This window comes from Mustela putorius, unplaced genomic scaffold, assembly GCF_011764305.1.
Source record: "Mustela putorius furo isolate JIRA1106 unplaced genomic scaffold, ASM1176430v1.1 tig00003869_pilon_pilon_pilon, whole genome shotgun sequence".
Classification (NCBI taxonomy): domain Eukaryota; kingdom Metazoa; phylum Chordata; class Mammalia; order Carnivora; family Mustelidae; genus Mustela; species Mustela putorius.
In genome coordinates this window covers 24962561-25034649 of record NW_025422021.1, presented here as the reverse complement: position 1 = coordinate 25034649, position 72089 = coordinate 24962561, and positions in this window count along the sequence as shown.

The following is a 72089-nucleotide window of genomic DNA, read 5'->3' as shown; positions in this document are numbered from 1 at the left end:
TAACATGAAATATTATGTTAGTTTCACATGCAAGATTCCTGTTTAAGAAAAAGTATGTATTAGCAAAGAATAAAAGGAGAAGACACATAACAAATAAGTAATCAAGAAAATAAGATCATTTCTGATAAAAGCAAGAGTTGTGAAGAAAGTGTGTTTCTATAAGAAATTGTAGGTTTTATGAGAAGGTGCTTTTTGAGTGTGACTTCAAAGTTTTCAGTCAGTGAATATGTGAGGATAACTATTTAGGCAGAGGGAACAACAAGCACCGATTTCTCGAGGTCTAGAAGAATGTGGCAAGCATACTAGTGAGGATCCTGGAAATATTATTCAATATTTTGCAGGTTATCTTACGTAAAGCATCTTTTGTAGGACAGTAAAAATAACATAGGCCATCATACCTTTCGTAGTACTTAGGTAACTATGCCACGATACAGGCAAACTTTTCCTTCTCCTGGGCTTTTGGCATTGACTCAGTCTAGTTGAGGATTAGCTACGGTTAGGGTTTGCTATTGGACTGCTTTCCCACACAGCAGTTCAAGTTTCCAATTCCTTTTGCATTACCTTGTGTTTGTGGTTGGTGCTTGTTTGGCAGAGGATTTTTCTCACTGTCTGCTTCACACTAAGCTTTACATTCTCCCCTTGTGGTGCACTACAAGCTCTCTCATCTTCTCAGTATTTCACTGTTCCTTGTTGATGGGTTTACTCTAGTGGTGAGGATGGGGAGTACTCACTATCGTGGCGAAGTTTCAGTCTGAGGCAAGCCCGTGTTTCCAGACCTCCTAAATGTGCTCATGGCAGTGGTTTTGCCAACTGCCCAGCTGTAGTTGTGTGCTCAGTGACCATTTCTTTACTTCTTCTCAGATACGGAGAGTGTTACTCTGTTGTTCCTTTTCTAGGTGTGAAGGATTTTGCTAGTGCCATGACAGAAACAAGTGTTTCCCTCCCGCTTAGCCTCAGTTTAGATATTGGTCTCTAGGGGAGAAAAGGGAAGAAAAGCATAAGGGGAGAGGTAGTGCTTTTGTTTTGTTTTCCCATAGCAGCAGCTGTTCCTCTCTGAAGGCATACACCACACGAGACTCTGAAGGACTACAGTTACCAGTATCCTTTTTGTGTGAGCCCCTGTGAGGTTTGTGGAGTGGAACCTTTCAACAGATGTGTATTCTCCTTGTATCTGTGGCCTCTACGGTTTCTATACCCTCTCACTGGCCGACACACTACATTTACTAACTCATGGCCTTTTTGGCCTAAATTTTTACTTCTGTCAAGCTGCATCTGCCTGAAGTACATAAATGCTCATGTTTTGTCTTTCATTTCTGCAGGCCGTTGCCTTTCCTTAGATTTCAGGTTGGTTATTTTGCCTGTGACCTTCCATCTATGATCAGTTTTAGAAAATTTGTGACAATGCAGCTTGTTTCAATTTATTGGATAGTTGGCTTAAGAATGAAAGTGATGTTTCTACCAGCTTCCTGTATTCTAGGAAGGAATCAGAAATAATAGTACTCTTTAAATGAAGGGAATAAATATTAATTAACAATATAATATCCACAACATCTTATGAATATTTCAAGAAACATAATGATATAACCCATAAGTAGGTGTATTAGGAATCAATAAAAATATATTCAGAAGTGACACGATGTGGAAATTAGCATAAAACATTAAAACAGTTATTACTAACATTATTGAAAGGAAAATATATACATAATGAATGAGTACATTTACGATATAAGCCCCAAAACATAAAAAAATGGAATTCTTAAATTCAAAATACAGTTTTTGGAACAGAAGTTTCCTTGAATGGGCTTAACTGCATACTGGGGCTTCAAAAAAAAAAGTAATCTATGAAACTGACATTTTCTAGTCAATTGCAATGGAATACATTCTTCAATTTTATAAATTGGGTTTTATAAGTCATTCATTTAAAAATAATTTGGGTCCATTTTTCCTGGCACCGAGCTAAATTTAGAATGCATAGAAATAAAGGAAAATTTACCTACTTAAAATATTAGCAGTTTCTTTGTATAGTGATGAAATGTATGAAACAATTAGCAAATCACTAAGTACATGAAAGTGATATTATCAAAATGCTTTAGAAATTCAAAAATCAAAGTCTGAATAAACTATGATAGTTAGATAACATTGTTGCTCAAGTTGGCAATTGAAAAGCATAAAACTGACACTTGAAAGATGGAAAAGAATTTGAACAAAGAGTTGAATAAATACTGATAGAGTACTTACTGTGTGTCAGATCTCATTTTTATAATTTTACCTGTATTATATATTAATTTCCACACTTACTTTGTGAGAAGGTAACATTATTATTTCACTTGAGGATGTGGAAACAGGTTCAAAATAGGGGACTGCCAAAGTATACTAAGAGGCAGCCTTAGGACTCAAATTCAGGCTGTCTGGTTTTGGGATGAAGGCTCTAAAATACAGAGCTGGCATTGCCCTGCCACATTTGGAGGGCAGCAAAGAGATCACTCTGACTGTAATAAATGATTGCAGGTTGGACTTGTTGGGAAATATTGGCTGCGTAGGATAAGATCAGACTATTGTAGACTATATTGTTTGTCAAAACCGCTGAGAGTCTTATAGGCGCAAATAGAATTCCCTGTTCTTTCAATCACTTTCAATTGATTCCTAGGCTAAGATAGGACATGGAAACTGCATTAGTTAAGAGATGGATGATCCCCATTAAGTGATGGATTCAGAGCTAAAAATACCAGCAAAGAAATTCAATTCACAAAGCACTACTTTACATGACACAGAGCAAGCTATTAGCCCAACTGGTATTTTTAACAGAGTTACCTTCTGTGACTCCATTATTGCTACTCAGAGGTCATCTAAATTATTTGTTTCAAAGCAAGACCAAAAATAATCTGTGTTTGAGAAACAAAGCTTTTCATAGGGAAGATATATCTATATCTATATCATCTATATCTATCTATCTATCTATCTATATATTAATGGTTGTTGCTTTCCAGTTGCAATAATGTAAGAGCTTTACCTGTCCTTCAGAGCTCTGAAAATGGCTCAGGGAAGGGACTGCTAGTACATATTGACATTGGTTTATTTCTGATGGGCATATATCCTCATTCAGCCTAGCCTTGTTGTGTCTGTTATCAGTTCCTTTTGACACACAGAAAACTTCAACTTCTATACAAGTATTATGCATTTTACATATACGTGTATAGCTCTTAGAGTACATTTACATGGCATTATTGCTAAAAATAAGTGTAATCATCATAAACATTATTGATTTCTCAAGAAAATGACTGTATGATTTCTTTTTGAGAAGTTATAATATGTAGTAAGGGCCCACTAATTTGCCCAGCAACACACCATACCCAGCAGTAAACATTTGTATTAATGCCAATTATTTGAAATGGTGTGAGGAAAAATGAAAAACCGTCCAAGATTCTGGGGTTTTCCAACTGTTTCTGAATGCTATTTTGGATAAATTAGAAGGTACATGTTATTTCAATAGATTGAGCTTAAAAACTGCTAAAATAGTTCAAACCAGCATCATATAAAAATCTTAGGTGAGAATTCATCTCCCTTTGCCAAAATCAAGAAGGCTTTTACTTTATTCTATAAAACTAAAGTAATTTTAGGTATTTAGCGTGTGTAAGTCTTAGAACAAGAATAGAACAAATAACTATTAAACAAATATACTGCTGGAAAAAGAACATGTGAAAAAATTGATGGGTCTTCAGTTATAAAAGCTCATGATACTAATATGCAGTTCTTATTAGGCCTCAGGGTCAGTAAAACTGCTTGAGCTACAATAGTGAGGGACATAATGTGTTAGCAGCTCAAATTATTGCTCAAGCAATATTCACAATTTTGCTCAAGGCAAGACAAATACATATTTTAATTTATCATTTATTTATTATATTTTATTGTATATTTATTTTATACATATTTGGTTTATGTTTATATATATTTATATTTATAACTATTAATATAGATATAGATTATAGTTCTATTATATTAATAATATATTTATATATATATATAACCAAAACTGAGGTACTTCTTTTTCCTATAGAATGTAAGTTGTTAAAGCTGTTTTTTTTCTTTTGGCTTTGACTCATAACAATCATATTAACCTAAATAGTTGATATGTTTGTTTCCTCTGTCTGTATTTATTTGTATGTTTGTCTTTTAATTTAACAATTACTTACACATACTTCTTTTATTATAAGCTAATTTAGCTAGTGCTTACTGTGTTACATTATGTTATATTATCTTGGATCTAAGTTATTCAGTGTTTTAATCAAGTGCTCCTTAGGGCCAGGAATGTAAAATTGATTTACAAGAGATTCTGTATTATGTAAGCAATTAATTTCAGTCACTTTATGATTAATTTTTCTACCTTATTCTAATCATATGTAAAATCTGGAGAAAAAGCAAGTCCAGAATTTTACTATTTTCAGGGAATATTATATTTGTAAGTCAGATTTTTTTTTTAAGATTTTATTTGTTTATTTGACAGACAGAGATCACAAGTAGGCAGAGAGAGAGGAAGGGAAGCAGGATCCTGGCTGAGCAGAGAGCCCCATGCAGGACTTGATCCCAGGACCCTGGGATGTTGACCTGAGCCCAAGGCAGAGGCTTTAACTCATTGAACCACTCAGGCGCTCCCAGATTTTTTTTTTTTTTTAATTAAGTAAACTCTATGCCCAAAGTGGGGCTTGACATCATGACCCAAGATCAAGAGTTGCATGCTCTACTACTGACTGAGCCAGCCAGGCAGCCCTCATATTTATAAGTCAGACTTGATTTTAGTCATAAAAAGTGTGTATGCTGACTGGGTTAAATTTAGTAGTTAGCAGTAGTTAGTTCTCTCTCAAGAACCTGTGGTAAGTACTATGAGTTAGCTCTTCTGATCCAAAGATGAATATGATATGATTCCTTCAAGAGTAAGTAAACAAAAGAACACAAACCCAGTCCTGTGGAGGTAGACATGTTGATTTTTTCTTTTTGGGTTATTTTGCAAGCACTCTATAGGTACACTTCAGTGTGCCTGTGGGGGACACTCCCCAGTCTGATAATACATATCTTTGCTTACTTTTCTCAGTCTTTCCAAACTCCATATGAAAGTCTCTGTGTCTTTGCCTTCAAATCCTTAGGAATATCCTTTATATGAATGCAATGAATGCAAGTTTCTATGGCTCAAGAATTTTTCTTTATATTTAAGTGAAGTTTTTGAAAGTCCTAAAAATTGACAATTCATAATAAATGGTTGAATAGTCGAAAGACCCTTTTGACAGATTTGCGTTACATGTTCCTTCACTTCACCACATTTGTTCTGCATTTAGTGAAAAGGAAGAACACCACACAAGTGATTGGACTAGATAACTTCTAGTTTTCCTAATACAATAATGCTGCTATATATGACAATAACTTAAATAGAATTTGAAATGAATAATGAAAAGAGAACCAGAAATGCTAAGAGTATTGTCTGACCTATACCCATGTGGGTAGATTAATAATGAATCTAATCAATAATTTTATTTATACCATTTTTATAAGGGAACGATTACCAGAAATTCAAGAGTTCCTTTCACAAATGACATTTCCTTTGTGTACTTATTCTATCAATAATAATAAATAATAATAATAAAGAAATTAGCTCTTTCCAGTATGCTGCTTCAATTCTCATACAAGTATTTAATAGTCTTATTAAGTTTTTTGCAAGAATGCTTTTTTAATTAAATTAAATATTTTAGTGACTATATGCAGTTGAACTCAGATTTGTTTCTTAAACAAGCAAGCTGTGTGGGTATTGATAATACAGCAAATATTATCATAATAAGGCAAATGTTGGAAAAACTTTCTTTTATCCCACTATCAAAAACAAAATTCTCCTACATACCAATTCATGTTTTTTTTAATTGTGATGTAATTATACACCAAAATCCACACATCCTGCTATATAGTCCTGAGTTTTGATAAATAATTACAGCCATACAATTACTGCCCTAATCAAGATTAAGAGTTACCTCAACACAGACTATCTCCTTGTGTGTAGAAATGCCTCTCCAGAATCAGAGCACCATCTGAGTTGACCTTCTGTCAGTTATCATAGTTCATTTATATGTTCTTCCATGAATCAAAAGTTCATTGCTTCTTATTGCTGTGTAATATTCCATTGCAAAGATGTATCTAGTATATTATCAATTCACATGTTGGAGGACTTCTAGATTATTTCTAGGTTTTAGCAATTATGAATAAACTCTCTATGAACATGTACATTTGTTTTTTATATGAAAATGAGTTCTCATTAGTTTTGATAAATCATACCTAGGAATAGGATTGCTGAGTCTTATGGTAAGTGTATGATTTACTTTATAAGAAATTGCCATTTTTTTCAGAAATGGCCACAGCATTTTCTATTACCAACATCAGCATATGAGAGGTCTAGTTGTTGGGTCCTTATACCTGCCAGGAATAGGCATTGTCATTTTGTTTATATATTAGCTCTGGTAATACATATATAGTGGAATCTCATTGCACTTTTAGTTTTCATTTTCCTAAAAGAAAAAAAGAACAGATACCTTCACAATGTTGATTCTTGCAGGAAGAAAACTATTATATGGAAATTTGGATCTACACAAAGAATAAAGAGCATCAATTATAGGAAATGCATGATGGGATAGTTAATCTTATGGTGATCGAGCTGGTTGCAAGACATAGACATTCTTTTCTCTGACTCTTGGAGCAAGGCCACATCTTGAAAGCCATACCCCCAGCCAGTATTACTTAGGGTTGAGTGGGTGAATAAATTTGTCTCCAAAATAATTAATCTGTAATATTGAGTCTTTAGTGGTAACGAGGATGATCTTTGACCTCTATTTTTCATACTCCTTTGTCTTAGTCAGTGGGTACACAATTCAGATTGGTAAATGTGATGCTATTTTTGGTACCTTCATAAAACCTAAAGCCCCTGGACGCCTGGGTGGTTCAGTGGATTAAGCCACTGCCTTCAGCTCAGGTCATGATCTCAGGGTCCTGGGATCGAGTCCTGCATTGGGCTCTCTGCTCAGCGGGGAGCCTGCTTCCCTCTCTCTCTCTCTGCCTCCTGCCTCTCTGCCTACTTGTGATCTCTGTCTGTCAAATAAGTAAATAAAATCTTAAAAAAAAAAAAAAAAAAAAAACCCCATCCTCTAGTCCAAGAGCTAAAAATAATATATAATTCATCTTTTACATTTTTTTTTAGTCAGTCACTATGTCAACAGACATATATTTTCAGATTCTAAAGTGGGTAAATTTTCCACCTGCTAATATATATTGCATATTATAGAATTCAAAATGAGCAGAACACATGAACAGACAATTCTCCAAAGAAGACACACAGATAGCCAACAGACACATGAAAAGATGCTCATCATCACTTAGCATCAGGGAACTGCAAATCAAAATGATGAGGTATCACCTGACACCTGTCAGAATGGTTAAAATAAAAAACACAAGAAACAACAAGTGTGGATGTGTATGTGGAGAAAATGGAATGTTCATGAACTGTTGGTGGGAATGCAAACTAGTACCAACACTGTGGAAAACAGTATGGAGTTTCCTCGGAAATTTAAAAATTGAACTATCCAGTAGTCACACTACTGTATATTTACCCAAAGAATACAAAAACACTAATTTAAAAGTATACATGCACCTCTATGTTTATTGCTGTATTATTTACAGTAGACAAAATATTACATATTGTACATAACATGTTACTACATATACATATATGTTCTATTCCATTGGTTGCTTTTGTTTTTCCAATCTTGTTCTCCATAAATGTTCATAGTGGCAGCTTTGGTGGCATAAATTCCTGAGGTAGAGGCCCAAACAGTTATATCATTAGCAGGTATTTTTTAAGAACTACAGATGATGCTAGATTGGTTCAGAATTCTCAAAGGCTTAGGTCAACAGATAAAATAATGTTATTAGTTCAAGGGAAGCGCACCATTTGATATTTCTCTGTTATGTTCCTATTGGATCTTCCAGCATCAGCTACAACAGGGCTCAAAGAATTTACCTATTTCAGGAAAGACTCAAGTTTGTGTGAACCATACAGTGGCACCTTTCTTCCTCCTGCCCTGACCATGCTTCTTAAATTCCAAGAGGAGATTTTACCACCGTGGTTAGAAAGTAAAAACCCCACGTGTTTGTAGTTTCAGAATTTCTGGGAAGCTTGTCAAAAATCTTAAATTCTTTTTCAGGACACATCTGCTCACAACAGGGCATCTAATCACATATATTTCCAGTAAACTGTCTAGATACTGCAAAATTCCTCAAGCTAGAGAGTAATGCTAGGGAAGAATTAAGATTATACTAAATTTACATTTACCTCAATAATAGCAGAACATTTCCCACAGAACCTGCTGTGACTCACAGGTATTTAATACCTTTGTTTCAACTTTAACATTATTGGGAACAGATGAGCAGAACAAAAGATGTTGAATAGGCTTGAAATGAAGGTCAAAAGAAACCCAGCACTCAAGAATTAAAAAATTAACTTCAAATTTGGACTAGGTACATGAATGTTTAGTATTGTGTATTTTGCATGTGCATAATCGTAGGTTTTTAACAGTTGTCATGGCAGAACATAAAATTACCTCATGTTAATAAAGGAAATATGCATATATCCTTCTACATAGAAGAGAGGAGAAAGAAAAACTCTAATAAGATACAACTAAGAAAACAGCTCAGAAGTGAACTCAGGAGTGTATTGACATAAATACATATGCGCCCGCGCGCACACACACACACACACACACACACACACACACACACACACTAAAATATAAACCAGGGAGTGGCATCAATTTGGTCTTCATTTATAGAGTACATACTTGGAATACTATTACTTTGTTGATACTTTCCATGACACTCGATAGCCTTCTATTTCTTTTAACCTGGCAAAATTGAAATTCATTTATAACTGTCAGTCTGAACTATTTTCCCCATTATTTTCTAACACTCTTGAGTTTCCTTTTTACTGCCAAGTTTTCCACAGAGAAAGTGGAATTCCATAATATCCATTGATTTTTCTTTTTTTGGTGTGAACACAACAATCACAAGCTTCTTAAGTTAAAAAGGGGGTCTCTGCTTTACCGCGGGGTCTGCACGCAGGACTATCTTAGACTTACTTCTCTTTAGAATTGTCCTACTTGAAATGACAGAGGTTAATCATCTAGGAGACTCTTTCTTGGGGATCTTATTTATTATTTAAAGGTTAAACTAGTCCAGAAATTGGCCTCCTGAAAATTGAATTTATTTTGTGAAAGTTTCATTCCAGTTAACAGTATAGAAAATGTTTTAAGTGTCTTTGTTTCTTATACACATCTATGTCAGATCAGAACTACAACAAAATCCTCTGTTAATCTAGAAATGACTTCTACACCCTTGGACAGGGATTTAAGTAATACAGAAAGACAAAACTAAAACCCTCTTCCTTAAAGCATTAAATCTGTGTATTTATATATATTGATCACAAAATGCAAGGCACTGCTTAACATTATTTACTTATTTATTTTTGCCATTTTACTATTTTTTTCTATCATATCTTTTCGTGTATTTTTGATGTGTAACTGACATAAAATATTATATTAGTTTTAGGTGTACAACGTATTGATTTGACAATCTATTACTCTGTGCTCAACATGGTAAATGTAGTCACCATCTGTCACCAAACAATGGTTTTACAATATTGTTGATTATATTCTCTGTCCTGTATTTTTCATCTCCGTGACTTATTTACTTTATAACTGGAAGTTTGCTCCTCTTAATCCCCATTATCTATTTTGGTCATACCCCCACCCACTTCCCCTCTGGCAACCACAGTTTACTTCTCTGTGTTTAACAGTCAAGGTTGACATAATTTGTTCACAGTTTCTTTATAAACAAATTCGCTAAAGGACCAATTCTCCCTTATATTTCATTCACTCCCCACAACTGACTCCACTCCCAGCAGCATCAAGAACACCTGGAAAACAAGGTGATCACATTTAGATTATTGACAACCCTTAAAACATTTTACCATCACATTTATATTCTTCAACACACAGGAATAACACCCCGAAGGTTTTCATGGCTACTTGAGCGTGATTAGGAGAGCACAAAGGTAAAGCGAGTAGGGGAAGGAGGTTAGGGGACATATCTTTTGTAAGAATTTCCAGGATCTTAAGCCAAATAAAGGCAGCCAAGACCTCACTGTGTTTACTAGTTTTCAATAATCTTCTATTTTTGTTAGATGTATTGCTCTATAAATAGATAGTAACAAAAAAAAAAAAAAAGAGAGAGAGAGAGAGAGAGTAAATCCCCTAAATACCTTGGGAAAACATCCTTAGATAAGCATCTCCCTTAAATACTTCACCTAAATTAAAATTTTTGTTCGCCGGTTTCATTATGCAAAGTTCTTAAACAGGCTCACACAAAAATATTCAGCTCCCATAAAATTATCTTATGTCCCAATATGGAACACGCACATGCGTGCACACACATCCGCATACGCACACACACGTGGGTGCAGTTGTTGGTATTTGGGAGAAAATGGAGGCATAAGAACCTGGAAAGCCTGTTGTTGCTATTCCGGATGTTTCCTTCTGTCCCCCTGTGAGTGCCAGCACGAATCCACTAGCAAATAATGAAGAAGCCCTATTTTTGTTTTGATTTTCCTCAGAATACTTTTCAGTAATAATTGTGAAATATTTCTAGCAGTGTTTTGATTCAAGTAAGCTGAGGGGGAAACATTTCTGCTAGGGACATCTCTGTAGAGTCCACATCACTTCTCAGTAAAACACCTACCTGGAAACTAGGTCATTTTGGGAATTGCCATGAGAAACACACTGCTTTCTTTGAAGACTGATGTTATATTTCTGACTAAGGAGTTTTTTACTCAATAAATAAACTTTCATATTGACTTAAAAATAATATACACAGGCTCTTAAATGAACTGCAGAGTTTCCGGGAAACTCTAATGTACTATAGACTATATACTGGTCACAAAAAAATAAACGTGTACTGCATAATATATGTAATTAAAGTAATGTTATTCTACTACTCTAGGCATAATAGGCACTCAATAAATATCTATTAATCATATGAAGAGATTTAAAAATAGTTTTGTCATGTCCGATTCAGATAGCATATTAAGATGCTTTTGATGACAAATTCTTGTTAAAATTTTGCTCAAGTCAGAATCGATGGTTTTATTTTTTTAAATGATGCAATTCAGCAGATTCATAGATTGCATAGATTACATAGAGATCTACCAGCTCTACCAATACATTGAGTTTAGAACCATGGGACTCATTTTAGATCTCTGACCATCAGAACTGTAAGAGGAAAAAAAAGTCCATTCATTTTGCTATGATTTGTTAAAGTGAAAGGGAAAATTAACTGAGATTTGGCATTTGTTTAGTTTTTACATCAGTTTTCAGTTGTTCAGGGTCACATCCACGTATGTACAATTTGAAAGTGAGAGAATTTTCACACCTGACTTTATGAGGTTATTTTTTCTTCTCAATCTCTGCAATCTCCCTGCTATTTACTGGTTCCTTGTAGTCTTCTGGTCAGAAGGTGTACGCTTTTGTTATCTTGCTCTGCTGTGTGATTCCAAAAATGCATCCATATCTTTAGGCTAAGTACCAGGGGGACAGAAAGAGAAAAAGGCAAATGGGTGAGGGGTGTTGCCCCAAACTCTTGAACTACAGCTCCACCAGCTGGAGAGGAAGATTACCCTTCCCTGGAAATTGCTCTGCACTTCCTTAGCCACTGAGGCCACAACCTCCATAGGGTTTCTTGGGAACCAGGACAGCTGGAGAGAGAAAAAATAAACGAGGAATTTCACACTCTGAGTGTTAGGACTTCTACTGCCCTCTTCTGGAACCACAACTAGAATTGTTGTGCTCTTGGAAATGTCTATGTCTTTACACTGTTGAATACTTCTAGATTTTAGTATCTGTTAAGATCAGGTGGGGGTGGGGGAGGAAAAGGGTGAAGAAATGGGGAAGAAAAAGATAAATCTTAAACCCATTCAGTGATAGTCCAGATTCTGGTCATCTTCCCTGATCTGTCTTACCATTTTTACCCCCCAAATCCTCAAATTGCTGCTCTTGTTCATTCTCTCCACATTTAGCTGTATTCAATGGGCAAGACAGAGTAGAATGTACTTTTTATGTGTCTGTACTTTTTCTCAGTCCTAATATGTATTTTTATCTATATTCCATCTTTTGTAAGTTTTACAAGGAACTATTTTACTGGTTTTTATTAATTTCAGCTTATACTCTACTTAATTTCTTTTCTTAATGTCTTTTACATGTTATGATTAATTTATTTTGATTAATCTCATTTTGTTTTTAAAGATTTTATTTATTTATTTGACAGAGAGATCACAAGTAGGCACAGAGGCAGGCAGAGAGAGAGGTGGGGGAAGCAGGCTCCCTGCTTCGCAGAGAGCCCGATGCGGGACTCGATCCCAGGACCCTGGGATCATGACCTGAGCCAAAGGCAGCAGCTTAGCTCACTGAGCCACCCAGTCACCCCTAATCTCATTTTTTTTTACAAAGTTCTTAGGTGAATATAAACGTCCTTGTCTTCATTATTTTAATTAAAATAGTTTCCACTTAAATATACGTATTTTGATGTTCACAAGCTCCATTTTATTACCTTCCATATCTTATTTTACTTTGATTTCTTTTCTGATTAAAAGGTTATCTATATGTGTGTTGTCTAATACCAAATAGCAAAGAAATCTTGTTTACTTTAAAAATATTAATTTGTAATTCTATTCGTTATCAGAAACAAGTTTTATTTTGTATGAAGTGTTTTCTTAAGACCCAAGTGGATCTTGAGTTTGTGATCCAAACAGGTGGTTTTAAGCCATGGGAGGTGGATAATAACCCATCTTGTTTACTGTAAAGATGTTGGATTGCCCCTAAAATTGGAATCTAAAAAAAAATCCCTGCTAAGTGTACATCGCATTTCCTCTCTTGGAACAAGCTGAGTCCACAAAAGGCCCTAGGAAACCACCCTGTCACCACTGATATTCCTTTAATCTGTCACAGATTGCCTTAAAAATAATTCAGTTTTTTGAGATGGTGAGGGATAAACAAGAATATACAAATCCGTGATTAGAGCCACAAACATAATGCATGAAGGTGCCAGACACTGTAAGTATTAGGAGTTATGTTGCCTTCAGCTAAATCCATAGGCATTCTTTCTTATGCCTTTTTCTAGGTTTGGAGGTCACATGAACCCATCCGTTTTTCAGCTTATAGAATCAAATCCAAGTGAAAAGATAAAAACTTCAGAAAAATCCTCCATTTCACAAAATGATTTATAAAGAGAAGTTTCTATTAAATTACACTATAGTAATTCAATTAACATCCTTTAGGGTAACACATCTGTATTGTAGGACCACAGTTTATTCAAACAAATGTAACTTTAAATATGTCTGATGTTTTCCAAGTATAGACTACATATGAAATTCACTTTTGGTCATGTTTACTTTTTATAGTTTTCTCAGTTGTTAAACATTTTATTCTAACTTGATTACGTTTAAGAGCAAGGAGGGAGATTTTCTTGAAGGCAGTGAGCTCCTTTTATGTACTTATTTTGTTTATCATATTCTATATGAGAACTGGATAGAAGCCCAATGTCAATGTGAACATATTTTACAATAAGAATGGAAATTTCAAAATCAATAATTTTGGTTAAATATAATCTATCAAGTATAGTGATGTTCACATTTCTAGCTATAGGATAGTATTTATTTTCAATTCGTTCTAAACCTTTTCATTGTTTGCTATTATTGATATGTAACAAGATTTTAATTTCTTCACAGGTTTCCCAAGAATCACCAGGCAGGAATTAAAGCAAGTAGTGCAGTGCCTGGTATATAGTGGGCCCTAAGTAAATGTCAAACAAACATGAAATTGGACCGGTTAAAGGGGTGTCACATGGTATTATCAGAGAGAAGTTGATTTTTTAAATTTTTTAAAAAATATTTTATTTATTTATTTGAGAAAGAAAGAGAGATCACAAGTAGGCAGAGAGGCAGGCAGAGAGAGAGAGAAGAGGAAGCAGGCTCCCCACTGAGCAGAGCACCCCATGCGGGGTTCGGTCCCAGGAACCTGGGATCATGACCTGAGCTGAAGGCAGAGGCTTTAACCCACTGAGCCACCCAGATGCCCTTATTAAAGATAAGTTTAACAGTAACAGCTCATATGCATATGTGAAAGTATTTTCTCCTGCCTTTTGCTGTTACCTCAGTCAAAATGGAGACTGAGACAAATTTGAAGTTTCATAGGCTACAACTGAGTAGCTACATAAATTGCTCTTCAATTTCTCTACCGCTGATTTAAAAATCGACTTTGATAAATTCAAGTCTATTTCCAGATAAGGACACTTAGAATCACTTATATCCAGTTCAGGTGGAGAATGGTTGCAAACACATTTGTAGAATTTTTGCAAAAGCAAATATGCTGTAGTGAATTAGCAGGAAAGCAATGTTATATGTTTAATTACTTAATTAATCCATTTATTCAACAAATATGTCAAACATTTGCTTATGTTCTTGGTAAATAAGATATAACCTTCCCTAAAACAACTTAAGTGCTGATACAACGAAATACGTAACTATAGTTAATGCTAGTAAATACTAAAGGGGAGTAAAAATAAACAGAGCGAGTCATTCTCATTTCAGAGAGCATGGAAATTCTTACAAACATAAACTTTTCAGCAGGGTCCTACATGAGATGTAGAAGTTTTCTAGAATTATGGTGGGGGAAGAAAATACGGAGGGCATTCCAGGAAGTATCTCGAAGAAATATGATACATTTGGGGTTATTTTAAATTGTTCACTATGTTCAAAGTATCAGTTGTAGAAAAAGGAGCAGAGGGAGAAACAAACAAGGGCCAGACAGCAGAAAGATTTGATGACAAAAATCCTCCTGTATCTTCATAAAGATAAGGCTCATATATTTATGTCTAGGTCTGGACTCTGTCTTGATTTTCAGATATATATTTTCAACTGCTTTCTGACCATTTCTCATATGTGCTCCATTTTTGTAAAGGTAATATGTTCCAACTGGAATGCATTTTCTCCCTTTCTCTTTCTCCTGCTCCCTCTTCCTATTCTAGACTCTTCGAAACCAGAAGCTACTCAACACGGTAATCCATGCTGAAAAGAAAATAGATTAATTCACCTGGTCTTGTATAGGAGACACATGAATCTTCATCTTTGCACTTTAGGGTAAGGTATAGTAAATGTGTGTCAGAAACAACTTTATAAGGAAAGTTTCATTTTTCTGATATTTGAAGACATTTGCATCTAATTGCAAACAAAAATGTTTAAAATGTTAAAACTGACATAATACATTTTAAGAAGTTGTTTTTAATTGTATATATTGCCTTTTCTTACAGCTCAAGGTATGCACAGTTAAAAAAATAACTTTTCAATGTTCTGATGTCTATTTCACTCCATGAAATGTTTAATATTAATAGGTATACTCTGTATATTGGTATATGTAATGAGCATCTATTAGAATGTTCTGCATGAAAAAGATACTTTCTTTATAAAGAATCATCTCAGAATAATGATTTTATAAAGTAAGCAAGAGATTTTTCAATATTTAGATTTTTGTAGGCTTGGATTTTCATGAAAGCAATTATTATTTCTTTTGTATAAATTATAAGTATAGATTTTCTTTATGACTAATGTAGTCTTGATTTAATATACATAATACATTTTGTTGCATTTTCCTCCTTCATGTTAAATTTAGTTTGATAGGAGTAATACATCTTTATTTTGATTATGCTTAGGTTTGATTCTCAGCCTTTATTAAGTACACCATGGGCAGAGTTCACTTTTCTTTCCATTAAATCATTAAATTTTAGGTCATGAAGCTACAATAATGTTACCATTATAAGATTTTTTTCATTATTTCACATAAACTATATTCACTTAGACCATTACTAAGTGAAGAATTGCTTTTGTTCAATACTTCCACTAATATTCCTTGCATGTAATGATTGATGTGTCTTAAATGTATGTATATTCTGCTGACTTACTATTTTTATTATTTTGTAGTTATTCTGTTTCTTCAATAACACTGAATTTTAAATGTAATTTTTACATTGACAATATTGGTCTTGGATTGCTATCTTGACCATTACATGGACACATTTTAACATTTAGCTAGAAAGCACAGGTTTAGTTTTAAAATGGTATTTATAAAAGCTGTAGTCATTCCCCCTTTAGGGAGACAGCATCTACTTGGTCCTAACAATTATAATCCCATGTCAATGTTAGTGGCTATAAGTGTTTTTCCTGAGAAGCTGGTTATCTGAACTTTTCTGTGAAATGTCTTTATTATTATTTATCGATTCAGATACAGTTAAGATGTATGCCAGGCAAATTAACTAGCCTGTGGACTAGGTGTCTACTTAGAGATCTGCAGACTGTGAGAAGTGGAATATATCTTATATGGAATGAGTATACTATGTTATCAGAAGCACAGGTCAGACCTTCTAACCAGTCAGCAGGCAGAATGGAGAGGTGGCTTCCCCAAAGAGGGAAGTTACCTATTCTTCCTCCCTTAGAGGAAGAATAGGTAACTTCGGGGAAAGAAAATGAAAGGTCATTTCTGGTAGACAGAACTGAAATTCTGCAAACCATAGGAGTAAGAGAGATTATGATATTCAAAAACTGTAGACTTGGACAGCAGAATTGGCAACAGCAAGGGATTATAATGAACAAAGCTCTTCTGCTCCTTATACTCAAAAGCTATAGTTCAGCATCTCTCTGTGTGAAAGGCATTGCCCAAAGAGTTCCCTGTTTTATAGGTGGTCACATTCCATATCCTATGGCCCTGACCCTGAACTTCTTAGGCTGGGCATTTGAGCAAAGACATCCAATTTATAGAATTAATGACTTTTTTGGGTTTTTCAATTTAGCTTTCTGGATCTCTGGGAAATGAATATAACTTTTCTCCTTATATAAAAATACTTATAGATTATGACCATATAGATTTGCAACAGAATTTTGAATGTATTGGCCGTAGAGAAAAACTCTGAGTCTGAAAATCAATAGCACAGCAAGAAGAATGAAAATGTGTGTATAATGGAGAAGTATTATGTGATCAAGGCAAAAAGGTCTGTAATAAGCCAAAAGGAACAAATTCTATCATTTAATAGTCCTGAAAAACTAGAGATGTAATTTACTTTACATAACTGATATATTTATGAAAACTTGAGAGCTAATTAATATTTGATTAAATCATATTATGAGACTTGGGTTGGTACTGCAGTATTTATGTGTGGGAGCACTTATAAAACAACTCCTTTTGAAATTTCAGTCGTCATTTCTTACTTCATTGATTTAATTAGTTTGAATTAATTAGCATATAATTACTAGGTGGACTTCAAAGAAGAATCATACATATTTTATTTAAGAATTAAGCTATCTGACTTTCAGTTGTGTGATTAATTTTCTAATACTAAAAAAGCAAGATCACTTTGGGGGAAAACTGGCATTCACAATGTACTTATTAAATTCTTTGTTACCTTAAATTAATTTTCAAAATGACTATATTGAATTTTTTTAAATCCAGAGAAAAAGAAATCAAGGTTTAAGGAAAGTAAGTAGCTGAACTAATATTAAGCAATAAAGCCCGTGTTTCCATAATGGCCTGATTTAAAGATAATGTGTTTCAGGTATCATTTTGTAGAGTATTTCATTGCCTATAGAAATAGTCATTTGTGCCCTTGAAAAGAAGCACTTCTAAAATGTTATGATGTTCCAACATTTTGAAATTATTTTTCTTCACCCCGACTTTCTCCCAAATGCGAAGTGCTCAACTGATGTCATAACAAGACATAGTTTGTAATATTCTGCAGGGTCTAGGAAGAGTGGGTATAACAACCATTTATTTTAATTAGAAATATGTTAAAAGTAAACAGCTGACCTTTAAGGTAATGTTGATCAATTCTGGCTATGTTTTATACTTATGGCAATAACTAAATAAAAAAAACTTGTACCCAGAGAATACTTCAGAATATCCAGAGCATTTATATCAAAATTACTAACAAAACAAAACAAAATAAAACAAAAAAACAATTCAGCCATCAGAATTCTAAAAGTTGTCTAGACGATTCAATATATCAGCTAGAATTGAGAACCATTACTTTTAAATTTGAGTCAGAAAAATGTTGTCCAAAATCTTACATAAAATGATAATGTAGGCAACTGATAATTTCATTTTTTAAAAATGTTTTGGTTTCTTATTGTGTTGTGCAACAGCAAATTGCAACATGATGCAGTTGTCATCTGTTATAGTTTATTAGGTTAATAGATTCCCCTGAAGGGAAAAATGTTCCATATTGTGTTACTAATCCATCCGGGTATGACTTTCAAAATGATGTATGGAATTTTGACACTTTAAAACTACTTAAGTGATAGACACTTCATTCCATTTTGATGTAAAGACAAAAATTTTAACTGTTTAAATTACAAATGCACATAGGGGAATTAACTTTTTTGTGGCTTTTTGTTTTCATAGATGTATAATATGTATCTGGCATAATGCAAAAATATTATTATGTTATTTGTTATTTTCAAAACATTGACTTTAATGGATAAATGAATGATCTATTGTTGAACATGCATATGTACTTATAAACAGAGAATTAAAATAACTATGTATGGAGAGCAATCTCATTTCCTCCCTGCAGGGAAATGACATTCTGTAAGTGCAAAAGCACTTACAGAATTAGTAAATTAGGAAAAATAAACATAATGAGATTTTGAAAAAAATGACCATATCAGATCTAAAATCAATGGAGCTATGTGATAAAAACACAGAAATCTTAAATTCTTATCAGCTTATAAAATTTCCTTCAATGAAGATAACGTATATTTGGATTTCACATAATAGACAATTTTTATTCTCATTTGTGCATTTAAAGAATTCCTAAATAGAATTGAACTGCAACTTTGTGATGTACTGTATAATTTCTAAATAGCTTACTAGTAGTAATATCCTAAGATGCATTAAGAAATACAGTTTATAACTCAATGACTTAAAACCTGTTAGTCTAAAATATAACATGTCCAAAAATTCAGTATTTGTAACTATTTCCATGTATGAAACCCAACATCTCTTAGTACTTCTCATCAACTGAATAAATTTTAGAAAAATAATATAATTATTGGATACTATCTATTATCCAACTATCACACATTATCAGCATATCACTCCTTGAGTTTCTGATATGTTAATTGCTGTTTACTATAATTGCTTTATTTGTATTCTTTATTTTCATGAGTCTTGAAAATCAAAAACTGGGGGAAAAGCTTTTTGTCATAAAAACAGTCAAATAAATCAATTGTTTTCTTTATGAAAATAATGACACTTTGGAGGCATGAACTAAATATTCTATGAGAAATTGACTTTAAATAATTGATGTAAGGGAAGAGGTGATTCATTATGGCAGAATAAGAGATTTCTATAGTCTTCCTCTCAAAGAACACCCATTTAGACAAATACACATTGACAATTAGAACCTTTGTGGAAGTCCAGAAGTCTGACAAGACATAACTGGATCAAAATATTCCTGAATTGAATTCACTGAAGACGGTAAGTGGGATCATTTCACTTTACCCATATTACCCCTCGCCTATTGTGTCACATCTCAAAGACAGGAGAGACCTTCTTGGCCTGTGATTACTCTTTTAAGGGAGAGTGAGAGAGGCCCACTTTTTTCTCACCCTTTTCAGAATACATCAAGATATGTATCTGCAGGGTGGGTAACAGCAAGAAAAGCAGACAGAGCTTTTGACTGGCATCAAAGGGACATAGATCCTACTAACTATGTCAAGAACTGCATTAGGTAACATACAAGGCACCAGTGTCTCCTCACCTACTGATCCCCTCAACTGGCCATGGGCATTCCTAAAACACCATGTGCCTCACTCACACCCTGACCGCCCTGTGGCCAGCTCCCTGTGTGCATTCCCATGATCAGAGTAAGAGAGCCTTTGCAAGTGGCTGGTAAGCATATGTAGAATGCTGGCCTGATTTTGCAGGATTAGGAGAAACAACACAAATTTGAACATTCAGCACCACTCAAGGGAGGTCGTCTGCACGGAGAATGGATTGAGAGGAGGCATTCAGTCTTAAGAATTCCCCTACGACAGGGAATGAGAAGCATGGAGTGGGGATGCCTATAGAAATGGTTTGAGAAATCCTCAGTATTTCTAACAGGGCTGGTGGAAGGAATCTCTCTCACAATGTAAGTCATTAAAGACTAAAGGAGATAATAAATTCTTAATGAGTAAAAACAGCAGCGAAAGGGGTCAGAGTATGACAAATCACAGAAACATGGCACCACTATGTACACAATCATTTTCCAAAAAACTGACCATAAAGTAACGGAGATTAGAGAGTTTCCCAGCAAAGGATTGAAAATAGGTTTTTTAAGGAATGTCAGTGAGTTGCAAAGCACACCGAAAGACATTCAATGAAATCAGATAGACAACACATACACAAAATGAGAAGTTTAACAGAGAGATGGGAATCAAACAAACAAACAAACATAAGCATAAATTCTGGAGTTGAAGAATACAAGAAAAGAAATGAAAAATGCTATAGAAAGCATTAACAACAAACTCAGTCAAGCTGTAAAAGGCATCTGTGAGATAAAAGGTACATCCTTTGAAATTTCCATTTATAAGAGAACCAAGAAAAAAGAATGAAAAAAAAGATAAGAAAACCTATGTGAAATATGGGCTATCTTTAAAAGGAAAAAAAAAATCTATGTATCATTTGAGTCACAGAAGAGAAGAAAGGGCCAGAAAACTTATTTAAAAAAAAATAATGGCTGACAACTTCCTAAATCTGGGGGGAGATTAGAACATCTAAGTTCGTGTGAGCTCATAGACCCACAATCAGATACAACTCAAAGAAATACCATCTAAGACACATAATAATATAATTGTCTAAATGACAAAGAAAGAACTTTAAAAGCAGCAAGAGAAAACAATTACTCACATCTATACGACTGTCAGTGGAATTCTCAGCAAAACCTTACAGGTCAGGAGAGAATGGGATGATATATTCAAATTCTGAAAGGGGAAAAAAAAAAAAGAAAGAAACTGTTAAATAATTTACCTGTTGGGGCACCTGGGTGGCTCAGTGGGTTAAAGCCTCTGCATTTGGCTCAGGTCACGATCCCAGGGTTCTGAGATAGAGCCCCACATCAGGTTCTCTCTGCTCAGTGGGGAGGCTGCTTCTTCCTCTCTCTCTCTGTCTGCCTCTCTGCTTACTTGTGATCTCTGTCAAATAAATAAAATGAAAATAATAATAATAATAATTTATTTGTCAAAGCTGTCCTTCAGAAATGAAGGCTAGATAAAGATTTTCCCAAACAAATAAAAACTGAGGAGACTATCACCAGTAGACTTGTCTTACAAGAAATGCCGAAAATCTTTGAGCTGAAATTAAAGGATACTAAGTAATAACATGAAAACAGATGAAAATATAGAGCACACAAGCAAAAGTAAGTATATAATCAAATTCGGAATACTCTAATACTATAATCTGATGGTGTGTTAAACAGAACCCTATTATAAAGGTTATAGAACTAAAGTATTAAAAATAACTTTACTTATAGTAATTTGTTGATGGATACAAAATACAAATGCAAATTGTAACATTAAAACCAAAATATTGAGAGGGGAGTAAAAGGGTGAATTTTTGCATGTAATTGAAATTAAGTTATTAGTGTAAAATAGACTGTTATATCTTTAAGACATTTTAAGCTAGTCTTAGGGTATCCATGAAGCAAAAACTTATAGTAAATGCACAAAATATAAAGAGAAGAGAATCAAAGGGTATCAGTATGGAAAATTATAAATTTACAAATGAAGACAGCAAGTGAAGAAGAAAGAAATGAAGGAACTACAAAACAACCAGAAATCAATTAATAACATGGTGTTTGATAAGTCCTTACCTATTAATAATTACCTTTTCTTATTTATTTTATTTTTAAAGATTTTATTTATTTATTTGACAGAAAGAGACACAGCAAGAGAGGGAAGAGAAGCAGGGGGGAGTGGAAGAGGGAGAAGCAGGCTTCCCGCTGAGAAGGGAGTCTGATGTGGGGCTTGATCCCAGGACCCTGGGATTATGACATGAGCAGAAGGCAGACACTTAAGGACTAGCCACCTAGGCATCCCTAATAATTACCTTAAGAATAAATGAATTACATTATCAAATAATTGAACTGAATGGATATAAAAACAATACCTAACCCTAGCTACCTGCAAGGGACTCACTTTAGCTTTAAGAACAAGCATAGAATTAAAATGAAGGAATAGAAAAAGATATTCTACACAAATGAAAACAAAAAGAGGGCAGAGGTGGTCATGCTTATATCAGACAAAATAGACTACAAGAAAAAAAAAAAAACTTTCCAAGAGACAAAGATCATTATATAATGATAAAAGGGTTATTTTGTCAAGAGGATATAACAATTGTAAATATATATCCACCCAATGGTGTAGCATTCAAATATATTAAGCTAATACTAACAAATATGAAGGGAGAAATAGACAACACTATAATAATGGTCGAGGACTTCAAAACCTTGTTTCAACAATGGACAGATCATTCAGACAGAAAATCAATAAAGAAATATTGGGTATGAACTACACTTTAAGCTACATGAACCTAATAGACATATTTAGGACATTCTATCCAATGGCAGCAAAATAGACATTTTTCTTTAGCCCAGGATAGTGCATTTATTAGGTCATAAAATAAGTCTTACCAAATTTGAGAAGACAGTATGAAATTAGAAGCCAGTAATAGGAAGGAAAACTAGAAGTTGAAATTGGTGAAGACATCAATAAATGAAAATTTATTTTATGTTCCTGGATTGGAAGAATTAATATTAAGATGTTCATTATACCTAATGCTATCCATAGATTTAATGAAATCCCTATAAAAGTTCCAATGACATTTTTCACAGAAAAAGAAAACAACATTCCTCAAATTTGTAAGGAACCGCAAAAGACCTTGAACTGCAAAAAAAAAAAAAAAAAATCCTGAGAAAAAGAGTAATGTTGAAGACATCACAATTTCTGATTTCCACCATTATTACAAAGCTATACTAATCAAAACAATATGTATATGACATAAAAACAGAAACATAGATTACTGGAATAAAATTAAGATCCACAAAACAAACCCACACATCTTCAGTCAATTAATATTTGACAAAGAAATGAAAGATATTCAGTGGAAAAAAAATGTTCTTTTCGGTATATGGTGCTGGGAAGACTGGGGAACCATATGCAAAAGAATGAAATTGGGCTCCCACTGTACACCATTCACAGAAATTAACTTGAAATGAAATAAACACCTAAATGAAGAGCTGAAATGGTAAAATTCCTAGAAAAAAATATGGAGAAAAAACTCCTTAAAGTTGGCTTTGCTAGCAACTTATGGGATATGACACCAAAAGTACACACAACAAAACCAAAAATAACCAAGTGGAACTACATCAAACTAAAAAGCATACACATGGCAAAAGAAACAATCAACAAAATGAAAGGCAATCTATAGAATGAGAGAAAATATTTGCAAACCATCCATCTGATAAGGAATAATATCTAAAATATATAAGAAGCTCATACAACACAGCAACAAAAAAAACAAATAATATGATTTTTAAAATGGTCAGAAGAAAGGCACCTGGGTGGCTCAGTTGGTTAAGCCTCTGCCTTCAGCTCAGGTCATGATCTCAGGGTCCTGGGATTGAGCCCCGCATCGAGCTCTCTACTCAGCTGGGAGCCTCTTCCCCCTCTGTCTCTGCCTGCCTCTCTGCCTACTTGTGATCTCTCTCTCTGTCTGGGAAAAAAAAAAAATGTCAGAAGATCTGAATAAACATTTTTCCAAAGATGACATCCAAATGGCCAGTAGGTGCATGAAAAGATGTTTACCATCACTAATCATCAAGGAAATGCACATCAAAACCACAATGAAATATCACCTCTCACATGTTAGGATGGTTATCATTAAAATATAAAATACAAGTGTTGGCAAGATGTGGAGAAAAGGGAACACTTGTATAGTGTTGATGGGAATGTAAACTGGTACAGCCACTATGAAAAAAAAAAGTATAGAGGTTCCTAAAAAATTAAACTACTATATGGCCTAGCAATTTCATTTTTGGGTATATATCTGAAGGAAAATAAATCACTTTATTGCAGAGATATCTGCATTGTCATGTCCATTGCATTATTATTCACAATAGCCAAGACAAGGAAATAACTTCAGTACCCATCAGTTGATGAGTGGAGATAGAGAAAATGTGTATGTGTGTTTTATATAGCGTATAATTTCTTTATAATTATATATAAATTACATATATAATTCATACATGTAAACTTACACAATGAAATATAATTAAGCCATAAAAAAGAAGGATATCCTGTCATTTGCAAGTTTAGGAGATCTAAGGTATAGTATGTGACTACATTTAAGGTTACTATATTACATACTTGAAAATGGTTAAAAAAGTCTTAAAAGTTCTCAGATCAAAACAAAGGCAGAAGAAAAAGTTGTAATGATGTGAGGTGATAGAGGTGTTAAATTGGTCATCAATTACCCATGCGTATGTATTAACTTATCACACTGTACACTGAAAACTTACACAATGTTATGTTAATCATATATCAAGAAAACAGGGGAAAAAAGAATGATAAGGAAATATGCTATAATAACCTGACAGAAATGGTTAAAATTTATAACTTAGTCATTTAAAAAATAAAAACTTTTCTAAACTTAAGTATCCATCTACATATAAGATAAGGCATTTATATTCTTAGATTACCTATGTACCTGCAGATGATTTATTTTTAATCACTAGATTAAGAGTAACGTGAGAACCACTGTAAGTTTCAAATCAAATGAATTCTACAATATTGCTAAATTTAAATTTTATTAATTCTAGACCAATTTTAAGAAATGACCTCCATGTTTGTGTTTAACTATGTAGACAAATAGAGTTTACCAATACAAATAACTCTCTGCCTGTGAATAATATAGAAATTGCAAAAAATAATGTTATACTTTATCTGTTTTACCAAGGATGCCAGGCATAGAAAGGAATTTGACCATAAATCTCAGCAAATTTGAGTATTGCTCAATAAGGTTAGTCAATAAATTATCAAGGAATTAGAAACTTCTATGTATGTCAGTGTACAAATTATCGAGAAATTAGACACTTCTATGTATGTCAGTGTCCTTAGCAAATGTTCACAAGGAAGACATTTAAAACTATACAAGTTATGGGCACCTGGGTGGCTCAGTCATTCAGCATCTGCCTTCAGCTCAGGTCATGATCCCAGGGTCCTGGGATTGAGCCCTGCATTGGACTCCCTGCTTGTCTGGGAGCCTTCTTCTCCCTCTCCCACTCCCCCTGTTAGTGTTCCCTCTCTCGTTATCTCTCTCTGTCAAATAAATAAAATCTTAAAAAATAAATAAATAACTAGAGTTAAGTTTATTATTTATTGCATCAGAGGACAATACACACTATGGGGAAACATGAGTATTTCAGTTTAAGATTTAATATATGATTTGGGAGAGGGTCTAAGGAAACAGGGATTTGTTCTAGATTGGATGCTGTCATAAATCAGGGGGAATTCTGTAATTCAGTGTCTCAATGATGAGGGAGCAGAAGGCTAGTTGAGGACAAAGTACAAACTGACACCCTGCAACCCCCCTCAAACCCCACTCCTGGGTGAGTTATGTGTGTTATTCTTCCAGGAAGCTCCCTACTATCTTAATGTTATTATTTTACTAGATGGAAAAACAACCTTAACTTGACAATGGCAAGACCTCCAGTTTCTTTAGCATGTGAAAGGTCCTATTTAGCATATGTAAGTGCTTTTTTGAAAACCTCCAGTTTTCATTATCTCCCCCAACCCTGGAGTATATAATCAATTTCCCCTCACAACCCCAGGACAGATTCTTTTGCCCATGGGTCATGTCCCTGTACTTTAATAAAACCACCTTTTTGAACCAAAGACATCTCAAGAATTCTTTCTTGACTATCAGCTGTGGACCTCACCCTACTGAACCTCACCTATATACCAAAAACCACCTCAACCAACATATCTCATGTACAGGAAAGGAAGACTAGAATGAAGATAAATTTGTAATTGGTATTGAAGTAGCAGTCACTCCTTTTAACCAAGAGAGGGGATAACTTTGATCCTGTCTGTGCTTAGACAAAATTGTTGTTATGGAAACTAGATTGTATCCTGGTGGAAAAACCAAGCAGCACTCGGAGACTTTGAAGAATCAAAGGTTTATTTAACACTGGTGGGCTCAGAGGAGGCTGTTCTCCAAAGGTCTGAGCCCCAGCACAAGCAGGGAGGGGAATTTATACCCTTCTGCTTCTGCATACTTGGTACTTTTAGCACGTGCAGGAAATGGGGTAGGAAAGAAGAACCCAGAAGGGCTTTGAGACAGGGACTGGAATTCCCTTGCTGGTTTGGTTAGCCATCTTAGAGTACAGTTTTTCCATATCATGCCCCCCTTTGATGGCCCTTAAAACACTTAATTTAGAGGGCATCATTATCATCCATTATGAAGGCTCTGCAAAGCTAGTATTTGGGCAGTGGCTTGTCTGGTAACAGCGTTTTCTATGAACTTAGCAATCCATCTCAAGGTTCCTAAGGCTGCCCAATAAGCAATAACAATAATGAGTTTCTGGGAGAAAGTCCAATTAGAACGGGCAGCAATGTAAAGTCCAACTCCTGAGGTGAGGGTGTCAGGGTCATACCAGCAAAAGCCAGGGACCACGATGAACAGATGTCCATCAGTCAGTGGGGTCTCATCAAAGGTGGAGCTGGAGCAGGTCCTTAGGGTCTGGCTGGGTTTTCCACTGCTGGGATTCATCCAACCAGTGAGAGTCTTTTTTACTCTAGAGCAATGGACCCATTTGGTGACACCTAAGACCCTGAGGGCAGTAGGGAATGGTTGGACCAACTGTGTGCGGCCCTGTCCACCATGGTTTGAGGGAGTCCTTTCTAAAGCTTCTTGGGAGATTCACCTTTAAGTTTTTCCCAGGGCTTGGAGGTGTTGGGACACTTCTAAGTTTCAAATCTGCTCGAGCTCTTCTCTAAGCCTACTTACTACAGGGGGTGGTCTGCCATAAAGCCTTTGAGGTGAATTATAGTTGTGGCAATCGTTTAAATCCAGCTGACTAGAATAGACAATATCAATGACCCTCAAGAGTTATGCTCTATAGAAGTATGACGTTCAGGTCCATGTATAAGGGTAGCTGGATTTAAAGTCTGACAGGTTTTAGGTATTATTTCAGGCATATCTATCAGTGTAGCCTGGTATTTGATAAGTTGGCCTCCATCATCCATCAGCAGCCTTTGGTTTCTAAGACACTCTGGACTTGATGTGAAGTCATTATAGTTGGGGTTGTCCCATAGCAAGCTTTGAGGCTCCTTTTACCAGGAGCACTGTTGTGTGCTTAGCTAAAGCCTTTGTTTGCAATTGTTCCTCTATAGAGGTGTCTTCTAGGATAAATATAGCTGAAAAATACTGTTAAGCTCTTTGTTTGAGGTATTAACATTCTAATTACAAGGGATCACTGGCAAGTGGGAGAAAACTTGTCTCAAGAGATAAGGCTATCCCTACATGCATTACCCAACCAATCATAAAGAAAGTGATATTATCCATTATCTCCACAAGTCCACAGCAGGGTATGTTCTGGCTTTTAGGAAATGATTTCATTATTCCAACCACACAGAGCTGGTCAAGGTGATAAGTGACACAATTGTTGGGAAATCAGTTCCATTTTCCAATTGTTTAGTCATGTGCCCTGGGTCTTGTTATCATTATCCCCACAGAATAATAAGCAAGAAGATTATCTATGTATGAGTTACTGTGTTAATTTCTCTTAAGTTTGTCTCAAGTTGTCTAGCTGAGGTAAAAAACAAACATGTAAAGACAATCATATCTAGAATTTAATATCCACAAAGGTGGGTATTATTTAAACAATTTTTCTAAAATATCTATCATTTCCAGAGATGCCCAAATCAGGACTAATTTATTTGAGAAATAAGTCCAATTCTAACCAACCTGGCCTAATTATTTACATAAACTCAGCAAGAACAGTGAGTGATCATATAGATCTTTTAGTATCTGCTTTGCTGGAACTTTATAAGGAATCTCTATGTTGAACTTTTAGTAGCCTCTCCAGGCCAGAAGTCAAGCCATGTCCTAAGCCATGTACTTGTCATCAGACATGCCTGCAAATACCTCTAAGATTTGGACAGATTCCTCTTCATGAGGTCCCCCAAATATGCTGAGGTTCCTGCACCTGCCAGGAAGTGACATCCTTTATTCATCTTGGTGATGTTCCTGGGACCTCTGTAAGCAAGGTATCAGGCCAAAAGTTCCAAGGGGCTTTATGGCTTCAGGTTTCATAAATTCATAAATTTAGCTCCTTAAAACTGTCTGTTCATATCTGAGTCTTTGCATGTCTTTCTCAAATATGAAATTCGAGTCAAAGCCTTGGTAAAATAACCAATGTTTCCAATGGTGTCCTGTTACAAAGAGAACAGATTCTTACTGAACTTATGCAAATGACTAGGATTGCCATGGAAGAAGGTATACTTGCTGAGACCTTTTGAGTTTCAGAGGGTTCAAATAGAGAGAAAAGTCGAATGCTTTAATTTGCTTACAAATGATTATTTTATCATGTTTCTGTAGGTCATAGAAATCTTACATCTCCTTAATCAGGAAGAGTCAACATTAAGGAACCAGCAATGTTTTTCCAAACAAGGATCACAAAACTATAATCTTCTTTTTAGTTCACTTATTCCCATGTTACAGTTTCTTGTTCAGTCTGAATGCAGCTTCTTAGTTCTGGAAGTTCTTACTCATTTCAGTATTAGGATTTTTTAATATACTGAATATCTCTATCTGTCCTTAAAAGTCCTTTATTTGAATCTATTTGAAGATATAACTCAATTTACAAGAGAATTGACACAATTCTGACAATTCTGACAAACTCATAATAGACATGGTTAATGATCTGATAGGAGAGTTCACTACGATATGATTGACAAGAAAACTCAGTTATTCTGTGATCCATAAAACTTCAACAGCCAGAACCAGAATGTTACATACCAAACAAGCAAGTCTAATGAGTCAACAATACTTTGTTCATGATTTAAATCTTGAGGAAGTTTGTTAAGACCTTAGAAAGTTTTAAAGCACATGCCTACATAGAATTAGGGATGTAAAAGACCTGATTAACTCAAGACATAGAAACTGGTTTTTCTAAGCAGGCAGAGGGAAAACAACTATTTCCATTTTCTTATCAAGAGGAGACCGACAACTGAGAACACCTTGTCTTTTAAACAGAGAGAAAGCCAACTTTCTATACCAGTGTCTTTTTAAAATTCATTTCAATCTTAGTCCATACTGACCACACCTAAAATTCATTTCCAAAGATTTCCCATCACAAACCTTCTACAACTTTCCTTTGCATTCAGGTTTTTTCCCAAGCCCTTTCTTTCCAAACAACCATCTCATTTAGGACAAAATTACCATCTCTTACTTTCAACAAAATGTATTATCTTCCTTACATATCTCCTACTTTTCCATATACACAGTGGTTTCCCTTATTTCCATCAGTCTTAGTTATAGTTAGCAGAATTTTGCACTCTTTAGAAACCTTCATCTCCAGTGAAGACTAAGGAGCAACCAATTGTGAACTGTTCCATTAGAACTTTTAAATGGCAAATCTGTGAATCAGTTAAGCACAAAACATGTTTACCAACAGATTTAAATATCCTTAGTTCTTTGCATTAAGTCAAAAGCACAAAACTATGTCCAGTAATCAATGCTTTAGCACTTTACCCCATTTGGAAAAGACCTATATGTCCAAAAATTTAATTCCATTTGTCATCCAACCAAAACTTTAGGTTTCAGGTTACCAAAGACTTTGAAAGCTACTTTAACAATTATCCATGAAAACTTTGATGAGACAACTAACCATTTTAGTCATCTTTTTACTAACAACCCAACAGAGGTAACACGAGGTTATTTGACCTTCAGTAAACCTTGATAGAATAAGTTTCACATTTACCATTGATAACTTAAAAGGCATATCTCTCTGAACTAAACCAACAAACTTAGTTTAAATGCTGAATTATGTTCCACCAGGATCTCCCCCATGGTCAGTTTTCACCTCAGACACATGGGGAAATCTGGAGTGGGTGGTGTTAGGGCCTGGGAGTGCTCTTCTTGCTCCTCGACAGTAAAGGAAGGAGCCATGGTGCCCGAAGCACTGAAGATGGTCTAGAAGCCAATAATGCCAGCTGCACCCCGGTGCAGAAACAGGAAAAGGGGGATGGGGAGGCAGAAGAGACAAAGTGCTGCAGAGGGCAGAGAAAGGGATCCCGGTTCAGAAGATGAGTAGCTACAGATGAGCAGATGCCAACAAGTGGAGGGGGGATACACAATCCATATTGGGCCAGAGAAGACAGGGAATTTCCCCAAAACAAAGGAGTTTTGGCAGCCGCTTGGGAATATTCCTTAAAGTCCCCATCCTGAAGGACACCTGGAATCATGACCTGAATGGAAGGCAGAGACTTAACTGACTGAGCCACCCAGGTGCCTCCCCCACTTTCTCTTAAAGGTAAATATGAGAGCTCCTTTTATTTTACATCCTGTTTCTGTCTGGATCAAGTTTCCTGTGGGTTGTCAGAGCTGCTAAGTTGGGTATCTCCCCACGAATGCCACTTACAAGAAATAGAAGCACAATCTTCCTACAGCTCAGCTTTAAGCCCTAGGTCAGAGGACTGTTGTCCCCACACTTTCTGATTGGTTCATCCTTGTGCAGAGCTCATCCACGTTGCTGCCCCTGATGGGCAGGGCCTCCTTGATAGGCTTTGTTTCCTTACAGCCTTTGGGCTCTTTTACTTGGGTTACAAATGTCCTACTTTGTTCCTTCCTATTAGCACAGAAGCAGACCCATGGGGGCAAAGTTTGGGCTATCTGAAGCCAAGGATCAATATATGGGAATCGGTTGGGTTGTCTGGGAGTCCCAACCATAATTTTGTAAATGATCTGGATAATGGATAGTTCTTAGAGCCCCTTGGAGGGCCAGTCGACCCCAAAAGTGGCCTATTCAAATACATATAATGTGTCTACTTTTCCAGATGTTTTGATCCCATAGTCTCCTGAGAATACCTTCATAAAATTTTGAGCATACAGTTTAAGACCATAGACTTTGAAGAGCTTCCACCTATGATGAGCAGGGAGGCTCTCTTGGGCACCCTGTGTGTTCTCTTCCTGTGTTTTTGACATACAGACAAACAAAGGGTGGGTGTCCCTCCAATGGAGAGACCAGTCAGATGCCCACCTCTACCATCCCAGAGGACACCTGGGTGCCTCTTAGCCTTAGTGAGTCCATATAAACCCCAGATTGGCACCCCGAAGGGACTTGTCTTAGTCCCATTACAGAAACAAGTTAGGGCCACTCAGACTCTGTAGGTTTCTGGGGACCCTAAGGGTGCCCACCCATGAGCCACAGAATCAGTCCACCCAACAAGCCAGGTCAGATTGCACACTCACTCACACATTCACATTGGAGTTATTATAGTTCCTCCCCTCCAGGAGGCCCTGACCTGTGTAATTCCTTTTGGAAACTCCTTCCTGTTCCCCCTTATGGGGGGGTTCCTGACCCGAAGTTCCTCCCCCCTTTGGAGGCCCTAACTATGAGACCTCTAAGAGGTCTCTGGGAGGTGATCAGTCTCCCCTTCCACCCTCAGGGGTAGGCCTGACTGGGTCCTGGGGCCCCAGGCCTTACCAGAATCCAACTTCAGGTCCAGGTCCTCACCTGCCAGGTCTCTTTGAGTCCAGGTGGGAGCCAAGGGGCAGGCCGGCCTGAGGCAACTGGGTGGGAGACTGATGAAAATTAGACTCCCTTACAATCTCTAGTTCCCCACCATTGCCCCAAACCAGTGGCAACAATGGGTCAGCACAGTTGGATTTCCTGGTCAGGGACCAAATGTTACAGAATGTTATAGAATGGATCCTGGTGGAAGAACCAAGTGGCACTCAGAGACTTTGGAGGATCAGAGGTTTATTTAACACTGATGGCATAAGAGGAGGTTGTTCTCCAAATGTCTGAGCCCCAGCACAAGCAGGGAGAGGAATTTATACCCTTCTGTTTCCACATACTTGGTACTTTTGGCACATGTGGGAAATGGGGTAGGAAAGAAGAACCTGGAAGGGCTTTGAGACAAGGACTGGAATTCCCTTGCTGGTTTGGTTAGCCATCTTAGAGTACAGTTTTTCCCTATCATTGTGAGATGACTTTATTTGGTCCTTATCTGAGTTTAGCACATGGCAAGATTGTTTATGACCAAATTGAGAATAAAATGGCTAGCTAATAATAACATTGATATTTAGTTGTGAACATCAGGTCAGTTCCAGATATCAGACGCTAATTTTATCTTTCTCATTAAGAAAAAGTCTCATTTTCTTAACGCCATGATGTGAGAGCAACTACAAAGGGTCCTGCCACCTGCCTTCACAAGTTGGCATTTTTTAGTTGGACCAACAATAGGCAATTCTCTCACTTTGGTTTCTATCACAAGGTGTTACTCACTTTCTGTTCATTGGTAATTATTTTTCTTTAAAAATAAAATTAATTTTTCATTTTCCTACTTTATATGCAGTATATTTTGATTGTTAAATATCTATAAAATATAAATAATGAATAATGAAAACCATCTCTCATCTACCAGGCAGAGAATTACAAATATTTTGGTTTGCATAGGTGACTCAAAAATTAGTAATTCCCCAATTATGAAAGTTTTAACCTTGTTTTTGTGAAAGGTAAATGTCAACAGAATCCCTTATGTTAAGGGACTTATGTAACTGGGAAGCCATTAAGGAAGTGAGCTTCATGATGTTAGTCATGTAACTTACGTTCATTATGTTACTTATGTAGCAAAGGCCCTTATGTATCTGGGAAGCCATTAAGGAAGTGAACTTCATGAATGTCCTCACAGATTCAAACCATGAACTTTGAAAAGGGCTAAACTTCAAGTGTACCAGGGACACCACCCAAGCACTTGCAATTTGCTACAGTAGGACTGCTTAGTGATGGCCTTAGCACCCAGTTATATTCAGATCAGTTTTCTGCCACCAACACCAAACAAAATTCTTTGTAAACAACACATATAAGCACTCCTTTTTGTCTTTAAAGACATTTGAATTTTGTTCTCTAGGGGGACACACTCTGGGTTATTACCCAAATCTATGCTCCCTGAATTGCAATTCTTTTTCTTTTTTTCTTTTTTTTTCCAATTAGAATTTTGAATCCCTAAATAAATGCTTTTATTTAAGTTCTGCCTCTTTTATTAGTTAATATTTTAAAAGGGAGCATTGTAGAAAAAATTTCATGCTTCTGACAATCTTGTAGACTTGCTTTCTTCCACGTATATATGTGTGTATGCATGTATACAAATTTTCACCAAAGTATAACCTAGGGAGTCAAAAGAATTTTTACCAAGTGAACATGCCCATGTAATCACCATTTAGATTAAAACTTAGTACAGAATAAGACCCAGGAATCTTTCTTATGTCTTTTCCAATTCCTCTTTCACAACCATTTAGCTTTCTCACCAAGATATACTTAATGTGACTGCTAATACAATAGACATGTTTTTGCTTCTAATTTCTTATGGATGTGTTATCTGTTAATAATGACTATTTTATATCTTATGGGCCACTCATTACACCACTTCTTCTTCTCTTTCTTTTTCTCCTCCTCTTTCTCCTTCCTCTCCTCCTCCTTCTTCTTCTTTCCTGTCTTTTGTTCCAAATAAGATCTCTGGTATGATGTTAAATAGAACTGATGATAGCAGGCAGCCTTGTCTTGTTCTTAATTTCAAGGGTGGGGAAGATGTTTTTAATTGTTCACCATTAAGTACAATGTTAATTGTGTTTTTATCTGTGGGCCGGTTCCTCTCTGAATTAATAACTTCCTTCAATATTTGCATTCATGTCAGTCTTCTGGTGAAAATTTCTCCCAGTCTTTATTTGTCTGTACTTTGCTTTCCTTTTTGAAGGGTATTTTTGATAAATATAGAGCCCTAATTTGTCAGCTATTTTATTCATCATTTTGAGGATGTCATTCACTATCTTCTTTTAATCTAGCTATTTTTCTTTCTTTTTTTTTTCATTTCTTTTGGTTGGATTTTTTCTCCTTTCTTTTCCTTTATTTTGGTTGCAGGCTTTACTCTCTTTGTGCTAACCTTGCTTAAAGTTCATTACAATCTTGAAACTTGGGTTTGATGTCTCATTCATTTTAGAAAATGTTAGACTATTATTTCTCAATATATTTTTGTGCCTCATTTTCCTTTTGCTTACCTCCTTGGAGTCTAAGTTTATGTATTTTATATTTATGTCTTAAATGTTATTTCCTATATTTTGCTACATATTTGTTACTTCCTAAATCTATTCTGCAAATGCTCTATGAACTGAAAAACAAAACCTGGATGATAGTACACCTGTTTACAACATGGTTTGTTGAATATTTTAAGCTTATTGTTGGGAGTTATTGCTCAGAAAGAGATTCCTTTGAGAACACTACCACTAATTGACAATACTCTTTCTTGGTCACCAAAGTGTTTTGATGAAATTGTACAATGAGATTAATGTTTTCATGCCTGCTAACAAAACATCCATTCTGTACCCCACAGATCAAGGATCAATTTCAACTTTCAAGCTTTATTATTTAAGAAATATTTTCCAAAGTTTATAGCTGCCATAGATACGGATTCCTCTGATGAATCTTGATGAAGTAAGTCGGACACCTGGAAAGATTCACCGTTCTTGATATCATCAAAAACATTTGTGATTCATAGAAAGAGCTCCAAATGTTAGTGTTAACAAGAGTTGGAAATAAGTTGGTTTAAATGTTCATGGATGACTTTGAAGGGTTCAAAACTTCAGTGGAACAGGTAACAGCAGATACAGTGAAAATTGCAAGGGAACTAGAATTGAAAGTGGAGCCTGAAGATGTGACTGAATTGCTACACTCTTATGATAAATCTTTAACAAATGAGGAGTTTCCTCTTATGGATGAGGAGAGAAAAGGGTTTCTGGAGATGGAATTTACTCCTAGTGAAGATTCTGTGTAGATTGTTGTAATGACAACAAAGGATTTAGAATATAATATACACTTAGTTGATAAAGTAGAGACAGAATTTGAGAGCATTGATTCCAATTTTGCAATAAGTTCTACTATAAATAAAATGCTATCAAACCACATCTCATAGCACACAGAAATAGTTTCCAAAAGGAATTTAGGTGGTGAACTTCACTGTTGTATTATTTCTTTAAATTGCCACAGCCATCCCAACCTTCAGCAATTCTGTCAGCAACCATCAATATTGAGGCAAGACCCTCTAGTTGCAAAAGATTATAACTCCTTGAAAGCTCTGATTATCATTAACATTTAGCAATAAAGTGGTTTTTATTAATTATTTTTTTAATAAAATATAATGTATTATTTTCCTCAGGGTACAGGTCTATGAATCATCAGGCTTACACAATTCACAGCACTCACCATTTCATATACCCTCCCCAATGTCCATAACCCAACCACCCTATCCATAACCCAGCAATAAAGTGTTTTAAATCATGGCATATACATTGTTTGTAGACACAATGCTATTGCACGCTTAATAAATTATAATATAGTGTACACATAACTTTTGCATGGACTGGGAAAGCAAAATATCCACTTGACTCACTTTATTGAGACATTTCCTTTATTGTAGTCATCAGGTGCAAAACCTGCAATATCTTCTAGGGATGCCTATAATAGTGTTTCCCGAGTCTGATCATCAAGAGAAAACAAACTATCAGGGACCTGTGGAACAACAACAGCAACAGCAACAACAACAACAACATTCCAAAATTCTTATCACCAGAGTTCTAAAATCCTAAGAGAGAAACAGCAGGTTGAAAGAGTAACCAAATATATAACTGCTGAATCCTTCCCAAAATTGGAGAAAGACACAAACATAGTGATTAAAGAAGCTGTGAGAAGCCCAAATGTAATCAACTTTAAGAAATCCATGCTAAGATGCATTATAATTAAGCTTCTGAAGACTAAAGATAAAGAAAAATATCTTGAAAGCAGCCAGAGATAAATGACATATTATTGACAGTGAACTGTAGAAAAGACAGAGATAAATGAAATTTAAACTTTCTTTTGGTAGACTGTATTCTTCTGAAAACGTTCAACTTCCCTTTATCAAGCTCCTTGCTGCACAAGAATTACATATTTTATTTTATTTTTTATTTTATAGACAACTGAAATATATTTATTATATTTGTAAGGTCTGGAACACCCAAGCTCTAAGTGCCAATACATTATGTGCCTGGTTAGAACCTACTTTCTGGTTCATAGATGTCTTCTCACCATGTCCTTCCAGAAGGAGGGGTTGAGGGAGCCTTCTGGGGCCTCTTTTTTTTTTTTAATTAACATATAATGTATTATTTGCCCCAGGGGTACAGGTTTGTGATTTGTCAGGCTTACACATACAGTCTTACTTCACAGCACTCACCGTAGCACATCAGCTCCCCAATGTACATAACCCAACCATCCTGTCCATACTCCTCTCCCCTCAGCAACCCTCAGTTTGTTTTGTGAGATTAGACTGTCTTATGATTTGTTTCCCTCCCGATCCCATCGTGTTTCATTTTTTCCTTCCCTACCCCCCAAGCCCTCCTCTTTGCCTCTCAAATCCTCATATCAGGGAGATCATATGATAATTATCTTTCTCTGATTGACTTATTTTGCTCAGCATAATACCCTTTGGTTTCAACCAGGTCATTGCAAATGGCAAGAGTTCATTTCTTTTGATGTTTTCATAGTATTCCATGATATATATACCACATCTTCTTTATCCATTCATCCGTTGATGGACATCTAGGTTCTTTCCATAGTTTGGTTATTGTGGACATTGCTGCTATAAACATTTGGGTGCACGTGCCCCTTCGGATCACTACATTTGTAACTTTAGGGTAAATACCCAGTAGTGCAATTGCTGAGTTGTAGAGTAGCTCTATTTTCAACTTTTTGAGGAACCTCCATGATGTTTTCCAGAGTGGCTGCACCCAGCTTTCATTCCCACCAAACACTGTAAAAGGGTTCCCTTTTCTCCACATCTTCACCAGCATCTGTCGTTTACTGACTTGTTAATTTTAGCCATTCTGACTGGTGTCTGGCGTGAGGTGGTATCTCATTGTGGTTTTTATTTGTATTTCCCTGATGCCGAGTGATGTGGAGCACTTTATCATGTGTCTGTTGGCTATTTGGATGTCTTCTTTGCAGAAATGTCTGTTCATGTCTCTGCCCATTTCTTGATTGGATTATTTGTCCGTTAGGTATTGAGTTTGATAAGTTCTTTATAGACTTATGATACTAGCCTTTTGTCTGATATGTCCTTTGAAAATATCTTCTCCCATTCTGTCAGTTGTCTTTTGGTTTTGTTGACTATTTCCTTTGCTGTGCAAAAACTTTTGATCTTGATGAAGTCCCAATAGTTCATTTTTGCCCTTGCTTCTCTTGCCTTTGGCAATGTTTCTCAAAGTTGCTGTGACTGAGGTTGAAGAGGTTGCTGCCTGTGTTCTCAAGGATTTTGATGGATTCCTGTCTCACATGGAGGTCTTTCAACCATTTTGAGTCTATTTTTGTGTGTAGTGTAAGGAACTGGTCCATTTTCATTTTTCTGCATGTGGCTATCCAATTTTCCCAACACCTTTTGGTTGAAGAGACTGTCTTTTTTCCATTGGACATCCTTTCCTGCTTTGTCAAGATTAGTTGACCATACAGTTGAGGATCCATTTCTGGGGTCTCTATTCTGTTCCACTGATCTATGTGTCTGTTTTTGTGCCAGTACCATACTTTCTAGATGATGACAGCTTTGTAATAGATTTTAAAGTCTGGAATTGTGATGCCACCAACTTTGGCTTTCTTTTTCAACATTCCTCTGGCTATTTGAGGTCTTTTCTGGTTCCATATAAATTTTAGGATTATTTGTTCCATTTCTTTGAACAAAACTGATGATATTTTGATAGGGATTGAATGAAATGTGTAGATTGCTTTAGGTAGCATAGACATTTTCATAATATTTATTCTTCCAATCCATAAGCATGGAACATTTTTCCATTTCTTTGTGTCTTCCTCAATTTCTTTCATGACTACTTTATAGTTTTCTGAGTATAGATTCTTTGCCTCTTTAGTTGGGTTTATTCCTAGGTATCTTATGGTTTTGGGTGTAATTATAAATGGGATTGACTCCTTAATTTCTCTTTCTTCTCTCTTGTTGTTTGAATATAGAAATGCAACTGATTCCTGTGCATTGATTTTATATCCTGACACTTTACTGAATTCCTGTACAAGTTCTAGAAAATTTGGAGTGGAGTCTTTTGGATTTTCCACATAGAGTATCATGTCACTTGTAAAGAGTGATAGTTTGACTTCTTCTTTGCCGATTTGAATGTATTTATTTCTTTTTGTTGTCTGAATGCTGAGGCTAGGACTTCTAGTACTATGTTGAATAGCAGTGGTGATAATGGACATCACTGCCATATTCCTGGCCTTAGCAGAAAAGCTCTCTGTTTTTCTCCATTGAGAATGATATTCACAGTGGGTTTTTCATAGATGGCTTTGATGATATTGAGGTATGTACCCTCTATGCCTACACTGTGAAGAGTTTTAATCAAGAAATGATGCTATACTTTGTCAAGTGCTTTTTCATCATCTATTGAGAGCATCATATGGTTATTGTGTTTCTTTTATTAATGTATTGTATCAAATGGATTGATTTTCAGATGTTGAACCAACCTGGTAGCACTGGAATAAATCCCACTTGGTAGTGGTGAATAATCCTTTTAATGTACTATTGGATCCTATTGGCTAGTATTCTTATAATTCTTTGTATTTCTTTGGTGTTGGCTGTGATCTCTCCTCTTTCATTCATGGTTTTATTAATCTGGATCCTTACTCTTTTCTTCTTGATAAGTCTGGCCAGGGGTTTATAAACCTTATTAATTATTTTTTTTTAAAGATTTTATTTATTGGGGCACCTGGGTGGCTCAGTGGGTTAAGCCTCTGCCTTCGGCTCAGGTCATGATCCCAGGGTCCTGGGATAGAGCCCCACATCGGGCTCTCTGCTCTGCAGGGAGCCTGCTTCCTCCTCTCTCTCTGCCTGCCTCTATGCCTACTTGTGATCTCTGTCAGATAAATAAAGAAAAAATCTTTAAAAAAAAAGATTTTATTTATTTATTTGACAGAGAGAGAGAGATCACAAGCAGACAGAGGCAGGCAGAGAGAGAGAGGGAAGCAGGCTCTCTGCTGTGCAGAGAGCCCGATGCGGGCCTCAATCCCAGGACCCTGAGATCATGACCTGAGCTGAAGGCAGCGGCTTAACCCACTGAGCCACCCAGGCGCCCTCAATCTTATTAATTCTTTCAAAGAACCAGCTCTTAGTTTTGTTGATTTGTTCTATTTTTTTGTTTGTTTGTTTTTATTTCAATGATTTCTGCTCTGATCTTTATTATGTTTCTTCTCCTGCTGGGTTTAGGCTTTCTTTACTGTTCTTTCTCCAGCTCCTTTAGATGTAGGGTTAGGTCAGGTACTTGAGACCTTTCTTGTTTCTTGAGAAAAGCTTATAACTCTATACACTTTCCTCTCAGGATTGCCTTTGGCATGTCCTACAGATTTAGAAGAGTTGTATTTTCATTATCATTTGTCTCCATGAAATTTTCAATTCTTCCTTAATTTCCTGGTTGACCCATTCATTCTTCAGTAGGATACTCCTTAGCCTCCATGTATTTGAATTCTTTCCAACTTTCCTCTTGTGGTTGAGTTCCAGCTTCAGAGCATTGTGGTCTGACAATATGCAGGGAATGATCCCAATCTTTTGGGACCAGTTGAGGCCTCCTTTGTGACTCAGGATGTGATCTATTCTGGAGAATGTTCCATGTGCACTAGAGAAGAATGTGTATTCTGTTGCTTTGGGATGGAATGTTCTGAATATAACTGTGAAGTCCATGTGATTCAGTGTGTCATTTAAAGTCTTTATTTCCTTGTTGATCTTTTGCTTAGATTATCTGTCCATTTCAGTGAGAGGGGTGTTAAAGTCCCGTGCTATTGTTCTGTTATTGTCAATATTTATCTTTGATTTTGTTATTAATTGGTTTATATAGTTGGCTGCTCCCATGTTAGAGCCATAGATATTTAAAATTGTTAGATCTTCTTGTTGGACAGACCCTTTGAGTATGATATAGTGTTCTTCCTCATCTCTTACTGTAGTTTTGGCTTAAAACCTAATTGATCTGATATAAGGATTGCCACTCCAGCTTTCTTTTGATGTCCATTAGCATGGTAAGTTGTTTTCCACCCCCTCACTTTAAATCTGGAGGTGTCTTTGGATATAAAATGAGTTTCTTGTAGACAGCATATGGATGGGTTTTGTCTTTTTATCCATTCTGATACCCTGTGTCTTTTGATTGGGGCATTTAGCCCATTTACATACAGAGTAACTATTGAGAGGTGTGCATTTAGTGTCATTGTATTGCCTGTAAGGTGACTATTACTGTATATTTTCTCTGTTCCTTTCTGGTCTACTACTTTTAGGCTTTCTTTTTGCTTAGAGGACTCCTTTCAATATTTTCTGTAGAGCTGGTTTGGTGTTTACAAATTCTTTTACCTTTTGTTTGTCCTGGAAGGTTTTTATCTCTCCTTCTATTTTCAACAATAGCTTAGCTGGATATAGTATTATTGGCTGCATATTTTTCTCATTTAGTGCTCTGAATATATCAAGCCAGTTCTTTCTGGCCTGCCAGGTCTTTGTGGATAAGTCTGCTGCCAATCTAATATTTTCACCATTATATGTTACAGACTTCTTGTCTCGGGCTGCCTTCAGGAATTTCTCTTTGTCGCTAAGATTTGTAAATTTTACTATTAGATGATAGGGTATGGACCTATTCTTACTGATTTTGAGGGGGATCCTGGATCCATCAAAATCCAAGCATTCTGGATTTTGATGCTTTTTCCTTTGGCCATATTAGGGAAATTCTTTATAATAATTCTATCCAATATACCTTCTGTTCCCCTCTCTCTTTCTTCTTCTTCTGGAGTCCCAATTATTCTAATGTTGTTTCATCTTATGGTATCACTTACTTCTCGAATTCTCTCCTTGTGGTCCAGTAGTTGTTTGTCTTTTTCTCAGCTTCTTTATTCTCTGTCATTTGATCTTCTATATTACTAATTCTCTGTTCTGCCTCATTTATCCTAGCAGTAAGAGCCTCCATTTTTTATTGCACCTCATTAATAGCTTTTTTTTAAATTTCAACTTGGTTAGGTTTTAGTTTTTTATTTCTCCAAAAGGGCTTTTATTTCTCCAGACAGTTTTTCTCTAATATCTTCCATGCCTTTTTTTGAGCCCAGCTAGCACCTTGAGAATCATCATTCTGAACTCTAGATCTGACATATTCCCAATGTCCGTATTGATTAGGTCCCTAGCTTTAGGTACTGCCTCTTTTTCTTTTTTTGTGTGTGTGGTGAGTTTTTCCATCTTGTCATTTTATCCACATAAGAATATATAAACAAGAGAATAAAATACTAAATTGGTGGCAAAGACCCCAGAAAAATATATGCTAACCAAATCAGAAGAGAACCCCCAAATCAGGGGGAGAAGAAAGGGCATAAACAGAAATTTAAAAAAAAAATATATATATATATATATTTATATATGAAGACTATTGAATATAACAGCGCCACCCACTTGATTTTGGATGTATTTTGGTCTCTTAGAGGAAACTACCTCCCAAAGTTTTAAAGAAAGAAAAATGTATATATATATATATAAATAGGACTAAACATGATGAAGGGATGGAATATGACTGTAAAGATGAAAATTTAAAAAAAAATTCTAAAAAAGGAATTGATGTTAGGTTGAAAAAGAATGTGGAGAGAATTTTCTCAGGCTGGAGGCTAGAACAAAGCCCTGTTCTAAATTTAGGATATATTTTGATCTATTAGAAGAAATTGTATCCCAAAAATTTTTATGAGAAAAAATCCTATATGTACACAAGAAATAACTTAAATACAATGAAGGATAGAATATGATTATAATAATGAAGGTCTAAAAAGATTTTTTTCTGAAAGGCATTGTTAAGATAAACTAGTTAAAAAATGTTAAAAGAGGAAAGAGGAAAAGTTAAAAAATTAGAATAAGAAAAAGTAAAATTTAAAAAATTAATTAACTTTGCAAGACTAAAGAATCATGGGGAGAAAGCCATGAATTCCATGCTTTGCTTTCCCCTCCCCTGGAATTCCACAGTTCTCCTTGATCAGTGAGCTTGGTCTTTGCTAATCTCTGGGGGAGGGACCTATTGTAGTGATTCTCAAATGTCTTTACCCAAGGTAGAATTGTGCCGCCCTTGCCAGGGGCCGGGCTAACTAATCTTCTATAGTTTGCGCTTGGGAGCTTTTGTTCCCTGAACACTTTCCATAGAGATTTGGAGGATGGGAATAAAGATGGCAGCCTCCCAATCTCTAGCTCCAAGGAGCTGAGAGCTTGGGGCTCTACTCCTCAGTGTGCCCTCAAAGAAACAGTCAATTTCTCCCATCTCCCTGGTTTCTGACTGCTCTTCAAGCTCACCTGGCCTGTGACCAAGCATTTCTCTCTCTGGCATATAGCCCCAGTTGGAGTCTCCAAACTCAGCAAATTCCTGCCATCAGAGAAGGAAGGTGAGTCTCCCCGGATCTGGTACTTGTAGGGTCCCTGCTCAAAGAGCATGGTCCGACTGTGTCATGGATCACAGTTTAAGGTAATCCTGAGCTGAGAGCTCTCTCCTCAGCTCTGTCTCTGCATCTGGCTTCCCTGCTCTGATACCTGGGAGCTCTGCCACACTCAGACAGCCCCATCTTTCTGTGAACCTGCAGGACCTGAGACCACACTATCCCTGCAAGAGCTCCACCCCCACAAAGCGTCTGGAGTGATGTCCCTTAGTGGAGCAGACTTCTAAAAGTTGGAATTTTGTGCTCCGTTGCTCCACCACTTGCTGGGAGCCGGCCCCTCCCCCCAACGGTCTATCTTCCCATCACTTCGGATTCTCTTCTCTGCATATTCTACCTTCAGAAAATGGTTCTTCTCTTTGATCTCCTTTTGAGTTTGTAGGTGTTTGGAATGGTTTGATAATTATCTAGCTGAACTCCTGCGACCTGATGTCATCTCAGTCTGCTACCCCTCTGCCATCTTGACTTCTCCTAAAATTACGCATTTTAAACCATAGAATTGAGACTAGGGTCTTCTGAATTGCTTTGCCAAATAGAATATGAGCATAAAAAATATGTAACTTGTGCCACTAATGAGTATTAAGAGCCATCTTATGATCTGCTACTTCTCTCATTTCCCACTGCATGTACTCTGACTCTCAGAATAAAGATGTGCAGCTGATATCTCTCATCTTGAGTGCTGGGTCTATGTGGTTATTTGGACACTAGGATAGATTCAGGTTCACAAGTTTGAGCATGAGTAGAAGATTTCTGTTCCCCGTAAGTATATTTTCATGCTATGTTGAGCTCCCTATTTCAATAAATAGAAATGTTTTATTTAAACTGTATGTATTGTGAAAATAATTATTATATGTATATTCATGGCCACTTCTCTTTATCTTTTTTTAATTTGTAAATTACATCTTTTTTGTGTGTAAACTCTTGCTACATCTATAACCACCACTATTTTAAAGTCTTGTCATTTGTAGTCAGTTATTCCCTTACTTTCAATTCTTTGAAAATATTTACAATCAACTACAGGCAAATAATGCTTCATGTTCAAAGAAATTCATGAAAAAGACCCAGGGAAGTATTCTAGAACATAGGTTTCTGATAGCTTTATGATTTGAACATTGAACTGGGTAAGAGTTTCTTTTTTTTTTTTTAATTTTTTAAAGATTTTATTTATTTATTTGACAGACACAGATCACAAGTAGGCAGAGAAGCAGGGAGAGAGAGAGGTGGAAGCAGGCTCACTGCTGAGCAGAGAACCCCATGTGGGGCTCGATCCCAGGACCCTGGGATCATGACCTGAGCCGAAGGCAGAGACTTTAACCCACTGAGCCACCCAGATGCCCCTGGGTAAGAATTTCTAAAAATCAAATGGAAAATTGATTGATTCATAAAGCTCTTAACCCAAGATGAAGCAAAACAAGAAATGATTATTTGAGACTGGGTGAACTGATAAAGATCACTTCAGGTTTAATGGCTTCACTTAAAACACTGTTGGCACTTTAATGTTTTGTTTTTCAGATTTAAAAGATTCCTCTTTTCTCCTTTCTTTTAGGCTATCTATAAATTGGAGGAATTTGGAAAAGCATAGTTTTGAAACATAAATAATTTTCTTTCTACCTGATCCCTCTAAAGTTCTGAAACTCATGTTAAATACTCTTATTTTTCATGGCAAAAGGTGTATTTGCATATGGTCAATAAGAATCTGATCTACTGGGACACCTGCATGTCTCTATGGTTAAGTGCCTGCCTTCGGTTCAGGTTGTGATCCCAAGGACCTGGGATGGAGTCCCACATCTGGTTCCCGGCTCTATGGAGAGTCTGTTTCTCCCTCTGCTTCTGCCCTTCTCTATTTCTCTCTCTCTGTCTCTATGAATAAGTAAACAAAGTCTTAAAAAAAAAATCTGTTCTCTTTTTAGTAAGACACAATTAGGTTAAGTCTTTAGCTTGGCTTCTTAGCCTAAAGGGACTTTACAAAGTCTAATCTGAGGTTACTTATTACCAAACAATTTTAAATAAATAAAGTTGAGTTTATGGACCCAATAAAGATCCTAAATGTTAACACTTCGACTGGAATGTCGTATTTGAGAATATGCACTGAATCATTCTTGTACCTTTATGTAAATAATCAGGTGAAGCTTAGTAAGACTATGCTTATTTTATAAACAATTTTCTTTGACTGTAATTGCCTTTGATAAAAATGAAACGACTATAGAAAATCGTGTTTCACTAGAAAACTGTAGTGTTCCTATTATCAGATTCTAGTCCTATTGTCCTGAGGTCTTATTCTCCACATGTAAACTTCAGACAAACCACTGTAACAGATCACATACAGGCAACCTTAATGTCTGTTGCTGTACAGGCCACTCAAGAGAGTTAAGCGGAAATCAATGACATTATCAAAGACAGTCAAACTACAAACTCGGAAAAATACATCAAGTTGAAGCTGACATCATCATTCCATCACCTAAAAATGCTTCAAACTCAAATTTAGAAACCTTCTTAACTGGCTGTGCAAATTCAGAAACTGAGTTTATACTTTGCTTGAACTGTTAACCTCAGCTTTCCTTTTGTTTCTACAGAAATGCTTCTTGTTATACTGTTTGCTCACATCATATAGACGCCTATTTTAGGTCATAGCTCACCTGAAACGCCATCTTCTGAAATTGAACATCCACACAGTCATCTATCTTAAGAAATCATAAAGATATGTGATTGCAGGTAAATCATGCATTGCCTATGTAAATAACTCAGAAAAAATTGAAACACAATTACACATTACTGACAAAAATGTAGACAGATTTATAAAGATAAAGCCTGAATCTGATTATAACTCATTTGTTTAATTAAATCGATTAAGTCTTGGTTCCTGGGGATCTCTGTTTTGGGGAATTTTTTAATCCATGGTTATTATTTTCTTTAGATTCATTATATTAATCTGTCTAGTATGCTATATCCTCTGTAGGGGTTTGCATGATGCTCAGCAATCAGTCACACATCAAAAGATATCCATCAGGAATAGACAACTGGAAGAACTCAATGATCTGACTCATGTCTACAATGACAATGCCAGTATTGGTTATGGTGAATACATGACCATCTGTGTTGACACTCAACTAGCAGAAAAAGCAATATATGATGCTTCAGCCTAACCACATCAACAGTGGGGACTGAGAGTGATGTTGCACTGGATGGTCACGCTTACAGCATACTGAGGAAATGGTCACACAAGGGGAATTGCTAAAATTAATTACAAATTGGAGACCAGACGAGAAAATTCCTCTGAATGGACAAAACTACATCACCTTCACAAATGAAGCTTCATGTAGCTTATTCTCCAAAACAATTAAAACTTAGCTTGGCCAGCTTTTTGTAAATGTCCCTGGTAATCAGAAAGAGATTCAAGTCAGCTTCCTAAAAATGATATAAGATAGTCACTTTTAATAAATCCTTTGCATCTGGAAACCCCATTTAATATTGAAAAGATTAAGACAACTTTCTCATACTGCAATGTCAGTCCCCTGGGTTTCATATCAGTCTCTGAATTTGAAAGCTTCCCATTCCCAAATTGCTCTTACATGCACATTCAACTCTAACTAAACACTATTCACTAATTTTGTGGTTTTCATTTTGCTGTTTCTGGACTTTTTTAATTAGTGCCTTAGGACCAGCTATAGACAGTGTACTTGTAAGCATACCTTGGATTCCAGCAAGAAAAGACTTTTTCTCCCCTAAACCCCACATGTGCTAAGAAGGCCATTTCATTCAATGAAATAGTTGCACAGAACTTGTTGTAAGGCTCTATACTCTGTCACAGTTCATGGTATCAAGCCATTGTTTTGGGATTTTGATGTGTACCAGTGAAAAGCAGGCACCTGTTGGACTATAAAGACTGAGATTTAGTGAAACTTTCTCCAGGGCACTGGCATACAATCTTACCAAGCCCCTCTCAGACCTAGAGTTGCATATGTCCAAACGAGAGTAGAGCTGCATGCCTTGCTTCTTTACCCATCTAAGTCACTTGGCAGGGCTTGATGACAGTCTGTGGTTTGTGCAGAGGTAGATGCAAGTGACCTCTGGAGGGCATTGTACTTACTTTTGTAGGAAGAGGAGAAAGAGAAAAATGCTGAAGGACAGGCAGTAGAATATGGCCAGAGCGGATAGATCCGGTAAGTATCTGCTAGGCCAGTGCCAGTTTGGAAAGAATGAGGACTCTTGCAATGTTTGGCAATTCTTTTTTTTTTTTTTTAATTTTATTTATTTATTTGACAGAGAGTGAGAGAGAACACAAGCAGGCAGAGCAGCAGGCAGAGGGAGAGGGAGAAGCAGGCACCTTGCCAAGCAAGGAGCTCGACATGGGGCTTGATCCTAGGACACTGGGATCATGACCTGAGCCGAAGGCAGTTGCCTAACCAACTGAGCCACCCAGGCACCCCACGTTTGGCAATTCTTAACTTAATAGCTAAGTTGAACTTAAATCTAAGTTGAACTATAAGCCGAACATTAAGCAGAAGTTTCGGGAGAACTGGCAAGCACATTGAATCATAGATGTGAGAGTGTTCGGTAAAGTATAATTTTTGCACAAATGGAAGTTATTATTGAACTCCATCTACAAATCTTTTGTCAAAAAACACTTCCTTGATGAGGGGCGCCTGGATGGCTTAGGGGGTTAAAGTCTCTGCCTCCAGCTCAGGTGATGATCCCAGGGTCCTGGGATCGAGCCTTGCTTCAGGCTCTCTGCTTAGTGGGGAGCCTGCTTCCTCCAATCTCTCTCTCTGCCTGCCTCTCTGCCTACTTGTGATCTCTGTCTGTCAAATAAATAAAATATTAAAAAACAAACAAACCAAACAAACAACAACAACAACAACAAAAAACCAAAACAACACTTCCTTGATGAGAAAGATGGAAAGAGTAAAACACCATTTTAAGGCTTGCTGATTTTTTTAAATTGTTTTTATCTATTATAACAAATTTGTATTCACCACATGAACTTTGAACTTTCTAATGCTTCCCTCATGACTCTTCCCATCAGGAGTCTGTTTGCAATAATCAACCAGAATTACCGAGAATTACCCATCCTTTCCTCCAAGAGCTTACCAAAAGTTCACTCATCTTTCAGTGTCTTTCAAATGCGGCTAACAAAGATTTTCTGATCTATTGGAAATTAACTCAATCTGTTGCATTATAAATAATAATAATAAAATAATAAAACTTAGACTGTGGGGGCCCATGGAAGTGAGATTTTGGGATCTGTGAAAGTATATCTTTCTTTTCAATTCACTGAATATTAAACTTAACACACAATTTTGGTTTATCTCATTTTCTTTTTTTATCCTCTCTGACAGTTTTTCACTTTTTTTCCAGTTTTCAATCCATCTTTTAGGAAATGATATTGTGTTATTATTATTAGAACTATAATCAGGAGCACCTGGGTGGCTCAGTCATTTAAGCACCTGACTCTTGGTTTTGGCTTAGGTCATAATCTCATGGGTCATGGGATTGAGCCGTGCACTTGGTTCCATGCTCAGTGGGAGTCTGCTTGAAGATTTTCTCCCTCTGCCCTTCTCTCCACTTGCTCTCTCTTCCTCTCTTTCTCAAACAAATAACTTTTTTTTTATAACTATGATCAATATCTATACTGCTGGAACCAGAATGTACATTTCTCCCAAACAGGAATATCATTTTGTTATAGATTATACTGTTCTGTCTCCTTCCTTATTCTTACCAAATCTACTCGGAATTACAAATGGACATTCTATGTCTCTAGTTTCAAAGATCATCAGAGACCTGCCCTTTCAAATTTATTACATTAAAGCCATTATGTCAGTGATGAGGGGACAAAAAAAAAAAAAACAGCCTGTCATGGTAAGAACATTAATATTTAGTAAAATGTGCTTTTTTTTCATAGTGTCATTTTCCCAAGTGTCACTTGTCTCAAGTGACATAGTGTCACTTTCCCAAGTGCAGCCTAAAAGCTTTATTAGTGGTTTTGATATTTCAAAATATAAGATATATAGGTAGAAAAGATGAGTTTATATTAAGTACTACATGGAGCTTGAAAAAGAATAACCCATTCTTTTCAGCAAAAGTACAAATCCTTTATCCAAGATAATGGATAGTCCATTATTTGTAAGTAATGCAAAATAATGGAAAGACCAAAACTGACAAAACTAGCTCAACCATGTTGGTGACTTATTTCTAAAGGAAGATTTTTGATTCTACTTTTATGTATTTCACACATAATTAATAGAAGTAGTGAAAAGCACTGCATGAAAATCAATATAAAACATCTATATTGTTCAGTGAATGTATATGTATATCTGTGCTTAAATCCTTGTCTCCTACGTGTTTATACAGCCCCAGGCGGAGAGAATTAGACCAGGCTATACTGAGCTCTAAGAACAGGTGTAGTTTAAGTAAGCATTATGCTATTATATTTCATTTACATTACAACTTTTCTTTTTAAAAATATGCTCTTGGGGTGTCTGGGTGGCGCAGTAGGGTTAAAGCCTCTGCCTCCAGCTCAGGTCATGATCTTGGGGTCCTGGGACAGAGCCTTGCATTGGGCTCTCTGCTCAGCAGGGAGCCTGCTTCCTCCTCTCTCTCTGCCTGCCTCTCTGTCTACTTGAGATCTCTATCAAATAAATAAATAAAATCTTTAAAAAAAATTATGCTCTTTTAGAGTTGATCTGTATTTAAAATCATGGTTAAAAAGATTAGTGAGATATAAAGACTAATTCAATTTTAACTTTAGGATACTCAATTTTAAAAAGAAAACCAAGACACTGATTAATTGACAATTAGCTTTAAGTGGTTATTTCATCTGCATATTTCAAAATATGTATGTTTTTGTACCATTTGTAATAATATTATTTTATCCCTTTCACATAAGCCTAAAAATAATACATATAATAACTAGGGGATACAGAACATTTTTCTATTTTATTTAAGTCATAATTTATTAATCTCTTTTATGGAATAAATCTAAGGGCAAACAGAAAAGACAATTTCTCTGTACTTCCTTAAGAAACATAAGATAATATTTCTAATTATTTTATATTTTTTTGCAAAATGATTTACTGTAATTTCACTAAAGCAATATTTTTGAAATGCTCTATGAAAGTATCATCTACTAATTCTTTTTAATAAAACATAGAAAATTTTAAAGTTTTCCTTAAATGGCTTTTTTAAAAATACATATATACTTTTAAAGTATATATTATATATAGAGAGAGAGAGAGAGGGAGAGAGAGAAGATCTATCTATATATATATCTGAAAGATAGCAAGGGTAGGAAAACTTTCTTTCCATTGTGTATCCTTGGTGACTTTCAAATTTTGTACTAGACCCATGTCCTGCCTTTTAAAGTTAAAAAATGGCAATAATAATAATAATAATAATAATTTGTCTGGCCAATCCTGTGAAAGTTCTATCTCATCTGCATAATAAACTAAGCAAAATGCTTCATTTAATAATCCAGTCAGATGAGAAGGAGGAGAGGAGTCCTTAGGAAGAAAGGACAGGTTGAATGGTAATAGAAAAGGAAGGGCCCAGAAAGATGTTGTGGACTGGAAGGAAAGCTACAAGATGATCTCTGAGCTATTCATAATGGTGATGAGATGACGTTTTTAAACAGGGCTATCTATTTACTGTATGTTAATTTGTTCCTAGTATTCCCTTCCCCTTCCGCCTACATTGTATCAGATGGTATTTTTCAAATTACAGATGCTATGACTTCTATCCAACTTGGCTTCAGCAAAAAACATATTCACTGCATCGTATCAACTGAAAAATTAAGAACTGGAGGCCACTTCAGGCACAAGGTTCAGACCTCAAATCACTCCTCCAACGTGCACCTCTGCCTCTGTTACTTCGACCTGATTGGTCTGATGTGGATCAGGTGCTCAGAGAAAGGAATGTTAAGTTTGGTTAAGTTTGGCTTGTTAAGTTTGGTCGCATGACTAACCCACGATCTAGGCATGAGTGAGATTTACTGAAGCATATTGCCTAAATATTGAAGATGAAACATTTGGTCACTACTCCCCAAAAAAGGGAAATGAAATGTTAGGTAATAAAATAGTAATGATCTACTTTATTTAATAAATTTCTGTAACAAATAGCTAACTTGTATAAAATATAGTTGGGTAAACTTTAGGAAACATAGGTTTGCTCCACATAGGTTAATAGGCAGAAAAGAGAAGGGATGTTTGTAAAACAAGAGAGATTACTAATTTAGCAATAGTAAGAAATCAAAACAAAAAAAGAAAAGAAAAGAAAAAAAAACTAGAGCAAATCTAATTCCTTAAGAAGAAACCTGAGGATTTGGGACACTAACTTTGTTCTGTGTGCACAAAATTTTCTATAGTATGTTAGTATCACAGGACTGCATATCTTTAGAAACCAAGGAAACATGATTTCAAGATTCCTAAAACTCACAACTATAATAAATTAAGCTTATGGATTCCACATAGGTTTAGCATTCATTGGGGGAGACTATTCAGATTTAACTCTGTTAGATGTAGTTTGGTTTTATTGGGAAATAGGTGGATATGTGCAAATAGCCTCAGGCAAACACATCCCAGAACCTGGGGCAGGGAAACAGAGGGAAGTATACATAATATACTATATATAATATACTGTAGAACATCCTCAAAGATGTTCTAGATAAGTGAATACCTCAATTGAGAAACTTTCTTTTTCAAGTAAGGAGGGAAGATATATTAGGGTTGGAGTCTAAGAAATTTAAATTTAGAATGACCTTCCTATCTTTCATTATTCTCAAAATGCTCTTCCACAGTTTTCTTTGCTGTTGGGTTTTGTTGTTTGTTTGTTTGTTTGTTGCTTGTTTTTTTTATATAAGACTAATTTAGTGAGACTATTTCAAATAGAAAATGTTTTTTTATCTATCAAAAAAGCTTAAGTGGTGAGGAAAATTGCAATTCTTTTATTTAACCCTGAAAATGAGTAGTAAGAAAGGATAATTAATTCACATCCATAAATGAAATCCAAACATTTTATATTTGCTGTCTGCAGCAAATAATGACAGTCATGGACTGTCATTGCCTGGACCCAGTTTTGACAAACTGTCAAGTCAGAAGATGCAGTGGGAAGCAATCAGGCCTCGGAGGGACATCTGGGTTCATGAACACCAACACATATCAGCTCTGTGAGATTTGGCAGGTTCCTCCAGTGCATGTAAGTCTCTGTCTCCTTTGTTTTCAAATGGAAAATGCCTTAATTGTAATGATATACAGGTTGTACAGTGGTTTTTTTTTTTTTTTAAGATTTTATTTATTTATTTGTCAGAGAGAGAGCGAGAGCGAGCACAGGCAGACAGAGTGGAAGGCAGAGTCAGAGGGAGAGGGAGAAGCAGGCTCCCTGCGGAGCAAGAAGCCCGATGTGGGACTCGATCCCAGGACGCTGGGATCATGGCCTGAGCCGAAGGCAGCTGCTTAACCAACTGAGCCACCTAGGCGTCCCAAGTACAGTGGTTTTTTAAAACCACTCAGCCCAGCCATAGAGCATGGACTCCCAGGTAGTACGGACAGGACCTTCCCAGTGAAGCCCCATTCTGTGCCTTCCTTCTTTCCGTTGTCTCTTCAGCTTTCTCTTCTCTGGCTCCACTTCTCGGAAGAGATGCCATTCTGTTGGACTCCAGCTCACTGAATCACAGTTGGGAAATTTTCCTCAGGCAGAGACATAGGGAAATTAGTAGGGAAATCATGAGTTTTTCTTTTCTCAGGACTTGCAGTCTTGAGCTGACAATACTGACTAATTGTGAAGGCCTAAAAAAAGTTGTCGTATATATTTTACCCAATTTGATAGTTGTTTCTGATGGGAAGTTTGTTCCAGTACAATATCACTGCTGAAATCAAAACTCTTCTAAAAAAATTGTAATAATATAGCTTTTTATCACCACAGATATATCTTAATATCTAGGTCACCCCAGAAATATTAAAATATGTGGGTATATATGTGAAACAAATATAAATTTATATAATATATATGTAAAATTTGATTGTGCTTATTTATGCTCTTCATAAAAAAAAACTTGGTTTGCTACACTTATGTAAGTAATAGGCATTTCTGCCACTTTATAGGAGAGAGTATTCCCTTTGTGCTAGAGAATATATTTTGCAGTACCTATTTATTTAATGTAGTCACATGTATGCTCTTTATAATAGTAGTATAGCAGAGTGTTCTGATTCTCACAACTTTATGTGAGTTGAGAGAGACGCTAGGGTGACTTCAAATATTGCCTAGAGTTGTGGTTTGATTCCCCTAGGAACTAAGTGCCCAAGGGGGGAAGGGGAAACTCCAATGTACCAACTCAGGTATGTTCAGGAATTAATTCAGCTAAAATATCACATATATTTGCAAACAAAATAAAACATATAATTCTTTACACTTCTTTTTAAAAGATTTTATTTATTTATTTGACAAAGACCACAAGTAGGCAGAGAGGCAGGCAGAGACAGAGGAGGAAGCAGGCTCCCTGCTGAGCAGAGAGCCCGATGTGGGGCTCCATCCCAGGACCCTGGGATCATGACCTGAGCCGAAGGCAGAGACTTTAACCCACTGAGCCACCCAGGCGCGTCCATATCATTCTTTAAAATAGTGTGTCAGACCAACATGTGGTTAAGAGGAGAACCAAAGCATGTGATATACAAAGATCTTTTTCAGGAAAAGGATTCATTAAAAGATTAGTTCTGAAAACAACCCAAGTAGGAAACTTTGTGTTGATCTGGGCCAGAAACAAGCTTTGAATTTTTAATAATGAAAGATGTTATAAAGACCAGCAACTCTTCTTCAAATAAGGAAACCAAGGTCCAAAGAAATCAGGTGAAACTAAGTTTCACAAAAATTAAATAATTTGAGTAAGGTCTCTATGCAAATAAGTGATAGAGTTGAATGGAGATTCTAGTTTAGCATGTTGATGTATGACACCAGGCCACTCTATTCTAGTCCAAATTTGTGATTAAGAACTGTTCTATTAATTTGTTGACTTCCTAATTAATATAAAAAATTGTGGTTTTTTTACCTTTTTTTAAAAAAATAATTTATTTATTTATTTAACAGAGAGAGAGGACACAAGCAGAGGGAGAGGGAGAGGTAGAAACAGACTCCCTGCTGAGGCAGTCCAATGTAGAACTCGATCCCTGTTGCCCTCGACCCACAAGGATGACAAGAAGCCCCAGTTCAGATGTATCTTCTCTCCCTTTATTTCCGCAAGTCTACACACTTATATACGCTTACATGACCAATCAGCGAGCAGGGTACAGGAGGGAGTGAATCAAACTGTGCACCTAAACGAACAACTTCGCTAGCAACCAATGCTGTTTACTTCCTCTTCGGGCATTCTGCTTAGTCTCACGAGGCAATCCTAACCTGGCAACTAGCCAGGTGCCATCTTTTAATGGCGGAGGCCACCCTGGCCAGGGGCCTGCCTCCGACATCTCCCGCTTTTTTCTTTTATGGCAGGTATTGTGCCTGTCTTAGGTTGTCAGTGGCGGGGAATATCCTTACCCGTCATCAGACGGCAGATATCAATGATCTGCGTCCTGTCTTAGGTTGGTATATTTCCCCCACCAATCTTTCCCCTCGTTGACTACCGATCCAGCATACTTAGCCACACTTGGGGGGATGTTCCAGCCTCGATGGTTAACAAGGCCTGCACCATGGCTTGCTGTTGCCTAGGTTGCTGTCGCCTCCAAATTTGCAGTTTCCTTACTAGTAGAATCAAGCCTACTACGAGGATTGTCATCAGACCAATTACGCTAGCCCATTGTTTCATAAAGATTAACACATCTTGCAATGTTTTGATTATCTCTGGGAGGGTTGCAAGCTCAACTCTGGTGTTATTCATCCTTGTTATGCCTAGTAGCAGGTGCTGAGTGTAGTTCTGGAATTCTGCGGACTAATTCCCCCGCAAGTATTGGGAGAGCTGTCGGGAGACATTCTGTAAGTCACTCATATTAGTATAGGCTATGGGAGTTACACAAATTGCCGGGAAGGGTGCTATACATCCCAGTCCCAATAGAGCCCCCAATATGTCCACTTGTTCTTAAATCAAATCCACTCTCTGGTTGACTATCAGGATTCCTGCTTGCAGATGTGCATTGATCTGAGTCTGTGTTTGAAGGGCAGCCACCGTTCCTTCTGCAAGGGTGTTCACAGCTTCCGCAGTGGGTATATTTGCATCAAGTGAGACTGCTGCTGCCGTGGCAGCAGCTGTAGATATAGCCATTGCTGTCACAACGGCGGCTGTGATACCAAAATCTCTCTTCTTTCTGGATAGCACCACCGGTAACTTGTCCTCTGGAATGGAAACTGGGATAGGAACATGGGTAGGGATACGCATAATCATAGCCAGCTTGAAGGCTGTGACATTCCAGCACTGGGAAAGATAGCAATTCTTAGTGCAATTCAACGTATCATTCAGCTCGCTAGCATTTGTTACAAGGAAAAGGAACGGTGGCGAGACGCATATGGGAGTGGGCTGATAAGTAATATTATTGGGACAAGACACATTAACTGTTGTCTCAAAGGTACTAGAGTCATTTTGTTCATAAGAACAGCTGAGGAATTTTCCACCATTTAACATGGACACTGCTGAGATATCAGTACATGCTCCTAGCAAGTTACAGACCTGTCATGCATCAAAGGGAGAGGAGGGATTGCCTTGCATAGGATTTTGAAAGGAATAATTGTACCCTGTAAAGGTATTATTTTTATAAGTAGGAAAGCGTGGAGTGAATGTAAAGCTATGCATTTCATTGATGTAAACTGAGCGCAAGGTACTCTGACATCCAGACCACTCCGGTGGCCATACCCTGTTATTGGTGCACCTGGGCAACTTAAAAGGTTGATATGCCCCCGAGGCATTAATAGGTTTCACAGGGGCCAAACTCTGGATCACAGGTGGTCTCACTGAAGTTTGTTTAGCAAGCCTTCATCTAGGAACCATGGACCCGCCTTTTCCACTGTATTCAAAAAGGCCCGAGCAGTTTTTGCTTTTAGTGGAGTTCCATTGGCTTTCAGCAGGTCTTTTAAAGACCCTTCCAACCGCACTTTAGATACTTCAGATCCCATTATGAACACACAGACAACAGACACGGACGTTAAAGACACTAACTAGCACATTAACTTTTTACACGCATATACTTCAGTCGACCTTTACTCCCCGCTTTACCGCAGAATTCCCACTTTTGAACGTGGCCTTTACTCCCTGCTTTACCGTGGAATTCCCACTTTTGAACGTGGCTAATGTCCCTGCTTACCTGTGAACCTTTACTCCCCGCTTTCCTGCAGATTACCTTGCAAGATTCCTTTATTTAGTTCCCGGGTTTCGGCACCATTTATTGCCCTCGACCTTCAAGGATGACAAGAAGCCCCAGTTCAGATGTATCTTCTCTCCCTTTATTTCTGCAAGTCTACACATTTATATACGTTTACATGACCAATCAGCGAGCAGGGTACAGGAGGGAACGAATCAGGTTGTGCACCTCAACGAACAACTTCGCTAGCAACCAATGCTGTTTACTTCCTCTTCCGGCATTCCGCTTAGTCTCACAAGGTAATCCTAACCTGGCAACTAGCCAGGCGCCCTCTTTTAATGGCGGAGGCCGCCCTGGCCAGGGGCCTGCCTCGGACAGATACCAGGACCCTGGGATCATGACCTGAGCTAAAGGCAGAAGCTTAACTGACTTAGCCACCCAGGTGTTCCTTTGACTTTGCTTTTAACATGCTAAGTACCTCTTCTTCTTCTTTTTTTTTTCTTTATGTCTTTAGACATTAACATATCTCTCTGTTCTCTATTTTCTCCTTCATTTATCTGTTTCAATTATAGATATAAGGCTATGCATATTTTTGCTATTGTTAGTTCAAGGACTCCTGTATGACATAGAGAACAAATTTTTCTTTAGTATTGGACCCTGTGGGCTTGAGAGAGTTTAACTAGTATCTTCAGCTGAGTCTACATTTCTGTGGGAGATCACTCTGTGGTTTTATAGACCCAATTTACTGTGACTTATGCACATTGTATCTTGTATGGCTGAAACTGTCACATCTAGCTTCTTTGTCACTGGGAGAATCATGCAGACTCTTTGTAGCAAACTGACCCCACTAAAAACCTATAGATCATTTTGATTCAACTACATACATATAGGGTAAGCCTGAATCTAAAAGTTTTATTTTTTTAATTGGGCTTAAATCTCTTCTTGTCACATTTATGCCAGGAGAAACACAGTGAAAATTCTAGGATATCAGAGAGAATGTGATTCTCTAATGAAAAATGGTTTGAGAGCCAAGCAAATCTATTAATTAAGTTGCCATAGATCAGATGCAGTCAAATATCTGAAAAGGATTTTTAGATTTTTTGTATCTTGTTATTTGAGCTTTGGGATAAACTGTATTCCCAAAAGATTTTACTGGAAGAATGTTTTCTTAACACCTTAATATTACTGTATTTGTGGATGTAGGTGTGTGAATAATATTTGTGGCATAAATAATAATTTTGTGTATGTTAAGAATTGATTTCCAATGGCTAAAAATTCTGGAAAAACCAGCTAGATAAATAATTCATCTATACCAAGTCCACATAGTGTGCAAATCAAAGTAGGCATACAGATACCAAGAGTAGAGCAGCACAGCATAAATATAATGCAAAAGAAAGAAAAACAGTTTGAAATGAGTAAAATTCTTTACTAACTGAAACATATCTTGGCAGAGCTAGAGTTGGGTTTTAGGGCCAGAAAATGGAGGATACTAGCTGCCAGACTAAGGAAACTGGAGGCTAACTTTTGTAAATTTTGAGCAGAGTAGTGACATGATCAATATGGTTTGGAAGCTCTTAGGAAAAACTGAGGCCCATGGTTCTGGTGGTGAGATTTTGTCTGCACAGTGTAGTTCTAAGGGATAATTATCTGAATCTCATTTCAGTGATATGATGGTGATGCTGACAGTTAATAGTTAAGTGCCATAGATACAAGACATTTTGCCATGGGTTGGACAACTTTAAATGAGAAATGGTGGTTTCACATCCCACACGACTTTCAAATGTTTGATGGATAATGATGTACATTTCAAATCTATAAAATCTATCTTTTATAACGTAAACCCACACAAAATCACTTTTGCTTGTCTTTAATGATATTTAATTTTTTACAAATAAATCTCATAAGTAAATGAAGGAATGATTATGCTCCAGCTAGGTTCAAATTTATCTGGTATAACTGAATACATTAGAAATCATATCACTAACGGCCAAGTTATTTGAGGGGTTTTAGTCACTAGTACATTTCACTCATGCCAGTCTGTGTCTTCACATAACCTTATATTAATATTTGAAAATGTTTATTTCTTAAGAAAAAGGAAATATTTGTTTCTTATGGATTTACTGCTTATTCCAACATATTACATACATACTACAGATAATATATAACAATATTTTTGATTGTATATTTCAAATTGGGTTTTAAATATCTGCCACAAATAATAGTCAAATGTATCTATGCTGCTGACTATTTTTATTCTAATGAAACAATTAAAAATTAAGTTGAATATATTATTTTATAATGAAACATGCTGATCAAGTGGACAAATAGAGAATTTAGAGAAATATTTAGAGAAATTAAAAAAAATTTCTCTAAATTTAATATTTAGAGAAAATTAAAAAAAAACTCTATAACTGTAATTTTCGTGTTAAAAAAAAAGAACCTTAGCACTAAAGAAAAAAAAAAAAAGAGTGAGAGAGAGACTATTGTTTCTTTAGGAATAGCACAAATGACCTTGGACTATGCTGAGCCATACACTATTGGAAAAATTAGATCAGTTTCCCCATTGTTTCTTATGTGACCATTTTGTCCACCCAATCCCACTCCCCTAGCCCCCATTACATCTTTTCCCTGCTGTCAGTCTAAAGATATGATCTCTGAGGTGTTTTTAAATACAAAGAGACAAAGTGTATTTCCATCAGATGGTGATATTTCAAGATAGGAAAAGTAGGTCAGGTGACAATCTGTCACTATTTTATCCTGTGTCACAATGTAAATAAGGGAAGCTTGTCTTTGAGCACATCACACTTCATTATGTGTCACTTCATGGCAATGGTCTGTCATGTGTTTTGGAATGTTTCTATGATTTGAATGTTAGTTCACTCTGAGCACAAATGTAGTCTGCTATTGTCTGTCTATTATTTTAAAAATTTTAATTCATTTTTTAAAGTTTATGTATAGTAAAATTCAGTCTACCAGTTTAACGGTTTTATCAGTAAGCTGATTTGTCAACATGATGTCAGTATTAACCATTGGGCAGTTAATAAATGCAAGGGTTTGTATAAATATCACCATCAGTCGATATACAGAACAGGTCCTTCAACCCCTTAAATCCCTCTTACTGCCAACAATAACCCCTTTAAGCCACTGGCCTATTTTCTATTCTTTTACTTATGCTATGTCCTGGATACATGGAAAGTGGAATCATATAGCTCATTAGACATTTGAGTCTGGCTCTTTCACCTAACATACTGTGTTTGGAGTCATCTATGTTGTTATTGTATCAATTGCCCATTACCTTTTATTGCTGAATCATATTCCACTCCATGGCTGTACCACAGTTTATCTCTCCATTCACCCAGTTGGTGGACAGTTGAGCTATTTCCAGTTTTTGGTGGTTATGAACAAAGCTGCTGTAAATATTCTCACAGGCTCTTTGTAATCATGAGTTTTTACTCTTCTTGCATAAGTATCGATGGTATGGTATTGATGGGTCATAGAATAAGTATTGTTTAAACTTCAGAAGACATGCCGAATTATTTTCCAAGATGAGTATACCATTTTGTGTTTCCACCAGCAATGTATGGGAGTTCTACTTGTTCAATATCTTCTTGTCATTTGTTTTCTTATTATTGAGAATTGAAAGCTCTTTAACATTCGGCCTTCTTGGTTTTTTTGTCTGATATGCAGTTGTCAAAGTTTTTCATGGACTGCAACTTGTCTTTTTATTCTTAACAGTGTCTTTCATGGAAAAACAATATTGTTCTGTTGAGTTCTAATTTATCAATTTGTTTGTGCACTTGGTATCATACCTAAAATTTTTTCCTAATTCAAAGCCACAAAAATTTTTCTACTAGGTTTTATTATAGAACTTTTATAATTTTAGGATTTATATTTCAATCCCTGACCCATTCTACATTAATATTTGTGTAAGGTGTGGTGGTATGGGTTGAGATGAATTTGTTTATATATAAATGTTCAGTTGTTTCAACACTATTATTAGAAAAGACTATCCATTCCTCAATGTTTGTTTTTGCACTTTTCTCCAAAATCAGATGACCATATATATGGGTTTATTTCTAAACTCTATTCCACTGATAGATGCTCTTTTTGTCAATATATACTGTCTCAATTATTTTAGAAATTTTTTTACCTGTTTTTTTTTTTCCCACTTAAAAAAATAACATATACTGTACTATTTGTTTCAGGGCTGTAGGTCTGTGATTCATTGTTGTCTGCCTGGCTCAGCTGGTAGAGCATGTGACTCCTGATCTTGTTATCATGAGTTCAAAGCCCATGTTGGATGTAGGACTAACTTTAAAAGAAAAAAAAAAAAAGGAGTAAAAGTAAATTAAGTTTGAAGTCAACTAGGGAGAGTCTTTCATCTTTATTTCTATTCTTTGAAATCCTTGGGCTATGCTAGTTCCTATGGCTTTTTATATAATTTTTAGATTCAGCTTTTCTATATCTACTGAATAGACTAATGATATTTTGATTTGAATTGTTGACTGTGTAAATCACTTTGAAGAGTCTTGGCATATTAACTATATTCAGTTGTGCAATCTATGTATGTAGTATATCTTTGAATTTATTTAAGCATTCTTTGATTTTCTTTATTGTTTTCTAATGTTTAAGATACATTTTTGCTTATTAATTGTTTGAATCACATCTAAATATATCTGTCATTTGCAAGTTTTGACTTTCAGTTGTTTATAACTAATGCGTGGTTATAGAATTGATTTTTCAAATATTGACATTGTTTAATATTTGCTTTAATTATAGAGTCCCTTCCCTCATATCTCTAACCATACATTTTCCTATTCTTCTTGTAAGGAATGGCCTCTGATCTTCATACTTAAATATTTATTTTTCATACTTAAATATTTAAACATAAAAACAGAAGAAAGAAAATCTTAAGACTTTATATATTCTAAAACATATTTTCATATTTTTATTATAAATCACTTTTAGTTTATTTTCCTTTACCACATTTATATATTTGCAGATATTTTTCTACCATACCGATGAGCCAGGAGGAGCCAATTTTTCTTGTTGTCCTGTTCTGAATGGAATGGTTCCCTCTTGTTAATAATTAGCCCTACGTTAAGAATAGTGAGCATTTATAATGTCATTTTTTAATTTTAAGTTTTAACTCCAGTTAGTTAACATACAGTGCTATATTCGTTTCAGGTGTATGATATGGTGATTCCATGCATTGCCCTGTGCTCATCACACAAGTGTGCTCTTAATCCCCGTCATTTATCAGCCCATCCACCCACTTACCTCCTCTCTGGTAATGGTCAGTTTGTTTTCTCTAATTAAGAGCCTGTATTTGTTCCTTTCTCTCTTATTTTTTGCCTTTGCTTCTTTGTTTTACTTCTTAGATTCCACATATGAATGAAGTCATATGGTATTTTTCTTTCTCTAACTGACTTATTTCACTTAACACTACACTCTAGCTCAATCCATGTCATAATGCCATCTTAATAATTCTAGTGTGTTGATTATTTTCCTAAGTAGATTCCAAGATTCACTTAAAGCTTTCAAAAGCAATAATAAAATTAGTTACCTTAAAATAATAGTCTTGAGAAATGAAGGTACTCATCTGGTTTTTCAATTTCAGAACAAGAGGGGATTGTTTAACTGAAATAGAAAAGTCAGCATCTAAACAATTAAAAATATTTATGTTTACCTTAGTATGTATCTGCCAATGCTAATTCCAAAGCTACACAAAGGAAATATTCAACAAAGTGAAAAGAGGATGCAAAATTACAAAACCACCTGAGATACTCCTTTTGCTTTTCCAAGTACATATGGTAAGAATTAATTAAGAAGAATTAATACATATGGTAAGAATTAATTAAGAAGAATTAACTCAATGAGAATTGTATGAAATCTAATAGTTATTAACTCATTTTTCATACATTATCAGTCTTACTCCTGGGATAGTTCTTATTTTGAATTTATTTGCTAAGACATTAAAGTACATACTTCCATCAGAATTTGAAATTAAATAGATATGTCAGTCAAGAAATCTAAAATATTGCTGTGTTGTTTTTGAAACCTTGAAATTTGACTTGTTTTAGAAAAATTAGAATATATTTTATTTCACAATCCCATTTTGATGAACTCTCTGGAATACTTGTTTATAACATCTCAAATAACTGAAAATGAGGTGAAGAGACTTGATTTCTCTTACTTAGAAAACAATTCTGGGACAAGAAAGTCTGTCCAAGGTTTTAATTAAGGAACACAGGAGGTGCTGATGATTTTGCTCCCTCAGCGCTGAGAAGACAAATCTGGATGGCCTGGTAGGCTCATTGGCTCACCACTTCAGGAAGTTAATCAGAGAGTCAGCTCAGAAGGTCTCAGTATAACTCATTAAGGAGGAGGCTTGCATCAGTCCATGAACTCCAGTGTCTCCCCTTTCTGACAAGGCCACTTTACTAGCCTAGGAGCTTCAACTTGACATAGGGTCCCATGGATGTTTTCTGTTCCTCCTCTTGGAAACTGCGCTAGATTTAGGTATGGTTCATGCAGGCCATGAGAATGAACTAAGTTGTGGGATAAAAAAAGCTCGGGAAATTGCTTCGAGAGCTATCCTTAGAATATACTCACAACTATTCCTTAGACAAAAGGTCTTATTGTAACCTTCTACATAGAGCAATTACAGTCAAGGCAAAGTGTTTGATAAAGTTATATAAGGTTTTTATGTGGGTAATAGATTTACGTGATTATGTGGATTCAAGTGATTGTTTATTATGAAAGAAAGCAAATATTTATGGTTTAGAAGGAATTTTGAAAAAAAAAAAAAAGAAAGAAAGAAAAGTAAGAATCTTCCTGCTATGGTACACTCTCTACCTGTTAACAGTGAAAATAAAACACAGTTAAACCCTGAATTCTAAAGTAATCTGAACCAAGTTCCTCGATCTGTTTTTATAATTTTATTGAATATTTTTTCTCATATTGTTAATGTGTTCTCATTCAATAAAGAAGTTAGTGGGGGGAGGGGTGGGTGGCATGCCTGGTTGGTTCATATAACCATACAACTTTTGTTTTCGGATCATGAGTTTAAGGCCCACATTGAGTGGGATTACTTAAATAAATAAATCAATCTTTTTAAAAAGTGGTTGTGAGATATATTATTTGAACTTATTCACACCATTTGCCTTAAACTTCCTTTTTTTTTTCTTTCTTTCATTCTTTCTTTCTTTCTTTTTTTTTTTTTTTTTTTTTTTTGGCTTAAATCGGTAAGAGAAAAACTATATGCTATAGGCTGACCAGTCCAGCAAAGGAACTCCAGTCCCTATCTCAAAGCCCTCTGAGTTCTTTCCTACCCCATTTCCTGCACGTGCCAAAAGTACCAAGTATGTGGGAGTAGAAGGGTATCAATTCCCCTTCCCGCTTGCACGCAGGGCTCAGACCTTTGGAGAACAGCCTCCTCTGAGTCCACCAGTGTTAAATAAACCTCCAATCCTGCAAAGTCTTCAAGTGCCTCTGGTTCTTCCACCAGGATTCAGTCCAGGTTCTGGAACAAAATAATACCAGAAACATTTCTCATTAGATCCAATAGCAACAAGAACAGGAAAAAGAAACCATCCAACTGAATGCAGCCAAACCATGTAAAGAAAGAAAGAGAAATGAAAATGAAGGAAGCTGGTAACTGTTAATATCTTGGGCAACAAGAACAACAAAAAAAGGATATCTGTTATGTTTTTTACAGTGCATGAGGTACTTGATGGGAGAAAAGAAATGTGCTGTATGATAATTCCCATGTTAAAATATCCTAGTAGTATTTTCTTTGAATTCCTCATAATAACAAACTATAGTGAGAACTGGATATTCTTCAAAATAAATAAAATCATACCCGCATAAGCTTCAGTGAGCTTTGCACTTTTCTCATTCAAAGAAGTGAGTTGATAAACCACTTAAAAGATGAAAATCCAGTCTCTGTCATTTGTATAATAAGGAAGCTTATGTGGATGTCTCAGAGTGATTTACATATCAAAACAAACCAAGAGCATAACACTTCAAATGAGGCTATCAACTTTTAAGATGATTTGAAATTCAGATGGTAGAGAGAATGGGTAGTTTAAACTCCAAAGGAGTGGATGTACCACATAAAAATGTATTCAGTGTTTCTATCTTTAATCCCTGAAGATCCAAACTGACATTGGTTTTGGGAAAAGCACAGGATGAAAAAACACCTTATTAAACTGCAACCGGCCATAGTAAAGAACTCTTCCAGTGCCTGTCCTACTTTTTGATTCTGTTAATGATAAATGTATGGAGCTACTCCTATAACTGGATGGCACATGCATAGACATTAGAGATTATATAAACTACCTTTATTTTCACCTCTCAACTAAATGAAAAAATCAGGAATTTTTAAAGTGCTTTTAAACAATCAACATGAATTCTAGCTTCTAATACTTTCATCACACAATCTTTTTAGTTTTTGGTACTGTTATTGCTCAAGAATAAAAGATGTACAGGCACATTTAGGTTTGGTGATCTTTTGGTCATCAAACCATTGATTACTACAAAAAGGCTTGGCAGGCATGTGGAGCTGCCCAAGTTGTAGGAAAAGATGCTGCTGTCTAATTTCCTGTGGAGAAGCTGTAAGAATTTATGAGGAGAGTTCAGTGATGATACATATTGATGATCCTCGACCAATCCAGCTGAAAACTTTCTATAAAAAATACAGAGCCCATGACACCACTTCCTAAGATTCCGGTAAGATTACAACAAGGAATCCACTTTTCTGAAGTACCTCCATGCTAAATCTGATATACAGCCAAATTTGGAAAACAATGTTTGAGATTATTTGGGGACAAAATATGTTATTTTTATTTTTATTTTGGGGCACCTGGCTGGCTCAGTTGGTAGAACGTGTGACTCTTGATCTCAAGATTGTGAGATCAAGCCCCACATTGGGTGTAGTGCTTACTTAAAAAAAGAAATAAAAGAACATTTTTATTTCAATATAATGTTAACAAATATTATACAATGGCATAAACACTTTTATTAAGTTTTCTTCCAAACCCATTCTCAAACTATGTGACTGGGTTATTTTCATTACAAATAGATAATAAGATTGCTCTTTTTCATTTAAATCCACTCAAACGTTTCCTATGAAAAGATTATTATAAAGAATAGAATTTATGTGCAATGAATTTATGTGACTATAATATTTATGTTAATACATGTATTTGTTCAGCCTGTAATAATAAATATGATGCTTTGAAAAAATTACTTGGAGGAGCAAGATTGATACACTTTTTTAAAGATTTTATTTATTTATTTGACAGATCACAAGTAGGCAGAGAAACAGGTGGGGGGTGGAGGGGAGGCAGGCTGAGCAGAGGGCTCGATGTGGGGCTCGATCCTCAGGACCCTGGGATCATGACCTGAGCCCAAGGCAGAGGCTTTAACCAACTGAGCCACCCAGGCACCTCACAAGACTGATATTTTATCTGTACAATAGCTTACATATTTTAGGGCCTTGGAGTTTAGAGATGGTAATAAATAGTTTAGAATATCACCTTTTGTGACATTAATGGAAGACTTTCTTTAACAATTTCAGCAATAGCAGGTATTCAATTTGATTTTTGCTCCTTAAGGAGAGGAAAAATTAAGGTGTTTAGTTTTAAATGCTTTATTTTATAATGTGAAGAAGCCTTTTTGCTGTATGTGCATCAAATGATCGTATATAAACTCTGTAAGCAGCCACCTCTTGTGTCGGTCTTTACTGCATATGGCTTTTTACCAAACACTAGGGAAATAAAATTGGAAAACTGTTATTTAGTATCCAAAACTCTATAAATTTGCTTTTGAGACCCTTGCATTTAGAGCACTTGATTCTTCAGGCAATTTCCTGTGTTAATTCTCAGGTTAAAAAAAAAATTTATTTACTCTTTAAAGTCTTCTCACCTGTAATAGCTTTCAATATTTTATTATAAATAAAATACTTGTTATAAAAGCATTAAAGGATATGGTTACAAAATCACAGGATGGATTAGGGTAAGAGTTTAAAGTCTGTTTAAATAGTAAGGATTCATTGTTTTTATAATGGTCAACCAATGAGTGCTTATTCATATTAAAGATACTAAGAATTTAGAACACCTATAAGCTCTTTTAATTAATTTGCTATGCCCTTGAAGAATAAAGTAACCTTTATTACTTTATTAATTAGTATTAGATTAATAGTAATCCTACTATTTATGTACTTTTTCTTATGGTTTTCTAATTTAGAAATGTGATTTCTATAATAAAAAAATTGAAGCTAGCAGGAGATTGATGTTATAGTATCTATTCTGCTACTAAATCCCCACGGGATTTTATGTGTGACTTTACTTCTCTAAGCTACAATTTTCTCATTGTAAAAAAATAGTCTGTTAGACGAGATTATGACTATTATTCCTTCCTTCTCTAAGGTTTTATAATTCTGTGGCTCTATGCTGAGTTGCTAGGAAAAAGCAGAGAATTATGTATTATGTATATTCAGTGAGTGAGATGTGATAGCATATTAGCATTTTTTCTTATTTTGCAGGTATTATACTATTATGATGGTTTTCATGCTTTTTGACCATAAAATTCCTCTCCAGACCATTCTTAAAAACAGAACCCCTACTAAAAAACAAAATTCTCAGGGAAATAAATACCAACTGATTTTTTATGACCATGCAAGTTTGAAGGCACTGAATTATGATAGGAATTCAGGAATTATGAAAGGAATTATATGATATGTTAGAAAAATTTTTACTGCAAATGACAGAAAATAGAACTTAGTTCAAGCATCCTATAAAGGAGAAAGAGAGAGGAAGAGTGAGAGGAACATATGTTGGATCATTTAACTGAAAAGCCCGGGAGTAAAATATTCTTCAGTCTCTAGAAAATCCAAGTTCAGATGATGTTATCAGTGTGCGATTTATTTTTCTTCCTCTCTATCTGTGTATATTGGTGTATCACTTAATGACTCTACTTTCTTCTGTGCTTTATTCATGCTCATATGAAAGTGCCACACGAGAGTCCTAACTGCAGTCTCCTGAATCTCTGGGCATGCTTTCATACTGCTTTAAGTGAACTGGAATAATCAAACATCTCTACTGGTCGCTCTACAAATTCCTAGATCAGTTTTGATTGCCTTTGATTCACACTCTTGTACAGAAACCAACTTTTCTGAACAGAGTGGAATGCAATGCTCCCCCATTCCAGGAAAAATCAGGTGTTGGAAGAATTGATCTAAGGCAGCAAGACTTTAACTGTTTACTACTGAAGGGATCCCTGTACATGTTTCTTAATTATTTTTTTTTATACATTGGTAGCATATTTCTGTTCATGAGAAATGTAGTTTCCAGCTTGAAAGGGAACCTGGGCAAATAAAGTGAGCTTGATGACGTGGTGGGGGACTGGGGATCTGGCTGAGATGGGGTAAGCACATGCCACCCCACCTCTCCCAGACCACTGCTGGAAACCCTGGGAAAGCCCAGGAAGCAGAAACCAGAGAGGCCTGAAAAGAAAGAAAGAGCAGGTGCATTAGGGAGGAAGATCAACTCAAGGAATGATACATGTAGCCGTGTTTTTCTCATTTTCTTTTCTCCTTCCCAAACCCCGACTTAGACTTTATGGAAGCCTAAATTCCCACACTTTGTGGACATAGGAAGTTCCAAGAACCATTTTCTGGCCATAAAATTGAAAGAGAAGCCTTTTGGGGAAGGAGATTGGGTGGGGGGAAATCCTTGTTTTTTTTCCCCCTTTCTCTTTGTATGTTCCCGGCCCAGCTGCAAGCAGCCTCTGTCCAAAGCTGCCCTCCCTTGGCCCTAGTGGCAGGGCGGGCGTGGCAATCACACAAACGCCTGAAACATCCAGAGAAAATACACATCTCTGCTCAGAGGGACTGGGAAGAAGGACTTCTGCTATTGTGGGAGGAAAAACAAAAAAACAAAAGAACAACTGTCACTTCTTTTCTTTTTTTTTTCTCTTGCCACTTTGTCCCAGAGCGAACGTGACAGTGTAAGGAGCTGTGGCCTCTTCAGAAGTTTAGGAAAGCGTGCTCTTCTATAAGGCAGAGCGGGGCTATTAGTAAACCAGGGAGAGAAAACGGCACATGGGTTGGCAGCAGGTGGGAAGACCTGGATGGCCTTGGTTTGCACTTCAAGAGTAGAGCCACTGTATTCAGTGGAGGAGGTCATGATGCTGGAAATATGCCGGGTGCGACCCCTGCAGTCACCTGTGCAGCCCCAAGGAAGGCTGCCCTTATTTTCCACCTGTCAAACCTTTAAGGACGTTGTCATTTACATGTGGAATCGAAAAGACCTTGACTCACAAAGACAAAGAGTAATGGTGGTCACCAGGGGCTGGGCATAGAGGAAATGGGGATATATTGATCAGAAGTCAGTTGTAAAAGGTGAATAACTTCTGGAGATCTAACAGCACATGGTGACTGAATATGCTAAGAGAGTAGATCTTTTTTTTTCTTTTTCTTTTTCTTTTTTTTTTAAGAGAGTAGAGCTTAAGCATTCTTCCCCCCCTGCACCGTGCACAAAACAAGATTTCTATGTGAGATGATGGATATGCTAACTAGCTTCACGGTGACAATCCCTTCACAAAGCATATATATATCAAAACATCACATTGTACACCTTAAATACACACAATTTTTAATTGTCTATTATATCATAAAGTTCAAAAAATGGAATGTTAAGAACTATAAAAATTCAAAAAATTAGCCAACAAACAACCAAACTTTAAAAATAAGCAAAAGATTTGAACGAATACCTTACTAAAAAATATATATATAGATGCCAGAAATTCACATGAAAACATCTTTAGTCATTAAGGAAACGCAAATTAGAACAATGTGAGATTCCCACACATACCTTTTAAACTAGCTGATGTGAATGGAAAAAAATGAATAAATGAGTGATAAATGAAAAGCTCAGAGTATTAACTGCTGACAAGGATACAGAACTGCCGAAAACTTGATAAATCACTGTGTGAATACAGACGCTTTGCAAAATAGTTTGGTATATTTATATAAAACTGTGCATATAGACACTTACTATATGACTCAAAAGTTCTGATCTTAGTATTTGCTTTAGAGAAAGTACAACTTTTGTTTACTCAAAAGCATATGCACAAGTGTACTTATCACCATTATTCACAATCATCACATGTTGAAAAGAGCCCAATATCCTTAACAGGTGGAAGGATAAACATACTAGCACACCAGTAGAATATAAAGCCTTTCATTTCTTTTTTAAAAAATATAATATTTTATTTTACGTATTTTTTAAAAGATTTATTTATTTGAGAGTGTGCATGTGAAGCGGGGAGGGGCAGGAGGAGAGGGAGAGAGAGAAGTCAAGCGGACTTGACTTCTCAGGGATCCTGAACCGGGAGCCTACCGAGGAGACGGATCTCACTATGCTGAGATCATGACCTGAGTCGAAATCAAGAGTCCCACACTTAATGGACTGAGCCCTGCAGGCGCTTCTATAATACCTTTCAGAAATAAAATTGAATGAATGACCAAATGTCAAAAATATGGCTGATTTTAAAATGCATTATGCTAACAAAAGAAGCCAGATCTACTCACCCACCTACAGCTTCCAAAAAGAAAATTATATGACATTTTGGAAAATGAAATTCTACAGGCAATGAGAATAGATCAGTGTTTGCCAGGGGTTAGTGGTAGTGGTGGTGGCAGGTGTGGGAGGGTGTGATTACCCAGAGAGCAATAGGTAATTTTTTCTAGTGAAGACATTGTTCTGTATCCTTATTGTAATGGCAGTTACATGACACTATATATTCATCAAAATTTACAGAACTGCACACTATAAAATTTAAGACAGTTGCATATAAATTAAAAATAAAGTAAATGTATTCTTGACCATTTTTTTCCTTGCTTGTTACATCATAATCTCAGTAGATACATAACATAGAGAAAAAAATACTATTATACATTCGGTGAAGATTGTTCATTGACTTGGGTAATACTACAAAACATCAGTTATAGATGAAGTCTTATTAAAGAAACTGCTTATCCCCCCCACACCACCCCCACATGCAGAAAGTCCGCTTTTATCATTTTATGTAACACCTATTAATAAACTGATAATGTCAATTTTTAATACTACTTGGTGACAATGTAGCAGTTTTTAAAAGTCAAACTTCATTTTACAGCAATGTACAACACTTTTTAAACTTGTTATCAAGCAAGAATATTTTAGTTCAGTTGTTCTAAAATTCAGTATGCTTAATGCGTTTTTTGAATCACACTAGAAACAGATTAATTTTTTTCCAGTTAGTTCCATAAATAAAGATTCTGAGTGAGCAGAAAATGGGCATGCATCTTTTATAAAGTCCACAAATGAATAATGCACATTGTAGTTTAGAAGTGCTTTAGTTAAAACTTTATGCCTTAAATATGCATCAGTGTTGTCTCATACTGATTCATTGCAATATACTTTATACACAACATTTTGGGATGGGATTAAAACAATACACTAAGCTTTATTTATCAAACAGAGAATTAACTTGCAAGAAGAAAGCTGAGGCTCTATTAGGAAAACCACTCTGCTATACTCGTATCTGGACCAACTTTTCTCAAAGTCTCATTTAACTTCATCATTCAAGAAAATGATGCTATAATGAGCACACGATTTGTCTGTGAATTATAATCACTGACAGTTTATGTAAACGTGATTTTAGGAAAATATCCACAATAAATTTGGCTTGTAATGCTTTACGTATTTGTGAGCATTTATTTATTTATTTTTATTATAAACTTATTTGTCAGTCTGACCTCGATAGTCCTAAGTTAAATGCTGAGGAAATCACAGGTTTCATCATGGACAAATGAGACCATGAATAATTAGGAATCTGTGAGGTACTTCCGTGGTCTCAAAAAGAGAAACTCCTGAAAACACTGAACTGTGTGCTTTAAATTACATTTTATTTTATAAATTTAAATACTACATCTAATCATAAACAGATAAATTTGGGAACAATTGTGTAGAAATAGTTTAACAAGCAAGGAAAAATGAAATTGCATTTCGAAAGTAAACTGGGAGCAGGCTCAACACTGTCATTCACACCAGCTCGCTGATCTAGCATTGTACCAAACACCAGTTCAATTTTTAGAAAAACCATGAAATGTCTAAGCAAGTGGTAAAATTCTAATTACATTTCCTCTAAATACTACTTCCAAGTATGTTACTTCATTCGAGTGAATTTCTTTTCGGCATGCCTTATTGCAATGAGATTTATTAAGTTGAGAAACATTGGCAGAACACCAGAGAGAAAATTCCACTATAGAATTAAAATTACAGTTGACACTTGAACAACATGACGGTGAGGGGCACCAACTCCTTTGTGGTGGAAAATCTGAGTATAAATGTTAATTCCCCTCAAACTTAACTACTTGACTGGAAGCCTTACTTATGACATAAACAAAAAACACATGTTTTGTATGCGTATTATATACCATATTCTTATGATAAAGTAAGCTAAACGTAAGAAAATGTTATTAAGAAAATCACGAGGAAGAGAAAGTATGTTTATAGATGGTACCATATTTGTTGAAAAAAGTTTACATGTAAGTGGACCCATGTAGTTCCAATCGCTATTGTTGAGGGGTCAACTGTGACTTATTTACATAGAAAAAAGTGTGTTTTTGGATTCCCATTTGAATTTTTATGTTACCTTTTATCCCTTTCCCCCTTTTTCCTTTTCCTTCCTCTCTCTGTCTCTATCTCTCACACACTTATGCACAAAGAGAGAGAGATATATAAATACACATGCAATCTCAACGACCATTCGTTAAGTATTCTTGGAACTTTATTTAACTCACACGAGATGGACTTTTCTTAG